This window comes from Rhineura floridana, chromosome 7, assembly GCF_030035675.1.
Source record: "Rhineura floridana isolate rRhiFlo1 chromosome 7, rRhiFlo1.hap2, whole genome shotgun sequence".
NCBI classification, from domain to species: Eukaryota; Metazoa; Chordata; class Lepidosauria; order Squamata; family Rhineuridae; genus Rhineura; species Rhineura floridana.
Genome location: NC_084486.1, coordinates 152,660,526 through 152,732,614, shown reverse-complemented (window position 1 = coordinate 152,732,614; position 72,089 = coordinate 152,660,526). Strand labels below are relative to the sequence as shown.

Here is a 72,089-nt window from a genome sequence, read left to right as displayed (position 1 = left end):
CATCATTCCACACCATTTGCTGCCTGTTATTATTACCTGTTCTGAGCCAGAATGATGTGGCTGACTGGAAATTAAAGTGTGTGCATGGGGGGGAGGGGGGAGAGAATCTTTTTTGTGAGATGATATTTGAAAAGTCTCCTTGGCACAAGCAAAAGTCGCTTCATCACGCCACCCTTGGCGTGTGCTGCTGGCAGTTCAATTTGTCAAGTGCAGTCTCATCCCCAAAGCAGCCCAAACTTTGAAAATTGTTCTCCGAGAATCTGAGATGGCTTTGGAGGGGGTGGACTCCAGAGATCTGCTTGTTCTGGGGCCTCCTCTCCAATGAGAACCAGGCAGGGTAATTCCAAGGAAACCCATTTTTAATTTATTAGTTCTGTTGCCACAAAACTGTGGGCCCGTCCATACCTAACCTCAAAATCCATGTTTTCCATGTTGATTTGTGGCCTCAAGATCCATACATGCCCTGTCTGTGGTCAAATTTATTTGTTAAAATCCGATTTTCAAGCATGCATATGTGCAGGGATACAAGCATCCTACCTTGCAGGGTTTTATTGCAAATAAAAGAAACACACAAGAAAGGCCCTCTCCCAACTGGGGTTGTACTTTGGGCGTATTCTTCTACATGTTATGATTGCTGCAATAACAGTGCATTAGTGGTGAATTTATACTGGACCATCCACACATTGCACCATTTTATTAGTTCTGTGATGCTTCCTCAGGGTCCTGCATTATTGCCATGTGGAAGGGCACTCTTGCGCTAAAAGAAGATACAAAAAAATTAAAAATAAACCAGAACATTTGTGGTGTAAAGAGTTAGGGTAGAAACACACTTACTGTTGTGACAGTTCCAGTACGTCTCTGTCTCTCATTTCTCAAGATGGTGGTACACAATGCTAGTCAAACATTGCCCCTTTTTACTCGTAAAACCTCATCGGATCAGCTCCAGTGAGTTTTTGTGTTTTGTTTTTTAAATCAGCTTCAGGGAGGTTTCGCAACTGATTGGTAGATAGACCTCTTCGTCTTCCAGGAGTGGCCAATGGAAACACTTTTCTGCAGGCTGAAGCAGAGGCAGTGATTGGCCCCATGTTTTCCTGCTCGCGGTCCTGAAAGCTCTGAAGGCACCAATGGGGAAGGGAGGTTTGGTCAGCAGAGGGCAGAGTTGCTTCAAGACACAGCCAGAAAAACCATTCTGGCTGTTTTTCAAGTGACTAGGGTGCCCACAGCCTTACAGGATTTCAGAAGGAAGTGCATAGGACATTCACTCAGGGTTGGCTCCAAAGGGCAGTCAGGTGGGGCCCTGGCTGAGGGCCCGTGGGGCTTCAGGGGGCCCTGATGGTCCCCTCTGCTCCCCTTCCACGATTTGCAGCTGGATTACTGCTATGGATCGCATGGCGAGAGCTCCAGAGCCCCTGCCATTCCCTTGCTTCAACCTCCCTTTCTAGGCTGTTGTGCGATTGTGCACGCACCGCTGCCCTTAACCAAGATGGTGGCTGAGTTTCACTAAGGGTCTGAAGCCTCTGCCGCCATCTTGGCTGATGGCATGCTTGGTGCATTCCTGCCATGGTTGGTTTCCAAATCACGTGAAGCATTGGTTCCCCTCTATTCAGTGCTGGTTGGGCCTCATCTTGAGTACTGCATCCCATTCTGGACACCACACTTTGAGAAGGTTGCAGACAAACTGGAACTGGTTTAGAGGAGGGCAGCGAGGATGATTAAGGAACTGGAAACAGAGTTTTATGCGGAGAGACTGAAAGAACTGGGCATGTTTAGCCTGGAGAAGAGAAGACTGAGGGGAGATGTGATAGCACTCTTCAAGTACATGAAAGGTTGTCAGACAGAGGAGGGTCAGGATCTCTTCCGGATCGTCCCAGAGTACAGCACATGGAAAAATGGGCTAAGTCTGCCTCTGTGTTGGAATTGCTTTTTAATATGTTCTTAAACTTTCTTTTTTAAAATGTTTTTAATCTTAGAAGATGTTTTCATAGCTTTTTTTAAAGTAACATTTTTGAAGATGTTTTGTTTTAATGTGTTTTAAAGTTTGTTTTTATGTTTTAATGTTTTTAGTGCTTTTGTTTGCTGCCCTGGGCTCCTGCTGGGAGGAAGGGCAGGATATAAATCAAACAACAACAACTCTAATAACAACAACAACTTGCAGGAAGCCAGATTTCAACTGAACATTAGGAAAAGCTTCCTGTTAGAGTGGTACGAGTGGAACCAACTACCTAGGGAGGTGTTGGGCTCTCCAACACTGGAGGCCTTCAAGAGGCAGCTGGGCAGGCATCTGTCAGATGTGCTTCAATTTGGATTTCTGCATTGAGCAGGAGGTTGGGCTCGATGGCCTTATAGACCCTTTCCAACTTGACAATTCTATGATTCTAGGTGGGTTATGTAGTAAGGATATTATATTTTTCATGTATTATTATGTATTGTTTAAAAGAAAAGGCTGTAGCTTACGGGTAGAGCATCTGCTTTGCATGCAGAAGGTCGAAGTGTCAACCCTTGGCATCTCCAGGTAAGGCAGGGAAAGTCCTGGTTTTAACATCTTAATAGTTTAATCCTGTTTTAATGCTGATTTTATATGTTTATATGTTTTATATTTTTATAGGTTCTTAATGATGTGTACTTGTTTTTATCTGGAAGCTGCCTTGAGTTCCAGTTTGGAAAAAGGGCGGGGAATAAATAAAGATAATATAATAATAATAATAATAATAATAATAATAATAATAATAATAATAATAATAATAATAGTAACCCTGGGGAGCTGCTGCCAATCTGTGTAGGCAGTACTGAGCTAGATGGACCAATGGTCTGACTTGGCATAAGGCAGCTTCCGGCATTCCTATGTTACTGTACTTCTGAATTCAGACTGGTTTTTATGTAAACGCTCTGAGCACCGATGTATTTGTGGAAAATGTGGTATATAAATAAATTGATTATGACTAGCACAGACCATTTCCTTTCTCTTATTAAATTAAATTTTAATTTAAATGTTGGTAGCATACAACTAGTAGATTCTGCTTGGACCCCCAATATACCTGAACGCACCTGTTGCCTTTCAAAGCCATCTTTCCCCTGGACCATCACAGCCTTGCAAGTATTATGCCAAGAGCCAGAGTTTCAGTGCACTGCTGCTGACGGAATGGAGCTTGAGTTCAAGCCAGCAAATCTAAATAAAAACCAGAATCCTGGCTGCAGGGCCTAACTGAGAGACACACGCAGAAGCTCAAATGCTTTTAACCACTGGATTGTTCCTGATAAGCACGTACAAAGCTAACTGGTGGACGCCGTGCCACGAGGCTGGGGAAGAAACATCTGCATTTAATCTAATGACTCCACTCAGATTCATCTCTGGAAGCACATTAATCTTGCAATAAAGGCATCACAGCCCTACTAAATATCTTTGTTTTCTCAGTACAAGGGCCTGAGGCAAGATGCATTAATTTAATAGGTGTGGAAAGAACCAGTTTTTGGAGGTTGGGTAAATCAGCTATCATGTAAACTGATGCAAAGCCCTTGGGCAACTTTTGCAAGGGCCCCATAAAGACATCTAGGGGTGGACAAAGTACGGCAGCTCCTTATTTCGCAAAAACCCACCCACATTTTTTGCAAGGTGTGAAACCCAATAAACAGGAACAGTGTTGATGACTGAATGTGAAAATTGTAATTTAAAAGTCTGCTTTTGTGAGCCAGGTGAGGCTCCAAGGGGACGGTTTGTGTTTGGGTTTCAGATGACAGACTAAGAATATCAAGGCTTGCTTCATAGTGCCGAAATGCATAGTAAAAATTTAGTTTATCATGGCAGAAATGAAACCTATATGAACTATACAAAGCATGACACTGTTGGTTCATCTCACTCCATGCAATCGACTCTGCCTGGTGCTAGCCATTCAGGGTCTCAGGCAAGAATCGTCCGTATCACTTGCTGCCACCATTTTGCAACTGGAGATGACAGGGATTGAACCTGGAAGCTTCTGCATGCAAAGTACCTGCTTTGATACGGCCTCTCCTTATGGATGCCTCTTTGCACAAGAATGTGGCGATGCTACAACCTTTGAAGGCAGATTCCTCATACAGTCATAAAGCTCAGAGACTTTCCTCCTGCTCTACAAATTCAAAAGCAGAATCATGTTGCAGAAGGATACCACAGTGCCTTCTAGTCAAGCCTTGTCTGCCAGGCCTAAACTGTAGATCATGCTTGAGGATCTTTATGCAAACATATTTCCCTGTATTGATCTGGTGTGGGTGGCCAGATCTTTCAGGGTCTTGTGAGATTTGCCTAAAACCAGTGATGAGCACAAAGTTAGAGCAGGGCCTAGAATCAGCAACTGTGAGTTGCTGGAAGAGGCCCGCCTGGAGGGAGGAGAGACCACGCTTGTACCTGATACTCCAGGACTTGTCATTTTGGAGACAAAAAGTGTGGTTCCCCTCTCTATTTCACATCCTTTCTCAAGAATTTAGTCCCTGAGCCCATTTGGTCCTGCTCACAGTCCTGAGCGCAGGCAGGCAGTGTGGCTCTGCGAAGGACAAGCACTCTAATCAGGACAGGCCCTCTCATGAGCTGCGCTGAACCACTTGACTCAGGAGGCAGCGGGTTGGTTGTGGCAGAGGAGCAAGCCCCCGCTGCCTACCCAAACCTCCGCAGGGCTGCCAGCACGAGCATGCTCCCTTGTCAGCCACTGCCGTGATGCTCGAGCGTCCACCGCTAGCAGCTGCCTGGCTGGGGCTTCGACGAAGTCTTGCAAGACAGAGGGTTGGCTTCTCTGCAGCCACTGTAGTAAGGAGCAACTGCTGGTTCTGTGGGAGGCAGCGGCAGCAGGTCTGCACTGTCTCAGGGATGAAATGGCTTGGGATCCCCCCCCCCTGAACCCTAATAATCAGGGGCATTGCATTCCCAGGCTTGCTTATTTATTTATTTATGTATTAGATTTCTATCCCACTATTCCTCCCAGCAGGAGCCCAGGGTGGCATACAAAAGCACTGAAAACACTTTGAAATGAAATGAAATGGACTGCCTAAAAGTCGATCCCGACTTATGGTGACCCTGTGAATAGGGTTTTCATGGTAAGCGGTATTCAGATGGGTTTTACCACTGCCTTCCTCTGAGGCTGAGAGGCAGTGACTGGCCCAAGGTTACCCAGTGACCTTCATGGCTGTGTGGGGATTCGAACCCTGGTCTCCCAGGCCATAGTCCAACACTCTAACCACTATGCCACACTGGCTCTCAAAAAGAAACACTTTAAAACATCATAAAAACAAACTTTAAAATATATTAAACAAAGCATCTTTAAAAACATTTTTTAAAAAAAATACCTTTAAAAACATCTTTTTTAAAAAAGGTTTAAAAACATATTAAAGAGCAATTCCAACACCAACACAGACTATTGGGAGGAAGATGGTGCTGTTGATAGGATTTCTAGCTGAATGAACGAATTGGGTGTCTGGTCTCCTCCAGAACACAGTGAAGAATTTTTCCCTAAGGAAAGGGGGCAGTGTTGACAGAGCATTTGTCATCCGCACATAATGGATATATGAATACATGCCGTGCTGCCATGATTGGCCTCTAAACATAAATCAGACAGCCAGAGAGGTAATGAGTTTATAGAAAAGGTGCTACAAGAAACAGAAGGACATAGAAAAACCCTTCCGTTTCTCAAAACCAACATGGGATCATTGGAGCAAAGGTGAGAGAAGAGGGGTCATGTTGAAGGCTTGTACCAGCCCTGGAGAAATGATGCTTGGGCACTGGACTCATGGAGGATTAAGGCTATCAGGGACTACTAGGCATGATGGTTATGTCCTCCCTCTACGGCTGGAGGCAGAGTGCCCCTGAATAACAGTTGCCGGGAACCACAAGTGGGGAGGGTGCTGTTGGGCATCTGGTTGGCCACTGACTGAGAACAGGATGCTGGACAAGATGTGTCCATTGGTCTGATCCAGCAGTCGGGCTCGTCTTAAGTCCTTATGGACTGTTCCTTGCTAGGTTGGTTAATGTAGCACCTCTCAATGTGCATGGCACTTTACAGAGGACCAACAGAGGGACAGTCTCCTTCCCCAAGGAGCTTGCAATCTAAAACAGCTGTTCCTTTCCGGACGTTTTGAGCTATCACCTCTGATCTCTGGCCATGCTGCCTGGGTTGCAGTGCAAGATGCCTGTAAGGAAAAAGGTTGGTGAAGGGTGCTCCAAGGTCGGGGAGACTGGAGATCTGTTGTTTTCTCTGAAGGTCACATTCCTGAGGAGTTTGTGAGGAGTCGGAGCAGTTGAGGGCAAAAGCCACCTGTAAAAGAAAGGAGCAGGCATTCCGCATCCGTTTTCGTGGCTGTCCATTCCTAGTGGAGCAGAAAGATTTTTTGTATTAACCTGTTTATTATTTGCAGATGTACAACCAAATGTGGGTGGCAGTGCTTGCGCCAAAAGAGAGCCAGCCCTCTCGACAGCCAAAGATGCCAAGCGACTTCTGCTTTTCCCTGCTCTCATCCGGCATCAAAGCATTCCAGGTGCTCAGAGCATCAACACTCTCCTCAGTACCCATTCAGCAAAGACCATTAGCTGTCTGGCTTTTCAAAACCCTACATGTGGTTGTCTTCGCTTTGCAACAGAACAGTGTGGTTATTATGGATGATCTATATATTAACAAGTGGGAAAAGGCCATTAGCTCAGTCCCATTTGCATGCAGAGTTCCATGTTCGGTTCTGAGCAGCTCTTGTTGCTACCAGTCAGAGCAGGCAAAGCTGGCCTGAATAGACCAGAGGCCTAATTTGGTATACTGAGGCTACCCTACCCATTCACCTGTCCTATGTCACAAGAAAACTTCAACCATTCTCTCTTGCAGTCGCTTATGTCTGGAAAGCCGATATAGTACTCCATCCTTTTTGTATTTCAAGACTGCCCATTTAGCGCAGCCTTTGACTTGACTGCCCCCTCCAAAAAAGAGCACAGAGCTTTCTTTCTGCATTTTCAGTTTGTTACCCTTTCCTCTTTTTCCACTGTGAAAACTGATCCCCTCTGTTTCAAGTTTGAAGGATTTTAATGTATTGTTTGTCTTCACTGTTGGTTTCATACTTTTTGGTGACTTTCTGTATTTCTTTTCTTAAAAAACGCTTTAGATATTGCTTTGCTAGAAAATTAGAATGGCAATAAATAATAAAATTTAGGTTGTACTAACATCCTCAGGGCAGGACTTCTTTTTATTTATTTTTTTCTTCATAAAACCAAGCATACAGTGATGGCACAATGAATCTTCACCACTGTCATAGTGACATTAAGTTTTGCAAACACAGTTAAATTTTGACCTAGTCCTAATAGACAACAACTGCCCTGGATGAAGATGGATCCGAAGTAGCTCATTGGAGAACATCTGCTTTGCATGCAGACGGTCCTAGGTTCAGTCCTTGGCATCTCCAGGTATAGCTGGGAAAAGACTCCTGTCTGAAATCCTGGACAGCAGCTGCCAGTTAGTGTGGACAATACTGAGCTTGATGGACCAAGGAGTCTGACTCAGTATAAGGCCGCTTTCCATGTTCCTATACACTGCTTTGGACACTTAAGTTGACATTGTTCCCTTCTACTTTGCCCAAAACATATATCTCAAAATAGGTAACATGGAAACAATAAATAAACAGCACATTAAAGAATAAGGTTGCCAGGTTCAAGGTCTGAAACTGATCCTGTATCTTTAGGAGAAGAGAAAGTCAGCCAAGTGCAGGTGTTCTTGCAACCCTGTAATGAGAAAAACCACAAGGTGGAATTCTCCCTTCCTCCTGCACAACTTTTAAAGATACATAAGACCTCTTGGTTGCCAGGCCCAGCCTCCAAGAGGTCTTCTGTATCTTTAAAAGTTGTGCAGTGGAGGAGGGAGAATTCCACCATGTGGTTTTTCCCGTTACAGGGTTGCCAGAACACCTGCACTTGGCTGACTTTCTCTTCTCCTAAAGATACAGGATCAGTCTCAGGCCCTGAACCTGGCAACCCTATAAAGAAGCTAGAGTGGCCAAGTGGTTAGAGTGTCAGAGTAAGGCCTGGTTCAAATCCTCACCCACACATGAAGCTCACTGGGTGACCTTGGGCCATCACTGCCTGTCAGCCTAAGCTGCCTCACAGGGTTGTTGTGAGGGTAACATGGAGAGGGAGAGAAACATGTATGCCGTCTTGAGCTCCTTGGAGGAAAGGTGGGATATAAATGCAGTAATAACATAAAATATCAGGCCCTCCTGTTCATTTCTAGACACAAAATGTTTGCTCTAGTTTTTTACTAAGTCTTGAAGCATTCCAGAAAGAGAACGCTAGCTGAGGGAAAGTCGGGGACAGATGTCCCTTTCTGTGCATCATCATTGGTTAGAAGACCTTAAAGCACCTGCTCCCACTTACTGTGGTGATCCCAAGAAGCCAGCAGATCCATGTGGAGGAGTTCAGAACAGTCTTCTCCTTGGCGAACACTTGTGACAGAGTAAGACTGTTTTCCAAAATATAGTCTTTAACAATGGATCCGTCTGAATCTGTATCCACCGCCGATGTACCAGACCATGACTAGGGGCTTCTGTATTTCACAGTCCTGCCCCCGTCGCCATTTGCCAATCGCCATGGGACTTTTGTTATGGATGACGCCTCTGCGTGAATTTGTTTTATGTGGGGAGATCGGTGCACCACGATCAAGACACAATCTTGACAGAAAAAGGCTTTGATCCAATGGCATGGGTACCATGACGATTGGAAGTCCTTTATCTGCTGCAGCCTTCATCCGCCTTCACAGCCGTTGTAACATGCACATTGTCATTGTTCTGAATGTAAACAAAACACATGTGATGCCTTGGTGGATCAGATGAGGTCCCATCTACTGCAGAGATATTTTTCTCCTTCTTTCATATTACTAGGACCAAGTAAGATTACCCAAAGAATGTGAATGTTGGAGGATTCAGGAGGGACAGAACGAAGTCCTTCTTCACACAGCACGTAGTTCAGCTATGGAATTTGCTCCCACAAGAGGCAGTGATGGCCACCAACTGAGAGGGCTTTAAACAGGGGTTAGACAAATTTGTGGAGGATATGGCTGTCAAATGGTTACTAGCCACGATGGCTGTTGCTTTGCCTTCACAGGGGGAGGCAGGATGCTTTGGAATACCAATTGCTGGAAACCGCAGGAGGGGAGAGTGCTCTTGCACTCAGATCCTCTTTGCAGGCTTTCCTGGGCACCTGGTTGGCCACTGTGAGGACAGGATGCTGGACTGGATGGGCCACTGGCCTGGTCCAGCAGGTTCTTATGTTCTTATGTTGTATAAATCACACACTTTGAATACATTTTGTGTGCTTGCAGTGTCTTTATGGTTTTATTGTACTCAGCCTTTTTGCTGCTGTTGCTGAAAAGCAGATTTCATTTTTTAAAGAAAATTGTACCACTCAATATATATAAAATATGTATATAAAAATGTCTAAGTTGTGTGCAGCTACAAACACAGTGTTAGAGATATACAGTAAAATTAGTACATACTATTAAAACAGTAGTAAGCATTAAAGCATTGTCAAATATTGTATTAATTCATGCCTTTATACTGTTTCACTCCTAAAGGCAACCATACACCTCTCTGAGTTGGTTTCGAAGCCATAACCTCTATCAACTTTAATTGCTTCCCCTGTGGTTTTAAAATGAAGGGTGGATGCAAACCTAATGCCCACAATATTTTGATTAGGAGCCGCCTCGTTTAGGCTTTGCAACCTTTCCATGTAGACGTGATCAGAAGCTGACCCTCTTTCGTGGCTCCACCACCTTCTCCTGTGAAATGGCAAGAGAAAGTCATTATGTTTAATAGGTACCTCTTTTGTTTGGTGGTGGATAAATATAGCAGCCTGATCACCAAACTTGGAGCAGGAGGAAAAGGTTAGACAAATTAAGTGCCCTGAGCTGGGCTAGACAACAGCCGGACGTGGGAGGTGATAGGATGCTGCCCTAGAGAAATGTAAACACAAAGGGTAGGGTGGGACTTGGTGATATAATTAGGAATAATTTAGCAACTGGCGAGCATAAGGAAAAAAGTCCTAATGGGGAGAGAGCTGGCAGTGAATGATAGCATCTCCCAAGGAGAGTGTTAGAAGACCTTTGGACAATGAGTCACCTCTAGCTGATTTGGGCAAACAGTAAGGAACATGACACTGGGAAGGGCACTGGGAAGGGGAAAAGATTGCCGCCAAGACCATTAACTTCCACAGTTATCACTCAGGAAATGACCACTTGCCCATCAAACATTGCTTTGTTGCCATCAAGCCATCTTCAGTTTCTTGGGATGAAATATCTCAATTTCTCAATTTTCTCTTTTCTAAAAGATTTGCACAAATGCATTGATGGCTTTCCCCCTAATTACATTCGTAGATCACACTTTCCCCCTCATGCATTCCCAGAACTAAGTCTGCGGCTTCCAACACCAGAAAGGTGGCAGAAGCAACCTCTTTCAAAGGCACAGCTGAAACTTGATACCTTATAATGCCAAGAAGAACAAAGATTAAAAAAGAAAGGATAATGGACACTGACAAGGGATGCAATTCTTCTCCATGTTTTGCTCTGTGGCCTGACTTCTCCAGGCATGCAGGACCTTGCAGTAACTGGATTGACACCTGGAGCTAATGCAGTCAGTTTTGATCACAGAGAAGTTTAGCTTCTCCACAGGAGAAAGACCTTGCTTACATCTAGTGTATCAAGGTGTTCCTGCTATTATTAATTGTTCTCTATTTGTTTCCCATAAAATACGAGCAAAGTTGGATGTTCTGAGTTGGATAATTCCATAGTCTTTGTTTCAGCTGGGGATGAAAACAAAGGGTACATGGAAGAGAAGGTTTTGATTGGGGGTATAAATCACCACCCAGCACCAGGTGGATGTTTTGGGACAGGGTTCTACATACAGAGATGGGGAAGCCAGAGAGAATGCAGTCCCAACATTAGGTATGGACTACCCACAACTCATTGGAGCCACCAGGTGGGTTCAGCAATATTGTTCACACTGGAGAGATGACAGGAATTATAACTGATCACCTCGTATGACTCAAATGATCGTGGTGCTCTGGGGTGGATAGCCTTCTGCAGATACCCTCCCTTTGGAAGTCCATTCTGTATGATGTAGGAATCAGACTTCTAGTGTGGTGGCATCCACCCTCCGGAACTCCTCCCATTCAATATCAGACAGGAGCCCTCTCTATTGACTTTTCAGCGCCTGCTGAAGACTTTTCCAACAAGCCTTTTAATCGGACAGTCTGAATCTGGATTGGAGTCAAATATATACGTATATATACATGGAACTGTTTGACTTGTTTTTATATATGAATTTTTTTAATGCAAGTTTTTATTATTGCTCTTTTTCTTGTTAAATCACTTCAAGGTGTTTCATAGGAAGCGATTCATCAATAAAATGGAATAAATAAATAAATCAGCCCCTAAAAGGTCAGAAATCACCACCGCTCTGACTGAGCACTGTTTCCTGGCACCACTCTGACTTTCTACCTCCACAATAAGAACATAAGAAGAGCCTGCTGGATCAGGCCAGTGGCCCATCTAGTCCAGCATCCTGTTCTCACAGTGGCCAACCAGGTGCCTGGGGGAAGCCCGCAAGCAGGACCCAAGTGCAAGAACACTCTCCCCTCCTGAGGCTTCCGGCAACTGGTTTTCAGAAGCATGCTGCCTCTGACTAGGGTGGCACAGCACAGCCATAATGGCTAGTAGCCATTGATAGCCCTGTCCTCCATGAATTTGTCTAATCTTCTTTTAAAGCCGTCCAAGCTGGTGGCCATTACTGCATCTTGTGGGAGCAAATTCCATAGTTTAACTATGCGCTGAGTAAAGAAGTACTTCCTTTTGTCTGTCCTGAATCTTCCAACATTCAGCTTCTTTGAATGTCCACGAGTTCTAGTATTATGAGAGAGGGAGAAGAACTTTTCTCTATCCACTTTCTCAATGCCATGCATAATTTTATACACTTCTATCATGTCTCCTCTGACCCGCCTTTTCTCTAAACTAAAAAGCCCCAAATGCTGCAACCTTTTCTCGTAAGGGAGTCGCTCCATCCCCTTGATCATTCTGGTTGCCCTCTTCTGAACCTTTTCCAACTCTATAATGTCCTTTTTGAGATGAGGCGACCAGAACTGTACACAGTATTCCAAATGCGGCCGCACCACAGATTTATACAACGGCATTATGATGTCGGCTGTTTTATTTTCAATACCTTTCCTAATTATCGCTAGCATGGAATTTGCCTTTTTCACAGCTGCCGCACACTGGGTCGACATTTTCATCGTGCTGTCCACTACAACCCCAAAAAAGTTGGATTTGGTCCTCCTATCGTTTCTCTCCAAAGGGCATACTTTGGGGATCCAGCTCTACAGCTGTCTCTAAAGTCTCTCAACCCACGTTTGTTGGTGTGCTTCACCTCAATGGGAGATGGAAGGAAGCCAGACTTTTGAGTCCTGCATCCTCCCCCCGAAGAGATCCATTTTCCAAAAGGCAATGTGCTCACATTACAGGACGTTGAAAAGGCTGGAATATTTCATTAGTGGTTGCAAAGAGTGCCCAGGAGAGCAATTACTGGGGCTGAAAGGTGGGAAATGAAGGTAAACTGCTCATCTGAGCTGTCAACCTACCAGGGAGAAACTGAACATTTCCTCTGACCACAACAGAGGTGCTAGTGCTCTAGCATTTGGCGGACTGTTTCCTCCTTCTTCAGCAGCCCCAGGCCAGGCTATGCTGGATCTTGCAACCTGAGAAAAATGACGGCCAAATGGAACTGTCATCAGGAGGCAGGGCCCATCAAGCCGTGTTGCCATGGCAACTGGCCAAGTCCAAACAAGGCCTTGCACAGAACCACCAGGGTTTATGGAGGAAAGGGGCAAAGAGCAAATACACACACATAGAGAGAGATTCTAATCCTAAACCTGTCCTGAATGCTCCAGGCAGAGAACACCTCCAACCCCCATTCCCATCTAGCAAATCAGAATCTACCGAAATTCGTGGTAATTTGCCTTCAACAGTGTAGAATAGTTAAGAGGACATTATTTACTTATTTATGTACCACTTGATTGTAAACAAAACCTTTAAGCAGTTGAGAAGAAAATAAAACCAGCACTGAAGTTGCCAATAAAAGTCAAATTTATAAACTGGTATTTCAAAGAACATCTTGGTTACTATAGCAGAATATGTGGTAGAATATGGGCATGGATTAGTATGGTTTTTGCCATGTTCATTGTGATATATGATACTGAAGATTTCTGAAGCTAAAGGCTCCAGCAAACTGGGCCCCGATTCAGTATTCAGTAAAAATGGCTGCCAGAGTGAAACAGCTTTGAAGGTCTGTGTTTCCCATACAAAACTTTTGTTCATCTTGCATCATGATAAACGCATAGACAATGCACTTCCATGGATCCTGAATTCTGTGCAATGGGCCCATTAGCAGAGCAAGCTGTTCTCATTACATCACATGTCTTCGATGTCTGTATACTAATGCCCAGAATATGGGAAACAAACAGGACAAACTTGAACTCTTAATACAGGAAGGTAAATATGACTTGATAGCTATAACTGAAACTTGGAGGGATGACTCCCAGGACTGGAACACAGTGACTGAAGGATATAACTTGTTCAAAAAGAACAGAAGGAATAGAAAGGGAAGGGGAGTTGTGCTATTTGTCAGACCACATCGCCCTCTATGTGCCTGCCCGGGCCCTGAGATCTTCAGGAGAGGCCCTTCTTTCAATACCTTCATCCGCACAACTGGTGAGAATACGCGATAGGGCCTTCTCGGTGGCTGCCCCTAGGCTTTGGAATTCCCTCCCTAAGGAGATAAGAATGGCCTCGTCCCTGCAGTCCTTTCGTCGACAGGTAAAAACTTTCTTATCTCAGCAAGCCTTTGATTCCGAAGGCGGCTAAGGATAGGCCCCAAAGGAGGTTATATTGTTCTTGCTTGTTTATTTTTTAATTATTCTGATTTTATGAGTATAGTTTTTAATATCAGAAAGTTTAATGCTATTTTAAATTAGAGTTCATTTTTTAATTATATCTGTCTATATTTATTTACTTGGGTATTATATGCTTTTAACTTTGGTAGGTTTTAATTGTATCTGTTTTTTATCTGGAAGCCGCCGTGAGTTCCAATTTGGAAAAACGGCGGGGTATAAATAAAGTTAATAATAATAATAATAATAATATGTTAAAAATATATATCCCTGCACAGAATTACAGAAGAACAAGGTTGGTAGCTCCACCGAGAGTATCTGGATTAAAATAAATGAGGCAAGGAATAAAAGGAACGTGGTGGTTGGAATCTACTACTGACCACCCAATCAAGCAGAAAACGAGGATGAAACTTTTCCAAAGCAAATTGCCAGTGTTTCAAGAAGGCATGATATAGCAGTAATAGGAGACCTCAAATACCCCAATATCTGTTGGGAGACAAATTCTGCCAAACATGGCCCCTCAAAGAAATTCCTGACTTGTGTTGGAGATAACTTTCTCTTACAGAAAGTGGAAGAAGCAACTAGAGGATCGGCTATGCTTGACTTGATTTTAACCAACAGAGATTACTTGATGGACGAAGTAGCAGTTAGGGAAACTCTGGGAGAAAGTGACCACGCTATACTAGAGTTCTTGATTTTAAAGGAAGCAGAAGCTGAGGGTAGCAATATGTGCACCCTGGACTTCAGAAAACACAATTTTAATAAACTCAAAACAATGGTAAGTAAGGTTCCGTGGCAAGTTACTCTAATGAGCAAAGGAATCCAAGATGGGTGGGAGTTTCTAAAACAGGAAATTCTAGAGGCTCAATGGCAAGCAATTCCATCAAGGAAAAAAGGGGGAAAACAGCAGAAGAAGCCAATGTGGCTTCACATACAGCTTAGAGATGACCTGAAAACAAAAAAGGACACGTGAAGGAAGTGGAAGGAAGGCCAGGCCACAAAGGAAGAGTACAGGCAGGTATCACGGAATTGCAGGGATGGCGTCAGGAAGGCTAAAGCTGAGAATGAGCTGAGGTTAGCGAGGGATGCTAAAAGCAACAAGAAAGCTTTCTTCAGGTATGTCCATAGTAAAAGACAGAGAAAAGAAATGGTGGCACAGCTACTCAATTAAGATGGCAAAATGACAACAGATGACAAAGAAAAGGCAGAAGTGCTCAATTCCTACTTTGGCTCAGTCTTCTCCCAAAAAAGGGTCTATTACACTCCTGGGAAACATGAAGTTGAAGGGGGAGAATTGCAGCTTGAGATTGATAGACAAATGGTAAAGGAATACCAAATCACTTTGAACGAGTTCAGATCTACAGGGCCTGATGAATTGCATCCTAGAGCAGTGGTTCCCAACCTGGGGGCTGGGACCTCCAGGGGGGCCGCGAAGTAATCCAGAGGGGGCCGTGAACAGTAAAGAAACTAATTATTTATTAATTTTTTAAAAAGTCTTCACTCCCTCTACACTGTCTGCTTTCCACTGCTGCTGCAGATGACACCTCCCCCTTGCTCCAAACGAGAGGGGAGGCATTTTGCTGAAGCACCAGAGTGTCTTTCAGGCGCACTAAGGGCAGGCATCTGCCTATAAAATACATGGCAGATGCCAAAGGAGGCTGAGGGTGGAGCTACCAGGAAGAAGAGGGGATTACTATCACTGATTCCTGTCTCCTTGCATTGCCGCTACTGACAGCGCCCTTACTTAGAATGAGAGGAGAGGGCTTTTTGTGAAGCAAAAAGAAGCAAGCCTGCAAAGAAAGGCTGCTTTCCCCCTTCCTTCCTGCCAGCCAGCTTGCCTCCCTGGGGGGACGGGGTCATGAATTCTTTTTCAGGTTATAAAGGGGGTCCCGTGCTCATAAAGGTTGGGAACCACTGTCCTAGAGTATTGAAGGAACTGGCTGAAGAACTCTCAGAACTGCTGTCTATTATCTTTGCAGAATCGTTGAGGACTGGTGAAGTGCTGGGATGACTGGAGGAGAGCTAATGTTGTCCCTATCTTCAAAAAGGGCAAAATGGAGGAACCAGGGAACTACAGACCAGTCAGCCTGACATCGATCCCTGGCAAAATTCTGGAACAGATTATAAAGCGGTCAATCTATAAGTACCTTGAAAACAATGCAGTGATTACTAGAGGCCAACATGGATTTATCAAGAACAAATCCTTCCAGGCTAATCTTATCTCATTTTTTAATCAGGTACCCTCCCTTGTAGACTGTGGGAATGCTGTGGACATAATATATCTTGATTTCAGCAAAGCGTTTGACAAAGTGCTCCATGATATTCTGATTAGCAAGCTAGCTAAATGTGGGCTTGATGGAACAACTATCAGATGGATCCACAGTTGGGTACAGAATCGTACTCAAAGAGTGCTTATTATTGTTTCTTCTCAAACTGGGGGGTAGGTAATGAGCGGGGTACCGCAGGGTTTGGTCCTGGGCCCAGTGCCCATTTTTATTAATGATTTGAATGAGGAGGTGTAGGGAATGCTTGTCAAATTTGCAGATGATACAAAATTGGGAGCGATAGCTAATACCTTAGAAGACAGAAACAAAATTCAAGGTGACCTTGATAGGCTGGAGCATTGGGCTGAAAACAACAGATTGAAATTTAACAAGGTAAGTGCATAATTCTATGCCTAGGAAAAAGAAACCAAATGCACAGTTATAAGATGGGGGATACTTGGCTCAGCAATACTACATGTGAGAAGGATCTTGGGATTGTTGTTGATCACAAGCTGAATATGAGCCAACAATGTGATGTGGCTGCAAAAAAGACAAATGCTATTTTGGGCTGCATTAACAGAAGTATAGTTTCCAAATTGTATGAAGTATTAGTTCCCCTCTGTTCAGCACTGGTTAGGCTTCAACTTGGGTACTGAATCCAGTTCTGGACAATGAAGAAGGATGCAGACAAACTGGAACGGGTTCAGAGGAGGGCAACGAGGATGATCAGGGGACTGGAAGCAAAGCCCTGTGAGGAGAGACTGAAAGAACTGGGCATGTTTAGCCTGGAGAAGAGAAGACTGAGGGGAGATATGATAGCACTCTTCAAGTACTTGAAAGGCTGCCACACAGCGGAGGGCCAGGATCTCTTATTTATTATTATTTATTTATTATTACATTTCTACCCCGCCTTTCTTTTCATGATAGAAACCCAAGGCGGCTTACATACGGTTCCCAGGCGGTCTCCCATCCAGGCACTGACCAGACCTGACCCTGCTTAGCTTCAGCAGGGAGCTGGCCTCATGTGCCTTCAGACTGTAGCCTGGGACCATCCCAGATCATCCCAGAGTACAGGACACGGAATAATGGGCTCAAGTTATAGGAAGGCACATTTTGGCTGAACATCAGGAAAAACTTCGTAACTGTTAGAACGGTACCTCTAGAATGGAACCTATCACCTAAGGAGGTGGTGGGCTGTCCATCACTGGTGGCCTTCAAGAGGCAGCTGGACAGCCCCCTGTTGGGTATGCTGTAATTTGGATTCCTGCATCAAGCAGGGGGGTGTACTCGATGGCCTTATAGACCCCTTCCGACTCTTCCAATTCTATGATTCTTTTGTTCTGTTGAGGTGCCTGCTGTGTGGAATGGTTCTGAAGGTGGGGCATTTTTGCCAGCAAGTGGAAAAAAATGTTTCCTGACAGTTAATATCTTAGTCATTGTGTTGTTCTTGCCATTTTATTCATCTATTTTACTGGATTTTGTATTATTTAATAGGTTGGAAAATGCTTTTTCCGCAACGTTTCCCTACATCAACGAAAAGCGGTATATAAATATATTATACGTATGTGTGGAAGTGAACAGTGTCTATAGATATAGATACTTTAGATCAAACCCCTGTCTAAATAAATAAATAGGACTAGAAATAAATAGAAGAGAGGGAAGGAGCTTGTGAGGTCTCCATATCTGGGGGGGGTGTTCCATGGTGAGCACCCCCTCTTTTCCAGAGGGCATTGGGCCAAAGAGTGTGACTTTGAGCTGATAGCAGGGCTTGGACTGGTCTGGGTGTATATTTTTCTTCCTGCTTTGTCTTTTGGGGATACCTTGCTAACATTCTTTTTAAAAAGCTTAAGATACAATTTGTCAGATTACAGTGGTTCTAGAACGTGTGCGTGCGTGCACATGTATGTGAGCCTTGCTGCATACACACTGTACACTTAAAGCACACTTATCCTGCACACAAAGAATCCTGGAAACTGTAGTTTGTTGAGGGTGCTGGGAATTGCAGCTCTGTTCTCAGGTTCCTTTTGGGAGGGGGGAATGCGCTTTAAGTACATGGTGTGTGTGTAGCCATGGACAATACAGGGAATGTTTGGCATTGTGTATCTAGTGGACGTTCATTTTAAACAGTTGGTAACATATTCCAGGCAATGAGTCCTGGAAGCCCTGTGTGTGTGCTGTGTCTTTTTATAGGCCAGCCGGTAAACAATTCTGCTTCGCCTGGCAAAGCCGTTTAATTTGTCTGGGAGCCTTGGAGAAGGGAAGTGAAACTTTGCACCTCTATGAATGGAGGTGAGGAACCCTTTTGCATGACTCATTTGGAGGCCAATGGCGGCCAAAGTGGTTTTGGATGGCAAAGGTGCCTCTCCAAAAAGCAGCGCCCACAGGGCAAAGGGAAACCACACATCATTTGACGAGACACTTTGCGGCCTTTGTAATGGATACCCTGCTGTTCCTTGCACACAAGTCTGTGGCTGGTGGAATGGATGGGGGGAGCAGGGGCTATTGCTCAGATGTGCATAAATTAATCCATTCATATGCAAATCCACAACTGTTAATTGTCAGTTCAGCAATAACATTGTGTCATAATTCCTGTACAGTATATATGGAAATATAGAAGGCCTCCTCAGAAGACTTTGGATGGGCTAACAAACAGCCCAATTTATCCTGTCCACCAATTTATGGGTCTTCTTCAAAGGAGAGAGTAATTGCCTGAAATGGGTAGGGTTTGTTTGCATTCCTCTTTGAGTAAACATGCATATTCTTAGTGGCCAGGGATCTCCCTCATTTTTGGACTAACCTTCAAATTAGAAACCCATTTTGGAAGTTCCTAGGCTTTCATTGAGTATTGCTTTCCCATTGGCTTGGCTGCTGCTTGCCTACAACATGTTGTGTTTTAAACAATGCTTTTTGTTTTGTTTTGTTTAAGTATTTGGGCTTGGAAACACTACAAACACATTGTTATGAAGAGAATATCAAGGTGAATATTTGCATAGTAAATTTGATTGAGAATGCCTCCCCAATATTACATAATAGTACTGTTTACTCAGAATTTGTTTACAATATACACACACACACAGACACACACACAGTTTTGAAAGCAACAAACAGAACTTCAGCCAAGCTTGCTCTGGATTCCTATAAGGATTCCATTAATCACCTAAAAATATATGTATGTAATTGTGATTAACAATTATTGTATTACCAAAACATTTCGGCTTCCACCTTGGTAACAGCATTTGTATGTTAGCAGCTGATGAAGGCGGAAGCCGAAACATTTTGGTAATACAATAAAAACCTCTGTTTTGTTAATCACAATAACGTGTGTGTGTGTATATATATATATATATATATATATATATATATATATACAGACCCTCGGTAGCGCAGAGTGGTAAGCGGCGGTAACGCAGCCGAAGCTCTGCTCATGGCTGGAGTTCGATTCCAACGGAAGGAGGAAGTCCAATCTCTAGTAAAAGGGGTCGAGGTCCACTCAGCCTTCCATCCATCCGTGGTCGGTAAAATGAGTACCTGGGTGGTAAAGAAAGGCAGGGGACGGAACTGGCAATCCCACCCCATATATACGGTCTGCCTAGTAAATGTCGCAAGACGTCACCCTAAGAGTCGGAAACGACTCGCACTATAAATAAATAAAATTTTATTTATTAGTCGCCCATCTGTCCGACTTAACAGACACTCTGGGCAACGTACACAATATAAAATACAATATCAACATATTCATAACAATCAGAGTATTAATATCATATCATCTAAAAAACCATCCTACACTGATACAGTATAAAACCTAACCCACCCCAGAGATCCCATAGGCCTGCCTGAAAAGCCAGGTTTTTAAGGCGCGGCGAAAGGTCATCAGGGAGGGGGCATGCCGAAGGTCAAAGGGAAGCAAGTTCCAGAGGGTGGGGGCCACGATCGAAAAAGCCCTCTCCCTGGTCCGCACCAGCCTGGCTGTTTTCACCGGTGGGACCGAGAGAAGGTCTTGTGAGGCTGATCTCGTTTGGCGGCATATTTGGTGATACTGGAGGCGTTCCTTCAGATAAACTGGGCCGGAACCGTATAGGGTTTTAAAGGTTAATACCAACACCTTGAATTGGACCCGGTATACAACTGGACACCTTTACTATATATGTATTTTTTTTTTCAAAGAAAGCAACAAAATTTTTCACAACGCATTCTCACAGAGGTCCCAGGCACCTAACAGTGTCTAGCAAAATTCTTAAGCAAAATCCAGAAATAATCTAAACTTGTGCAACTCTAAATGTTTCTGTAGCCCTGACACAGTTCTGGAATCCCCTCCCAGGGGAAGACTGTCATGGAACAATTCTTTATAGCTTAAGATAGCAGACAAAAACATTTGCTTTGTCAAGTTTTTGGCTGATTGATGAGCAGTTATTGCAATATATTTTACAGAATCAGCAGTGGGAGCATTTTGTGATTTGAAAATAGTATGAATTTTTATTCTATCTTGTTTTATGTCATGGTGCTTAATTGTATGATATATCACATTTTTTATTTGTTTCATTTGCCCTGAACATTGATGTGTGGAAGGTATCAAGACATTTTAAAGATAGACAAATAAATTATCATCAGAATCATCAGAATCATCAGTTACCCATCCTTCACCCAGAGGTCCCAGGGTGGATTAAAATATGGCATTAAAAACAACCAAATTTCACAAATTAGGATGGGTCCTAAAAATATACATCTCTGGTGTCAAATGTCAGGGTAAAGAGGTACTTCAGCATTCACCTAAACATTTCCAGACACACCTCAGTGGGGAGGTGTATTGTAAAAGGACATTGCCTTGTCTGTTAATATGTAGAATCCAGTAATTTATCTCTTTGATGCTCTATCTGAGCAAAAATAAGGGCCTGAAACTGCTTAAAGTAGGAGTACTTCTGTGTAAGAATGAATGATGTCTGGGAGGGACTGGATCCTCCAGGTCACCCAGACTAGCAAGCCTTTGATCTATGAGAAAACAACCCTTATCTCTGCTAAGTGACTGCATGGCCAGAGCTCCTGACTCATGCAATCATCTGCCTGTCCCAAGGATGGCACATGCACAGGGGGTTACCCTTGGGAGGTGGCAGATGTATAACTCATCTTCTTACTGTTATGTACATTTGTATAGATATTAGCAGAGATTGTCAACGGTCTGAGATGCGCGTGTGCCATGTGCATTTACCTAGGAAAGCAGGCTTTTACCCTGCATTGAGATCTCTGAGACTTAAGACTTAGTAAAATAAGAAAAGCTACTTTATTTATAGAAATACATAGTAGATAGGAAGGCATACCTGGTTCTAACTAAGTTGGCGGCGCAACACACAGATTTGGGAGTTGCCCTCATGGCTCAGGAGAGAGAGAGCAGAGACAAAGGTGTCTCCTCTCTCTCTGACAGTCAAAGAAGAGAAGAGGGGAAAGGGCGGAAGGAGGAGGAGCAGACAAGCTTCCCTAAGCATATCAGTCTGGACAACAGAAGGAAGTCAGTCAGAGCATCACAGGTAAAGGTAGTCAAACCTAGCCATCTGGAGGACCCAAACTCTGTCTCCCTTCTGGAACATAAACAAAAGAACAAAACAGAAAGAAGAAATGCAAGAAGACAATAAGGGATGCTAAAAGAGAATTTGAGGAGCACATTGCTAAGAACATAAAAACCAACAACAAAAAAATCTATAAATACATTCAAAGCAGGAGACCATCTAGGGAGACAATTGGACCCTTGGATGATAAGGGAGTCAAAGGTGTACTAAAGAACGATAAGGAGATTGCAGAGAAGCCAAATGAATTCTTTGCATCTGTCTTCACAGTGGAAGATATAGGGCAGATCCCTGAACCTGAACTAACATTTGCAGGAAGGGATTCTGAGGAACTGAGACAAATAGTGGTAACGAGAGAGGAAGTTCTAGGCTTAATGGACAATATAAAAACTGACAAATCACCGGGCCCGGATGGCATCCACCCGAGAGTTCTCAAAGAACTGAAACGTGAAATTGCTGATCTGCTAACTAAAATATGTAACTTGTCCCTCGGGTCCTCCTCCGTGCCTGAGGACTGGAAAGTGGCAAATGTAACACCAATCTTCAAAAAGGGATCCAGAGGGGATCCCGGAAATTACAGGCCAGTTAGCTTAACTTCTGTCCCTGGAAAACTGGTAGAAAGTATTATTAAAGCTAGATTAACTAAGCACATAGAAGAACAAGCCTTGCTGAAGCAGAGCCAGCATGGCTTCTGCAAGGGAAAGTCCTGTCTCAGTAACCTATTAGAGTTCTTTGAGAGTGTCAACAAGCATATAGATAGAGGTGATCCAGTGGACATAGTGTACTTAGACTTTCAAATAGCGTTTGACAAGGTACCTCACCAAAGGCTTCTTTTTTTTTTTTTTACAATAATTTTTATTCAAATTTTCATAAAACATAGAAAACAAAATCATAAAACATTCAAAGACAAAAAACAAAACAAAACAAAAATAATTAAACAAAAAAAAATAAAATGTTGACTTCCCATTTGTCACATATCAAATCAGTTATAGGTCTACAATATATAAAAATCCTGTCTCTTAAATCATATTATAAAATCACTTTCCTCCAGTAGTTATCTTAATTAATCATCAAATCTCATAAACATTACTTTATTCTTTCCACAAAAAGTCAAAGAGAGGTTTCAATTCTTTAAGAAATATATCTATCAATTTTTCTCCAAATAAACATGTCAATTAATCCATCTCGTTAATAATTATAATAATCTTATTGTCATAATCATAGTCCAAATAAACATTTCGATTAATCCATCTCATCAGAATCTGTTAGGTCCAATAATTTCAATAGCCATTATTCCATTATCCCTATTAGTTCCATCTTCCATCTTCAATAGTCCTGTTAAGTCCAGTAATTTCAGTGTCCAATCTTCCATTATCAGTATTCCATAATAATCTTGCTGTTGTAGCCATAGTCATATAATAAGAGTCTGATGGGAATTTCCTCTATCCCAAATATTTTCTTGCCATCCATTCTGAATAAGTTGCTGAAACATTGTTGTAAAGTCATATCTGTGTTCTTCTTTTTTACAAAATGCACTGGCTCATCTCTTAAGAGTTTTTCCATTGTCACATGGCTGCAGTTAATTCCATAGATTTTCTCTATATCAAGCTCCATCACATCATTCCAGTCCAGAAGATTATCCAAGCCATTGATAACTTTATCTCTAATATCTTCATTAATTTCTTCAGAGACAACGTTAAATTCCAAACAGTAGATTTTATTTCTAAAATCCATAAACTCCAGATCTTTTTCCAATTCGACATTTGTTCCAATCTCCAGGGCTTGTATCTTCCCTTTATTTTTTCTTTTCTCATCTCTGATCTCATTCTCCTCTCTCACAGGGTCCCCTATTTCTTTAAGCTCCTGCGTCATTTTGCTCAGTTCAATTTTCAGCTCCTTACTACCCTGTCGCAGGGTTTGTTTCGTTATCTCAATCTCATCCATTATTTTCTGAAACATAATTACTTCCAGATTCTCAGCCACTTTCTTGATTGCCATTTTTAAAACCACGAAAACAAAGCAAAACAAAAATAAAGAAGAACCACTTCTTATTTCAGCAACAATTGGGTTAATATTCCAGGCTTGATGACATCACAGTATAAACAGAGCAGCCTGCCTTATCTCTCTATGTTCAAGAATGCAAAATAAATTTAGTTCCCAGCATCAAAACAGTTAGTGGCGTCGTGAAGAAGCAGATTCGTCAAAATAAAATAGACCAAAAAGAGAATAGTCCCAGACAATATAATATTCCTCGGAATAGAAATCAGGAATAGAAATCCCTCTTCTGTTTATTATCTTTAGAATGCACTTCCAGGACAGCTTTTTGCGACAGAAACAGAGATAAGCTGTTAATTTCGTGAATAACAGAGAAGAGCTATATCTCACCCAGAAGTTGTCCAAAGCCGATCAATCTGACAAATCTCCTTTTGCTGCAACAATTTAAACCAAGTAAAAAAAATAATAGAAAGAAGGGTGCTTGCCTGTTAGTCCGTTCTCTCTTTAAAGAAAAGATAAACGTATCGCTTAAGCAGATAGAGCTTGTTAGGAAGTCCGTCCGGCATTGTTGGCTGGACCTTATCTCATAAATTAATGAAATCCAGTCCTCCCAACAAAAACAGGCTTTGAGGTTGATCTCTACGTTTCTCCCTGCCCGGGAGAAATTTCATCAGTCAAAAAAAAAAAATGTTCTGACTGATTTATATCTGAATAAGCTTCTTTTGAGGCGGGAGCCCGTCCCAAAAGCAGGCACAAGCGAAGTCACCCTTCCCGGAAGTCACCAAAGGCTTCTGAAGAAGCTTAGCAGTCATGGAATAAGAGGAGAGGTCCTCTTGTGGATAAGAAATTGGTTAAGAAGCAGAAAGCAGAGAGTAGGAATAAACGGACAGTTCTCCAAATGGAGGGCTGTAGAAAGTGGAGTCCCTCAAGGATCAGTATTGGGACCTGTACTTTTCAACTTGTTCATTAATGACCTAGAATTAGGAGTGAGCAGTGAAGTGGCCAAGTTTGCTGATGACACTAAATTGTTCAGGGTTGTTAAAACAAAAAGGGATTGTGAAGAGCTCCAAAAAGACCTCTCCAAACTGAGTGAATGGGCAGAAAAATGGCAAATGCAATTCAATATAAACAAATGTAAAATTATGCATATTGGAGCAAAAAATCTTAATTTCACATATACGCTCATGGGGTCTGAACTGGCGGTGACCGACCAGGAGAGAGACCTCGGAGTTGTAGTGGACAGCACGATGAAAATGTCGACCCAGTGTGTGGCAGCTGTGAAAAAGGCAAATTCCATGCTAGCGATAATTAGGAAAGGTATTGAAAATAAAACAGCCAATATCATAATGCCGTTGTATAAATCTATGGTGTGGCCGCATTTGGAATACTGTGTACAGTTCTGGTCGCCTCATCTCAAAAAGGATATTCTAGAGTTGGAAAAGGTTCAGAAGAGGGCAACCAGAATGATCAAGGGGATGGAGCGACTCCCTTACGAGGAAAGGTTGCAGCATTTGGGGCTTTTTAGTTTAGAGAAAAGGCGGGTCAGAGGAGACATGATAGAAGTGTATAAAATTATGCATGGCCTTGAGAAAGTGGATAGAGAAAAGTTCTTCTCCCTCTCTCATAATACTAGAACTCGTGGACATTCAAAGAAGCTGAATGTTGGAAGATTCAGGACAGACAAAAGGAAGTACTTCTTTACTCAGCGCATAGTTAAACTATGGAATTTGCTCCCACAAGATGCAGTAATGGCCACCAGCTTGGATGGCTTTAAAAGAAGATTAGACCAATTCATGGAGGACAGGGCTATCGATGGCTAGTAGCCATGATGGCTGTGCTGTGCCACCCTAGTCAGAGGCAGCATGCTTCTGAAAACCAGTTGCCGGAAGCCTCAGGAGGGGAGAGTGTTCTTGCACTCGGGTCCTCCTTGCGGGCTTCCCCCAGGCACCTGGTTGGCCACTGTGAGAACAGGATGCTGGACTAGATGGGCCACTGGCCTGATCCAGCAGGCTCTTCTTATGTTCTTATGTTCTTAACAGGAATTGCTCTTGCGTCACTTCCAACCCCCCTTCTCAGCGAGTGTTTGGTTCAGCCCATGAGGTTCATCTTGTCTCGCAGCTTGCAATGTCTGACTTTGCCCAACACCTTCGTGAGAGCACCTGCAGACATGTCTTCCATTTGACAATAGTCCAACTTTAGTAGTCCTCTGCGGTAGGTATCTCTGATGAAATGGTGCTTCACGCTTATGTGCTTGGTTTGTGAACTCACCCCTTCTGACTCCATGAGCCTGTTGCATCCTTGATTGCTTCCCAGTCCTTCTTGGTTGGAGAGCTGGTTTTTGGGTTTTTTTGCACAAGTATCCCACAGCTACCACCACATCTGGCCTGGTAACAGTACTGATATACAGACATGTTCTGATAGCTTGGCTTGCATCTTTCAACGTTTCCTTTAGCACCTGGCTTTTTCTTGAATTTCCTCTTGCAGCCTACAGCTTTCCTTTCTTGAGGAAGCTTGGTCAGTGTCCAAGTTTTATTCTTGTGTAGAGCTTCCAGCTCTTTCTTGGCTGCCTGCCTCCACCTCTCAGCTTCAGCTTTGGGTAAGCCTTCCATTTTTTTCCAGGTCTCTGGTTCTGGAAGTTCATATTTCATGAGGTAAGTGAGTCTCCCTGGTGCTACACCTCTGTTGGTGCGTTCAAAGCATCTGGGTGCTGGCGCTGCGGCTGCCCCTTCTGGCTCTGATGCCTCTTCTGGCTCAGATTCCTCATCTTCCTCTGCAGGTGTAGTATTGTTATATATAACTCAGCTGCTTCTTCCATTTTGCTGTCACCTGTTTGGTGTGGTGCCCCTTCTGGTCAGTGTGAGCACTTTCCTTCATCAAAGTGGACAGCTCTCTATACTCCATCTTCGCCTGTTTTGGGATCTATGACTCGGTATCCCTTCTGCATTGAAGAATATCCAATGAATATTACTTCCCTGGCAGTGTGGTCAAGTTTTGACCTCTTTTGTTTCGGGATGTGCACAAAGGCCTTGCACCTGAATACACGAAGGAGAGACACGCTTAGTGTCCTATCATGCCATAGTTCAAATGGCATTGTCTTTAAAATCTGGAACATATAGGCAGTTTTTAAGTTCAAGCTGTTTTTCCCCTTCTGGAGTTTTGTGAAGCAGTTGGACCGTGCCTATTCCTTGAGAAAGGCACGTGTCTCCAGAAGCAGTTGACACCCTCTGTGTATAGTTTTTTAAATACTTAAATAAAGTTTTATCTTGTCATCAATGTTTAGGGCAAATGAAACATGACATGGAGCCACTAGCCACTATTGGATACTAGACTCTAGAGCTCGACTCTCTTGTGTAGCTAAGATGACACTCCATGACACTGAACCATACACACACCAGACTCCACAGCTCAGGGAAGGTAATAAAAGCTGGCCCCAAAGGGAATCCATTCTCTGGTAGCGTATAGGAATGGAGGAGAATACTGGTTCAGTTCTCAATTGAACGCAAACCATACCTAGCTCTATGTGGGCTTCCATTGGGCTTTACCCCGAAGCTGCAGTTAGTGCAGAACACAGCAGCTAGGATATTGGGGACCTCATTGACACATATAGCACCTCTGCTGGCTGCCAATATGCTCCCAGGTTTTGCTTTAAGCTTTTAGCTTTTAGTTGGAGTCCTGTGTTGAGCAAGGGGTTGGACTCGATAGCCTCGTCGGCCCCTTCCAACTCTATGATTCTATGATTCTATGACTAAATGCCCTAAACAACTTGGGAACCAGAATATCTAAGGGAGATCCTTGACCCATATATCCCTGCCCAGCAACTGCGCTCCTCAGATGGGGCACTGCCAAGAGCAGTGTATGCCCCAGAAGTGCGCTTAGCCTGTACTAGAAACCGGACTTTTAGTGCTGCAGCTCTCTGGAATCAGGTCTCAGCTGAAATCAGACCAGAGCCTAGCGTGATGATGTTTAGGCACCTACTGAAGAGACTTTGATTGGGAAGGCTTTCCCTGAGGTGGAACCCAGTCATTTATGGAATATCAGTTTAATATCTGATGAAATTGTTTTGTTGTTTTGGGGGTTTGTTGACTTGGCTATTGTGTGCTTGTGCAAGCTTGTGTTGGTGTGCTTTATTCTGTTTTGATCTTCTACGCCACTTTGAGGGCTTTATCTTAAATTTGTATTGTTATTGTTATTAGTAGTAGTAGTAGTAGTACTTACAGAAACAATGCATGAAATGAAATGCAGCTATCCTTCAAAATATGCACTTCTCTGAATTTTTCAATGCCGTTCTCCAACCAGAAAAAGGGCATTAAAATGCATATATTAGTGAAAGTGAAGTCTCTCTCTCTCTCTCTCTCTCTCTCTCTCTCTCTCTCACACACACACACACACACACACACACAAACACACGAGTCACCAACTGCAGCCAATGGACAAAGTAGCAGTGGGGGAGCCAGGACATGGATACCATTTCAATACAATATTTGTAAGTTGAAGAAGAGCCAGAAACAAAAACATTATAATACTTATTAGGGGTTTTATGGATACTGGATGGATGGGTGGTTTTGATGGGAGCCAAACACACACACACACACAAACACTATTAAATGAAAATACTATTTTGGTCCAGCAGGAAACCTCAACATAAGAACATAAGAAGAGCCTGCTGGATCAGGCCAGTGGCCCATCTAGTCCAGCATCCTGTTCTCACAGTGGCCAACCAGGTGCCTGGGGGAAGCCCGCAAGCAGGACCCGAGTGCAAGAACACTCTCCCCTCCTGAGGCTTCCGGCAACTGGTTTTCAGAAGCATGCTGCCTCTGACTAGGGTGGCAGAGCACAGCCATCACGGCTAGTAGCCATTGATAGCCCTGTCCTCCATGAATTTGTCTAATCTTCTTTTAAAGCCATCCAAGCTGGTGCCCATTACTGCGTCTTGTGGGAGCAAATTCCATAGTTTAACAATGCGCTGAGTAAAGAAGTACTTCCTTTTGTCTGTCCTGAATCTTCCAACATTCAGCTTCTTTGAATGTCCACGAGTTCTAGTATTATGAGAGAGGGAGAAGAACTTTTCTCTATCCACTTTCTCAATGCCATGCATAATTTTCAGAGCTTGGGAAAGTTACTGTTTTGAACTACAACTCCCATCAGCCCAATCCAGTGGCCATGCTGGCTGGGGCTGATGGGAGTTGTAGTTCAAAAAAAGTAACTTTTCCAAGCTCTGATAATTTTATACACTTCTATCATGTCTCCTCTGACCTGCCTTTTCTCTAAACTACAAAGCCCCAAATGCTGCAACCTTTCCTCGTAAGGGAGTCGCTCCATCCCCTTGATCATTCTGGTTGCCCTCTTCTGAACCTTTTCCAACTCTAGAATATCCTTTCTGAGATGAGGCGACCAGAACTGTACACAGTATTCCAAATGCGACCGCACCATAGATTTATACAATGGCATTATGATATCAGCAGTTTTATTTTCAATACCTTTCCTAATTATCGCTAGCATGGAATTTGCCTTTTTCACAGCTGCCGCACACTGGGTTGACATTTTCATCGTGCTGTCCACTACAGCCCCGAGGTCTCTCTCCTGGTCAGTCACCCCCAGTTCAGACTCCATGAGCGTATATGTGAAATTCAGATTTTTTGCTCCAATATGCATAATTTTACACTTGTTTATATTGGAGAGGTCTTTTTGGAGCTCTTCGCAATCCCTTTTTGTTTTAACAATGCTGAACAATTTAGTGTCATCAGCAAACTTGGCCACTTCACTGCTCACTCCTGATTCTAGGTCATTAATGAACAAGTTGAAAAGTACAGGTCCCAATACCGATCCCTGAGGGACTCCACTTTCTACAGCCCTCCATTCGGACAACTGTCCGTTTATTCCTACTCTCTGCTTTCTGCTTCTCAACCAATTCCTTATCCACAAGAGGACCTCTCCTCTTATTCCATGACTGCTAAGCTTCCTCAGAAGTCTTTGGTGAGGTACCTTGTCAAACGCTTTTTGAAAGTCTAAGTACACTATGTCCACTGGTTCACCTCTATCTATATGCTTGTTGACACTCTCAAAGAATTCTAATAGGTTACTGAGACAGGACTTTCCCTTGCAGAAGCCATGCTGGCTCTGCTTCAGCAAGGCTTGTTCTTCTATGTGCTTAGTTAATCTAGCTTTAATAATACTTTCTACCAGTTTTCCAGGGACAGAAGTTAAGCTAACTGGCCTGTAATTTCCGGGATCCCCTCTGGATCCCTTTTTGAAGATTGGCGTTACATTTGCCACTTTCCAGTCCTCAGGCACGGAGGAGGACCCAAGGGACAAGTTACATATTTTAGTTAGCAGATCAGCAATTTCACGTTTCAGTTCTTTGAGAACTCTCGGGTGGATGCCATCCGGGCCCGGTGATTTGTCAGTTTTTATATTGTCCATTAAGCCTAGAACTTCCTCTCTCGTTACCACTATTTGTCTCAGTTCCTCAGAATCCCTTCCTGCAAATGTTAGTTCAGGTTCAGGGATCTGCCCTATATCTTCCACTGTGAAGACAGATGCAAAGAATTCATTTAGCTTCTCTGCAATCTCCTTATCGTTCTTTAGTACACCTTTGACTCCCTTATCATCCAACGGTCCAATCGCCTCCCTAGATGGTCTCCTGCTTTGAATGTATTTATAGAATTTTTTGTTGTTGGTTTTTATGTTCTTAGCAATGTGCTCCTCAAATTCTTTTGTAGCATCCCTTATTGTCTTCTTGCATTTCTTTTGCCAGAGTTTGTGTTCTTTTTTATTTTCTTCATTCGGACAAGACTTCCATTTTCTGAAGGAAGACTTTTTGCCTCTAAGAGCTTCCTTGACTTTGCTCGTTAACCATGCTGGCATCTTCTTGGCCCTGGCGGTACCTTTTCTGATCTGCGGTATGCACTCCAGTTGAGCTTCTAATATAGTGTTTTTAAACAACTTCCAAGCATTTTCAAGTGATATGACCCTCTGGACTTTGTTTTTCAGCTTTCTTTTTACCAATCCCCTCATTTTTGTGAAGTTTCCTCTTTTGAAGTCAAATGTGACCGTGTTGGATTTTCTTGGCAATTGGCCAGTTACATGTATGTTTAATTTAATAGCACTGTGGTCACTGCTCCCAATCGGTTCAACGACACTTACATCTCGCACCAGGTCCCGGTCCCCACTGAGGATTAAGTCCAGGGTTGCCGTCCCTCTGGTCGGTTCCATGACCAACTGATCTAGAGAATAGTCATTTAGAATATCTAGAAACTTTGCTTCTTTGTCATGACTGGAACACATATGCAGCCAGTCTATGTCTGGGTAGTTGAAGTCACCCATTACTACCACATTTCCTAGTTTGGATGCTTCCTCAATTTCATATCTCATCTCCAGGTCTCCCTGAGCATTTTGATCAGGGGGACGATAGATCGTTCCCAGTATTAAGTCCCTCCTGGGGCATGGTATCACCACCCACAACGATTCTGTGGAGGAGTCTGCCTCTTTTGGGGTTTCGAGCTTGCTGGATTCAATGCCTTCTTTCACGTATAGAGCGACTCCGCCACCAATACGTCCTTCCCTGTCCTTCCGATGTAGTTTATATCCAGGGATAACCGTATCCCACTGGTTTTCTCCATTCCACCAGGTCTCGGTTATGCTCACTATATCAATGCTCTCCTCTAAGACCAAGCACTCCAGTTCTCCCATCTTGGTTCGGAGGCTCCTAGCATTAGCGTACAGTAACTAGTAACAGTAATTAGCGTAACTTAGTTAAGATATTCTAAAATACAGCTTAAAAACATTCTTCCACCAGTGATCTTCCGGATGTCAGGAATAGTCCCCATCAGTTTCAAATGCCTGGATAAACAGGAATGTTTTCAAATTCGTCTTCAAAGTCAATAGTGATGAAGACAGATGCAGCTCACTGGGGAGGGCTTTCCACAAATGGGGAGCTCCCAGTAAAAAGGCCCTGTTACAGGTTAGTATCAACCGGGCAAAGCTCAGTGGCGGCGCCACCAACAAGACCTCACCTGCCAATCTTAGAGTCCCAGATGGTTGATACTGGGGAAGGCACTCTTTCAGATACTTGGCTCCTAAGCCATTTAAGGCTTTATATGCTAGTACGAATACCTTGAATTGGGCCCAGTAGCTCACTGGAAGCCAGTGCCGCACTTTCAGGACTGGGAACACATGGTCTCATTGGGCTACCCCACTTGCCGCCCTAGCAGCTGCATTCTACACCAGTGGCAGCCTCCGGACCGTCTTCAAGGGCAGCCCCACCTACAGTGCATTACCGTAGACCTAAGCTGCAGCTATCCTGTTTGGCAGGCTGGTGACTCGTGTAACACCCTTGCTTTCTTTCGCTGGTCTACCGAGGACCTTGATTTTATGGGTGTGTGGTCATTTTCAGTACCAATTTCATTTTTTTTAACAAAATGTATGTACCACTTATTCAGACAACAGTCCTCTAAGAGGCTGGCAAGAGGCAATCTAAGATACTCATTTTAAAAAACCCAATAAAGACAAACATGAATAACACGTTACATAAAATATTTAAAAATATAGAATAAAAGGAATAATTTTAAGATAATTATGAAAATCACATATTTAAATTGTATGCTAAAATTACATGCCTAGGTATGTAGGCTTGATGAAACAAAACGTTTCAAGCAGGTGCTAAAAACATTACACCAAGGCACCGGCCTAATATCAATGGGCAGCAAGTTCCAAAAGAGCAAGTGCTTTCACACCAAGGGCGCAATCCGACTGGCATTTATGCCAAGGTGATACAGGACGTGGCAGATCTCTGGGCTGCAGTGGCAGAGGTCCCCCATCTCAGCTCAGCTAGCCCAACCTGGCTCAGCCAGGGCTCAGCCAGCTCAACTGAGACTGGCATGAGTTAAGCCGGCATAAGTCCTCAAAAAGGGGTACTCCAGGTGTGTGGTGGGGACTCTGATGTCCTTATATGTTAAAACCTGTAAATATGGTAAGTGCGGGTTTATTAAGGGATATATGGTAAGTGAATCGAATGAGAGGGGGGAGAGCATGGGTTGGAAGGCTGGAGAATGCTGGATGATGATTGGCTGAGTGTTTGAATGGCTGAAGGTATAAATGGGAGGATGACAGTTGAGAGGAGGTCAGTTGGTGAGAGTTGTTGGAGAGTCGTTAGTGGAGAGTTATTTGGATGGGTTGGTGAGCAGAGTTCTGAGGGAGGGTTGGATTATATTTGGCTGATATTTAGACAGTATATGTATGACCAGAAACATAAAGAGTGACACTATATGAAATCATACGCTTGTTAAACATTCCTAAAGTAATCTTGTTGTTTCCTGGTGTTATCAAATAAATACTTTTATTGGTTTACCAAAAGCTGATCCTTGGCTGGGGATACACAGACCAGAAGGGAGGGCAGGGCAATTACCAAGGCTGGAGGGAAACCGTATCATATGGTGGCTGCATCATATGGTGGTGAAGGAAGAAACTGTAACAATGTCAAGTATCCAGAGCAACCCAGGGCTGTATGCTCTATAGACAAAGATACAAGGGGGTTGTGGACAGCAAGGGCACCCAGACACAAAGTAAAAAGCTATAGAGAGACTGAGGCAAAGTCTCTAGCAGTATTGTTAACAGGGAGTGACTGGTGGTGCTGCCTAGCAGTGGGAACTTGAGAGATCTGTGCTAGAGCAGAGTGAGAAAAAAATAAAAACGACGATCCTGGCTGGTGGTGTCCTGAGGTGGTGCCTAGTGAAAGGCGGTAGCCACAAGCAGATGGGAACCTGACAGGTGGAGCCAAAGGTGGGATCGTCACAGGGTCAGGACTGGTGGGAGGGGGACTGTGAGGTGTCCTTCCCTGGCTCTCCCTGTCAGGTTCCTACCTGCTCGTGGTTACTGCTTGTCACTAGGCACCACCAGGGACTCCACCAGTCCGGACTGTCCTCTCTTATGGTTTCTCTCCCCGCTCTAGCACAGATCTCAACAGATCCCCCTGCTAGGCAGCACCACCAGTCATGTCCTATAACCAGTAGTCCCAGAGACTCTGCCTGAGTCTCCCTCAATTAGGTTACCTCTGTGACTGCGTGTTTAAGCTGTCCCAATCCCTTTGATTTACTCAGACTGCTTATAATTCTGGTTTGCTCTGAATACTTGTGGTGTTATTCTTCCCTTCCCCGCTGCCACCATTTGTTATAGTTTCCCTTCAGCCTTGGTTATTTACGTCACCCTCCCTTCTGGTCTGTGAAACCCCAGCCAAGGATCAGGCCTTTGGTAAACCAAATTAAGTATTTATTAAATAACACAGATAACAAAGATAACAAGATTGCTTCATACGGCACATTTGCATATGGTTTTATCTAATACTAATCCGAACTCCACCCCCTTTCTTCTCCACGCTCTCCTGACAAACCACTCTCTCAAACCCACCAAACAACCCACTCTTTCTCTTCTCCTCCCAGATTCCACTCTCACTCTTCCTTTTATACTGTCAGCCATTTTAAAACATTCAGCCAATCATCCAGCATTCTACTGCCCATTCACTTCCCCTTCCTCTTTCATTCTACTTACCATGTATCTCCTATACAACCAGCACTTACCCTATTTACACTAATACAGGAACATCACAGGGACTTTCACCATATCCTACTTCGTATTCAGCTTGGCCATGTGACCTCCAGTCCCGGCATAAAGTAAGCTGGGGAACAGCTGGCTCAGATGGCATTCTCCCCTCCCAAGGGCTCCTGAATGGAGTTAGGATGTGGCACACATTAAACTGGCTTAAATTAACCTGTAGGATTATGCCCTTAAATTATGCCGGCTTCCTCGATGTAGGATTGCACCCTAAAAGTTCAATTTATTGCAAGAGTGGAACAAACATCATTTGACACTTGCAAAAGTACCATTTCCACAGATCTGGGGAGGGCAGCTATGAGAGAACTAGAGAAGGTCTTCAAATATATATCACTGAACACCAAAGACAGGATCATTCAGACCATGGTATTCCCGATCTCTGGCTGTGGTCTGAAGGCACATGAGGCCAGCTCCCTGCAGAAGCTAAGCAGGGTCAGTTGTGGTCAGTGACTGGATGGGAGACTGCCTGGGAACCATATGTGAGCTGCCTTGGGTTTCAATCATGAAAAAGAAAGGTGGGGTAGAAATGTAATAAATAAATAAATAAATAAATAAAGCTGGACAGTGAAAAAAGTGGACAAGAGAAAAATCAACTCATTTGAAATGTGCTGGAGGAGAGCTTTGCGGGTACCATGTACTGTGAAAAAGACAAATAATCAGATGTTAGAACAAATTAAACCAGAACTATCACTAGAAGCTAAAATGATGAAACTGAGGTTATCATACTTTGGACACATAATGAGAAGACATGACTCACTAGAAAAGATAAGAATGCTTGGAAAAACAGAAGGAAGTAGAAAAAGAAGAAGGCCAAACAAGAGATGGATTGATTCCATAAAGGAAGCCACAAGCCTGAACTTACAAGATCTGAACAGGGTGGTTCATGAGAGATGCTATTAGAGGTTGCTGATTCATAGGGTCGCCATAAGTCATGATTGACTTGAAGGCACATAACATACACAAGCAGCCAAGTGGGTACAGATAGAATTAAAAGTGAAATGAATGCACTCCCATTAAAGTTCACATTAAATCAAACATAAAACCAGAAGTGGATATTACAAGCACGTGCGTGCATTTGTGTTCATTTTTCATTCATTTTACATGGGGACCTGTTATCCAATTGGTCTGAAATGGCCTCAAATTTTCATTCCTTTTGGAAGGAAAACACGAAAATTGGAAGCAGCAGAAGATAGGATAAGTCTCCACTGGAAAAATGAACATGAAGGCAATACAAAATGAATGTGCGTTTGGTTAGCATAATCAGCAAGCCATTTCTATAATATTTATTATTTATTTATTTATTATTTGCTTTACATCCCACCCTTCCTCCCAGCAGGAGCCCAGGGTGGCAAGCAAAAGCACTAAAAACACTTTAAAACATCATAAAAACAGACTTTAAAATACATTAAAACAAAACAACTTTAAAAAAAATTTTTAAAAAAGCTTTGTAGAGATATTTTAAAAAGGTTTAAAAAACATTTTAAAAAAAAAAGGTTTAAAAAGATATTAAAAAACAATTCCAACACAGATGCAGACTGTGATAAAGGCTTGTTGAAAGAGGAAGGTCTTCAATAGGCGCCGAAAAGATAACAGAGACTGTGCCTGTCTAATATTTAAGGGGAGGGGATTCCAAAGGGTTATTGCCACTACACTAAAGGTCCGCTTCCTATGCTGTGCGGAATGGACCTCCTGATAAGATGGTATTCACAGGAGGCCCTCACCAGCAGAGCGCAGTGATCGACTGGTGATATAAGGGGTAAGACGGTCTTTCAGGTATCCTGGTCCCGAGCTGTACAGGGCTTTGTACACCAAAACTAGAACCTTGAACTTGGCCCGGTAGCAAATGGGCAGCCAGTGCAATTCTTTCAGCAGCGGGGTGACATGTTGGCGATTCCCTCCCCCAGTGAGTAGTCTTGCCGCCACATTTTGCACCAGCTGAAATTTCCTGACCAACCTCAAGGGCAGCCCCACATAGAGCGAATTACAGTAATCCAGCCTGGAGGTTAATATGCAGATTTGGAGACCCAGGATGTGGCAACTATACACATATGACAGAAGAGGAGGGAATTCTGAGGAGGAAGCATAAGCCTTGGCACCAGAGCATTCAGGAAGTGCAAATGCTGGCCCATCCCAAGGACTCTCAAGGGCCCAGACAAATCCATCTCACAGGCTGGAGAGCCATGGATCTGACCCAGGGTCAAAGCAGGAGTCATAGCAGCAGAATTGCTCCCATGAGAATCCACCACACTTCCCCAACTCCAAATGATATCAGTATTTTCTTCAAATTTTCAAGCCCCTGATTATCTTTTGCGGTGAGGGCCTCAGAACCATAGGAGATTCAGAGATAGACAATGGCCACAGGCAATTCCAGTCCTCCTTGGTTTGCCAGGTGGATGGATGAAGTTCTGAGCTGCTCCTCCTCTTCACATTTCTCTTCCCATTCTAGCCCTCGCTGGCCTGCACATGGTGTCAGACTCTGACACCGGCACAGTGCTCTGAAGACAACCACGGTCAAACTTGGAACAATTAGCTCTAACAACAAAACAAAACACCAAAACCATGTGGCTGACATTTGTTGTTGTTTTTCTACAAGCCTCCATGTCATGGAACGTTCACAAATATTCGGATGAAAGGGAAGGTGAAGTCTCGGCCAGACACATGTGGCACACTTTGTGAAGGATGGGGAGTGGCCTAAGGAGATACTCCTAAAAGGGCCTGTGTACTGAAGGCAGAAATGGGAAGGGAGATGGGTGCTGAACAGGCGGGCTGAGTAGCCAGGTGGGAAAGAGTGCCAAGGGGGCTGGAGAGAAAAGGGGCAGCATCAGCAGGATCCCGAGGAAGGCTAAGTGGAGAAAACAGACTCCTACTGGAAAGAGGCAATGGAGGGAAGGAAGAGGAAGGGCTGAAGAAAGAGAGGGCCTAGGGCAAGAGAGGGTTGCTTGCGACAGTGGAGTGGCAGTGTTGTGGTGTAAATTTGTATATTTGTTTGCAGAGATTGTCAGCGGTCTGAGCTGCTTGTGTGCCAGTGGGTGCGTTTGCCTAAGAAAGCAGGCTTTTACCCTGCATGAGGACCACTGAAACATGAGACTTAGTAAAATAAGAAACGCTCCTTTATTTATAGAAATACATAGTAAATAGAAAGGCAGGCCTAGTTCTAACTAACTAAGTTGGAGGCGCAATGCCCAGGCGTGGGAGTTGCCCCCATGGCTCCGGAGAGAGAGAGCAGAGACAAAGGTGTCTCCTCTCTCTCGGACAGTTGGAGAAGAGAGGAAAGGATGGAAGTAGGAGGGGCAGATAAGCTTCCCTTAAGACGTATCAGTCTAACGACAGAAGTCAGTCAGAGCATCACATCGCTGTTTCATCGTGGCTTTCTGCCTGCTTGCCGCCACTCCATTCAAGTTCGCTGCTTGGGGCGTGTCCTGTCCTTCTGGCTTGCTTACTTGTTTGCTTATTGGGTCGCGGGCAGATATTTTACAACTTTATTTGAAGACATTACTTACGGACGAAGCTTGATGCGGAGGAGTATTTTTAATGCCGGCTGCTATTGTTGTTGTTTGGGTGCATTTTAATTGTTTGTTTGTTTGCTTGTTGTGTGTGTGAATGAGATTGTGTGGATGTGTTTGCGTGAATGAGATTGTGTGGATGTGTTTGTATGTATTTATGTGCATTTTATGTATTGTTGTGTGAATGTGCCTGTTGTGTTTAAGTATTTTTAAATATGTGCCTGGGAGAGCATACTTTGTATTTAACGGGGGGGCTTTCGGGGGCCCCAATTAGCGTAGTGACGGGTTATGGGAGGTATGGCGCTAGGAGGAGAACGTGCCAGGTAAGCGGAACTCGCCCCAGACAAGTTGTGTCTGTGCCTTGTTCCGGTTCTCCTCAAGGCCACAGAACTGCTGGTTGTTCTATCAGCCAGCCCTTAGATCTCCAGGTGCTGCTTTTGAATGCCAGGTCAGTATATAATAAAACCTCCCTTGTCCACGATTTAATTGTGGATGAGGGTGCCGACCTGGCATGTATAACCAAGACCTGGGTGGGTGAGCAGGGAGGAGTTGCTCTCTCTCAGCTTTGTCCACCTGGGTATACGGTGCAGCACTATGGTAGATCTGAGGGTCGGGGAGGCGGGGTCGCTGTGGTCTATAGGAGTACTTTCTCTCTCACCAGGCATCCTGTCCAGATGGCGACTGGTCTAGAGTGCCTCCACCTTGTGCTGGGCCAAGGAGACAGACTGGGAATCCTGTTGGTGTACCGCCCACCTTGCTGCCCAACAGCTTCCCTAGCTGAGCTGACAGAGATAGTCTCGGAGGTATTGTTGAGGTCCCCCAAACTTGTAGTGTTGGGGGATATCAACATTCATGCCGAGACTGTCTTATCTGGGGCGGCTCAGGACTTCATGGCCTCCATGACAACCATGGGGCTGTCTCAATTTGTTACTGGCCCAACGCATGTGTCGGGTCACACTCTTGATTTGATCTTCGCCACTGGTCATGGAGATGGTGATCTGGAGGTGGGGTGTTTTTCATCTACTCCATTGTCATGGACAGACCACCGCCTGCTGAGTTTTAGACTTACGATGACTCTTTCCCTCTGCAAGGGTGGGGGACCTATTAAGTTGGTCTGCTCTCGGAGGCTTATGGATCCTATTGGTTTTCAGAGGGCTCTGGGAGTTTTTCCACCTGGTAGTACTGGCGCTCCTGTCGAGGCCTTGGTCGAACTGTGGAATACGGAGATGGCCCGGGCTATCGACACGATTGCTCCCGCGCGCCCTCTTCGATGCAGAGCTCATACAGCTCCGTGGTATACCCCGGAGCTGAGAGTGATGAAGCAAGAGAGAAGGAGGCTGGAGTGCAGATGGAGACAAACTCCAGACGGATGCAGTTATGCTTTGGTAAGTGCCTCCACTAAGTCGTATATAAAAGCGGTAAGGGCGGCGAAGAAGTTCCACTTCGCTGCCTCTATCAGGACATCTCTCTGCTGCCCTGCAGAGCTTTTTAGGGTTGTACGAGGACTCTTACATTCTGGTCCTCGAGATACCATTGAAACATCTGAAGCTCGCTGTAACGACATCACAGGGCACTTCCAAAATAAAATCGCATGCATCCGTAGGGACCTAGACTCCGATGTTATGACAGATGAATCCATTGAAGTGTCCAGAACACGGTCTTGTCTTTCATTATTGGATGAGTTTCAGTTGGTGCAGCTTGAGGAAGTGAACAAGGTGCTTGGATTGGTGCGGGCGACCACGTCTGCTCTAGATCCTTGTCCATCTTGGCTAGTGAAGGCTAGCAGGACTAGTACCACCGGCTGGGCCAAGGAAGTGATAAATGCCTCCTTGAGTGAGGGAGTAGTCCCTAGTAGTCTCAAGGAGGCAGTAGTGAGACCTCTTTTAAAGAAACCTTCCTTAGACCCAGATAACTTGAACAATTATAGACCGGTGGCGAATGTCCCCTTTTGGGGCAAGGTTCTGGAGCGGGTGGTCGCCGGTCAACTCCAGGTGCTCTTGGATGAGACCGATTATCTGGATCCATTTCAATCCAGTTTTAGGCCTGGTTTTGGCACTGAAACAGCCTTGGTCGCCCTGTATGATGACCTTTGTCGGGAGAGGGACAGAGGGAGTGTGACTCTGTTGATTCTCTTTGATCTCTCAGCAGCGTTTGATACCATCGACCATGGTATCCTTCTGGGGAGACTCGCGGAGTTGGGAGTTGGAGGCACTGCCTGGCAGTGGTTCCGCTCCTACTTGGCGGATCGTCGCCAGAAGGTAGTGCTTGGGGAACATTGCTCGACACCTTGGACTCTCCATTGTGGAGTCCCTCAGGGGTCGGTTTTGTCCCCCATGCTTTTTAACATCTACATGCAGCCTCTGGGTGCCGTCATCAGGAGTTTTGGAGTGCGTTGCCACCAGTACGCTGATGACACGCAGCTCTATTTCTCCTTTTCATCTTCTACAGGTGAGTCTGTGGATGTGCTGAATCACTGCCTGACCGCGATAATGGACTGGATGAGAGCTAATAAACTGAGACTCAATCCAGACAAGACTGAGACACTGTTGGTGAATGCCTTCCCTGCCCAGATGGTGGATGTTTACCCTGTTTTAGATGGGGTTACACTCCCCTTGAAGGAATAGGTTCGTAGTCTTGGGGTTCTTTTCGATCCTTCCTTGTCTCTTGAGGCACAAGTGGCCTCGGTGGCAAGGAATGCGTTCTACCACCTTTGGTTGGTAGCCCAGCTATGCCCCTATCTGGACAGGGATGACCTCGCCTCAGTTGTTCATGCTCTGGTAACTTCTAGGTTGGATTACTGTAATGCGCTCTACATAGGGCTGCCCTTGAAGACAGTTCGGAAGCTTCAGCTAGTGCAAAACGCAGCAGCCAGACTGCTGACGAGGACCAGCCGGTCACCGCATATAACACCTGTTCTGGCCCGTTTGCACTGGCTACCCATTTGTTTCCGAGCCAGATTCAAGGTGCTGGTTTTGACCTATAAAGCCTTACATGGCGTGGGACCGCAATATCTTGTGGAACGCCTCTCCCGCTATGAACCGACCCGGTCACTTCGCTCAGCATCTAAGGCCCTCCTCTGGGTACCAACCCATCAGGAAGCCTGGAGGACAGTTACTCGATCTAGGGCCTTTTCTGTAGTGGCCCCCGAACTGTGGAACAGCCTCCCCGAAGAAGTACGCCTGGCGCCGACGCTTCTATCTTTTTGGCGCCAGGTTAAGACCTGGCTATGGTCCCAGGCATTTTAAGCGTTTAATGTTATAATTTTAAATCTTTTTTTGTTTGCTGTTTATGTTTACTGTTGGTAGGTTAATTTTATTGTGATATTCTGTATTTTAATCTTTTGTACACCTCCCAGAGAGCCACTCGCTATGGGCGGTTTAAAAATGAAACAAATAAAATAAATAAATAAATAAATAATAAAGGTAATTACTCAAGCCTATCCATCTGCAGGACCCTCACTCTATGTCCCTTCTGGAACATAAAGAACAAAACAGGAGTTGCTCTTGCCCCACTTCCAACAGGCAGGAGTGTTGTCGGCTGAGGAGCCCTATGTTCAGGGAGTGGCGTGCCCCCTGTATTCGCCATATCTTGGCCTGTAGCTTTCAAGTATATGCTCTTCTCTTTTACTCTAATGGCTTCACAAAACTGGTTTTATGCTTTCCCTTATATTGGCCCTCTTGGATTTCTTGAAGCAGAGAAATTACATTTAACCTCAGCTCTTTTACAGAAACTAGCCAGGCTCTCCTTGCTATTTCCAATGAAAACAAAAGCTTTCCTGGAAGGCTAGCACTTCGGTTCATGGGGGGGGTGCACACCATTCCTCCATGCTGGGTCAGAGATGCAGGTATGAACAAAGTGTTTTCTACCTCTTCAGTGTGTTTCCAGATCTTTCCTTCAAATGCCTCCTCAAACCCCACTTTGCACATGCTGCTATAAAAACAACCACACATTGCTTCTTTCTTTATTCCTGTCTTCACTCCCCCTTCCTTTGTTCCCACAGTGGCGAATTTTAGATTGTAAGACCTTTTGAACTTTATAAAGCCCCATGCAAATTGATGGCACTATGTTAGCCAGGTTCAGAGGAGGGAAACAAAGATGATCAGGGAACTGGAAACAAAGCCCTATGAGGAGACTGAAAGAACTGGGCATCTTTAGCCTGCAGAAGAGAAGACTGAGGGGAGATAGGATAGCACTCTTCAAGTACATGAAAGGTTGTCACACAGAGGAGGAACAGGATATCTTCTCGATCGTCCCAGAGTGCAGGACACGGAATAACGGGCTCAAGTTGCAGGAAGCCAGATTTCGACTGGACATCAGGAAAAAGTCCCTGTTAGAGCCATACAACAATGGAACCATTTACCTAGAGAGGTAGTGGGCTCTCCCAAACTGGAGGCATTCAAGAGGCAGCTGGACAGCCATCTGTGGGGAATGCTTTGATTTGGATTCCTGCATTGAGCAGGGGGTTGGACTTATAGGCCCCTTCCAACTCTACTATTCTATGATTCTATGTGGAAGAGCTCTGGCCCCAAAACAGGAAGGATTTTGGGTGCCTCAAGGTGTGCGCTGATACACAAAATCCTTTCCTGGTTCTGTCCTTGCAGTCCTGTGTTGAGAGCATTGTTACACGTGTTGGAGGTCAGGTCGCCATTACCCAATACCCCCCTTTCCAACTCAAACCTCTTTTTAAAAGACACTTTTTCTCTTTCACCCCCCTGCAAAAGGAGGGTATGAGGTGATTTTGTGTGTGTGTGCATGTTTCTAGCTGACCCTGAGAAACTCAGGCTACTTTCTAAGACTTTGAACAATGGGATAATTCTGCTAGATGTGAGGGAAGTCTGCCAAGGGAGAAGATAACAATTATGTCATTTTCTCTTAGTTATTTTTGTTACTTCCACAATGGCCTTGTTGTCCTTTACAGTGTACCTCAGGAACGCATTACCAGCAAAGCAAGGGGTGTGTGGGGTGGGAGTTATAGTTCAGCAGGCACCAGGGCCTTGCACCTAACAATATGTGACCGTTGTATTTCTTGTTGTAACCCTCCCTGAGGTGTTCGGAGAAGGGGTGGGATATTAATGATAACAATTAACAATGGTAATTAATAATACATACCAATGCATGCTCCTGTGACACTGCAAGAACTGCTTTGGATTGCAAACACTGTTGCTTCATTGGCGCTTCTGGGAAGGAGCATGCCTGCCCTTGCCTTGGGGCTTGCATGAGCAAGTGAGCGGCCGGCGATGCCGACAGGAGTTTGCTTGGCTTTGCTTGTCCTTCGTGCACAGTTTTTCTCAGTTTGGTTTTGGCAAATTACATAACGCAGCGGAGGCAAAAATTGCTACTTAGCTGCTGTTTATCTTTTGTGGTGTTCCTTTGTTTAAGACCTCTGCATGTTTTACCTCGGTCAGAATCCAAGGCTTGGGTCTGTCACTCAGAGATCAAGAAGAAGTGGCCCAAGGAAGGGCTGCCCAACCACTCTGCACTTCCCCATCCAGAGTCCACTGCTGGGGCAATCGGACACTGAATGCCAGGAGGAGATGGGGCAGAACTAGGTTGATTCAGTTCACAGTTAAAGGCAGATCAATTAAATTCCCACTTTCCAAAACAACATGAGAAATGAAACACAACCATCCTTCCAAATTCGCGCTTTCCCGAATTTTGCGATACAGTTCTGCAACCAAACAGCGTTTACCAAAAATATATATTTGTGAAAATAACATACAAAAATGCATTATATTAAGAGCAATTGCTTGCAAAAATGTGCACATTAGTCAAAACTATAGGCAAAAATGTGCTTATTGGGAGAAATCTGTGCTAAAACGCTAAAGAATTTTCATGAGGATTTTTTTTTAAAAAAAATCGCAAATTGCTACAGAAATGTGGAGAACTGAATTTAAGATCGGAAAAATGGGAAATGGAAAGATCCGAAATGGACAGATCCCTCCATCCCTAAACACAGGCTATTTGCAACAGCAGGAGAGGGCAATTGCCTTCATGTCCTGCTCCTGCGCTCCCCAGAGATTTGGCCCCATGGACTGTTTCAGCAGGGCTCTTCTTAGATCCTTATGTTCTTGTGATCCTTTGAAAGGATCCGTTAAGCCAACCTTCCCCAACTGGGTGCCTTCCAAATGTATGCACAGACAGCTGTGCCAGCTGTGGCTAATGGGACTTTATAGCCCAAAATATCTGGAGGGCATCAGGTTGGAGTAAGCTGATTGACATCATTAGATTTGATTACCTCACTTGCTTCTCTCCCGTTCAAAGGCCAAACTGCTGCAGTTTGAAGGTGGTACTATTGAACTAACCCATCCCATCTGTGCAAAGATTACTGAGACAGCAATGTGACTCCCCCTCTCCTTCCCCTGCATGTGCCCCGTGCCCTCCTCAAATCTGTTCCAGAGAGTTGGGGGAACCCCTACAACTTATTTAGGGGAGACACAGAGGGAAGAAGATGAGGGGATTCTCTTGCACAAGCAGATATTCTTGCACCAATTGCAGAACTATTTACTAAGTCAGCGCTATGCTGAAAACAATGCTGGAGTGGACATGGATGCCCACTCCCACCCCATACCATGGTTGTTATTTGCACCAGAAAGCAGAGCTTGGAAAAGTTACTTTTTTGAACTACAACTCCCGTCAGCCTCAGCCAGCATGGCCACTGGATTGGGCTGATGGGAGTTGTATTTCAAAAAATAACCTTTCCAAGCTCTGCCAGAAAGGAATATTTTATTGGCACCCACCAGCTTGTTTTTTTTTTTTTAATGTGGGGGGAGAGAGGCCTTTTTGCAAAATGAGGACTTTCTTACATTTCTTGAGTATCCACCCCAGTGTGGATGAACCCACTTTGACCTGGAGCCCATTTAGATAGCAAGCAGATCTGATCATGTGACAGGAATCACTAGTACAGGGTTCTGGGGAAAAACCATGCCAAAATCATAACACCATTCTACAAATCTGTGGTGTATTTGGAACAGTACTGTGTACAGTTTTGGTCGCCTCACCTCACCTCGAAAAGGATACTGTAGAGTTGGAAAAGGTTCAGAAAAGGGCAACCAAAATCACCAGGGGGATGGAGCGACTCCCCTGTGGGGAAAGGTTGCAGCATTTGGAGCTTTTTAGTTTAGGGGAAAAGGCGAGTCAGAGGCGACATGATAAAAGTGCATAACAGTATGCATGGCATGGAGGAAGTGGAGAGAGGTTTTTTTTCCTCCTCCTCTCTCATCACACTAAAACTTGTGGACATCCAACGAAGCTGAATGTTGGAAGGTTCAGGACAGACACAAGAAAGGATTTCTTCACGCAGCGCAGAGTTAAACTATGGAACTCGATCCCACAAGAGACAGTGGCGACCACCAACTTGGATGGCTTCAAAAGATGGGCCACTGGCCTGAATCCGCTGCAAAGCTCTTCTTATGACACACCCATGTTACTAATTAGGTGGCAAGTGATTCTGCAGCCTGGGCTACTCATGAGTCCCTTAGCATAACGAGAACTACAGGAGTCCTTCTGCAGGGACTAACATGCATGATGGGGAGAAAACAACATTTCCAGGCATCTCGGCTTTCAGGGGGAACATCTGCACTGGAGAAAGGAAAAGGATGAAAGGGGAAATTAAATTAACTCAACGGAACAACTATAATATTCATAAGCCCAAGAGAATCTTACCTCACATGCTGGCAGAGGACGCAGCAAGTTCCTGAAGAATAGCAGAAGTGCCGGGGTTGCAGGAAGCCAAGCAGACAGCCTTGAGCAGAGCACCATCTGGGCTCTGTAGGAATTGCTCTGTGCTCCTCCAACATGAAACACGGAAGGAAGCCTTTTGGAATTGCGGGAGGTGAGTTAAGCTGGTGTGAAGGAACCAACAAAGTGGAAAGCCACCTTGGTTGTGGCTGTCACCTTGATCTCAGTACCTCTAGACATGTGCAGAGTTCCTTTCCTTGCCACGGGGGGAAAAGGATGAAATCCCCTCAGCTTGTCTCAAAATCACTTTCTTTTAGCACGCCTTGAAAAACTCTTCAAGGTTGTTTCCCCCCATAAAGTTTTTCAAGGAAGAACACACCCTCCCTTGTCACTCCCTCCTCCCCTCCCAAGCAACCCCCCCCAAACCCTTGCCCTTGAGAAGAGAGAGGGGCTCACCAGCCATGGGGAAGGCTCATTAGAGAGAGGAGAAAACCCTCTGCCTCTCTTGAGCATGCAGAAGAGGAACAGAGTCCTGCCAGGGAGTGTTGGGGTCCAAAAGGCAGCCGCTCCGGAGCACAGTGTTCCTCCAAATCCCATGATCCTTCTCAGGAAATGTTGCTGCTCAGGAAGGCCCCACAAGGCTTCTTTTGTCTCTTTTAAACTGAAAAAAAGATCAGGAAACAATGTCTCTCTCTCCCCCCCTCCCAATTTCCCCCAGGTTTTTTTCCAGGCCTTCCCATCTCTAACCATCTCTAACCAAGAGTGGGCAACCTTTTTCATTCCTTTCTGGATGACCTTCCAAGGGCTGCAGGCCAGAGGAAAAAAGGGGTGAAGCAATGGATGCAATTCTTACCTTTGTTGTTACAGTAGGGCCCCACTCACATGGCAGGTTACTTTCCAGGCCCCCACTGAAACGCAAAAACCGCCGGAGTGTGGGGCCCTACTGTATTCCAGCCACCACACTCCAGCTGACAGCAATCAGCTGTAGCGTGGGGAGCTCCAGCTACTTGGAGCGCACAATCAGCTGTAGCGCGGGGAGCTCGCATGCTACAGCTGATCGCTGTCAGCTGGAGTGCGCTGGCTGGAGCTCCTGTGCTACAGCTGATCGCCCCGCTGGTGCCGCCATATTAGCGGAATGCCGAAAAGCGGTGCCCTACTGTATATGCCTTCAAGTCGATTATGACTTATGGCAACCCCATGAATCTTTTTTGGGTATATTCATAAGGTTTTCATGGTAAGAGGTCTTCAGGGGTGATTTACTATTGCCTCCCTCTAAGCCTACGGTACCCGGTATTCCCAGGCGGTCTCCCATCCAAGTACTAACTGGGCCTGACCCTGCTTAGCTTCCCAGATCAGACGAGATTGGGCATATTCAGGGTAGTATGGCCGCAGGCCTTACCTTTGCACAGGAGGTTAAATTCCACCCACACAAAAGTCATCAGTTTCTACACACACGCACATCCCTCCTTCCAGATAAGCAAGAGGCATTACGACAGCTCAAGGACACATTCAAGTCAGACAAAAACACATCAAAGAGACGTCTGAGCAGGGCCAGTGAGAGGTGTGGCTAGGGTAGTGGGCGTGGCTTAGGGAGAGTGCAAAGGCCAGAGAGAGAAGCACGGAGGGCCTGGGGTTGCCAGGTGTCCAGTTTTTGCATGGAGACTCTGGATTTTTGGGGTCCTCTCTGGGTCTCTGGGTGAGTCTTAATCTTAACCTCTGGACTCTCAGCCTTATTTTTTTAAAAAAATCAGTTTCTAGGTGGTCTGGTTCACGAGATATATACCAAAACGTCAGCCACCACCCCTGCAACTTCAGTTAAGTGAGCTCATAGCTGGCTGCTTTAACCCCACCCTTTCAGGTTTGTAGCCAATAAGTGAAGTCAGGGTTGTGATTGACTAGAGCCCTGTGCAAGTCAGAAAAAATGGTTTTTTCCTGCTTTTCTGAAAATCTCATAAATTGAGCAAGTATATAGCTTCCAGTCTTTTTCTCTCTTGTGTGCAGGAGTCAAGTTTAAATTTTCCTGGGCTGTTGAAGAGGGCACTGTTTTGAAAACCTTCCCAATATGAAGCTTTAATCCAATACTTGCTTTTCTGGGAGTAAAGCTGCAATGCTAATCCCACATACCTGGAGTAAACCCCATTGAATTCAATGGGTCTTACTTCTGAGTAGACATGGTTAGGATTGTGCTGTGAATTGATGGGACTTTTGAGTGAACATGGCAAAGAATTGTGTTTGTGTTGTAAATCTTTTTCTCCCTCTCCAATCCTATTTTTTAAAGCAATTAGGCAGGGCTTACATAAATATCACTGCTTTTATTATGTAGGAAACTAATACTGATTTTTTAAAAAAATGTTCTGCAATGACCAATTGGTTTTGATAATAAACTATTATATGGGCTGAATGTATTTTTACATCTCCAGTGTGTGTGTATACATGGAGTCTTCCCAACAACCCTGTGAGGTAGGGTTGGTGATTAGAAACCAAGGCAGCTCACAATAAGAAATGAAAAATGAAATAGACTGCCTTCAAGTTGATTCTGACTTATGGCGACCTGATGATTAGGGTTTTCATGATAAGCGGTATTCAGAGAGGGTTTACCACTGGAATCCGTGAGTGGATGGATGGGCAGGAACAGGCTGAAGCTGAACCCTGACAAGACCGAGGTACTACTTGTGGGAGACAAGGGAAGGTCGGGAGATGTTGACCTGGTGCCCTGAAGACGTGGCTATTTCAACAGGCCTCTGAGATCTTTGGGATGGGTTAATCGCCATGATTTTGTCATCTATTATATGCTGTATATGTAAATGTTTTTATAAATGTACTGATGACTGTCCAGTATTTTATTTATTGAGATTAATGTGACTGCATTTGATACTATTGTATTTTATCCCATCTTAATGTACGTCGCCTAGAGTGGCTATCTGCCAGATAGGCGACACACAAATTTATTATTATTATTATTATTATTATTATTATTATTATTATTATTATTATTCCTCTGAGGCTGAGAGGCAGCGACCGGCCCAAGGTCACCCCGGGAGCTTCATGGCTGTGTGGGGATTCGAACCCTGGTCTCCCAGGTCGTAGTCCAACACCTGAACCACTAAACCCAATAACCATAAAAACAAGTATAAACAGTTGCAAAACAGCTTAAAGTGGCATGATGCTGACTTTTGGGTTGGATGAATGAAGTTCCTTATCACTTGAAGTTGCAGCTCTGTGCACACTTCCCTGTTTGAGCTAGCCCCACTGAATACATTGGGACTTGCTTCTGAGTAAACAAACATAGGCTTGGACTATAAATATCTTTACAGGTTGTGTAAATAATAAACTTATTTGACAGTCATGCTTATATAAATATTTCTTCATACTATGTCCCAGTAAGTATCTGATTTCACACTACAGTTGTACATAATTATTTACTCTGCACTTTAAGTGTGCCCTTGTTCCTTGGGGTGGTCATGGTTCCTCTCTGTTTTTATCCTGAGGAGCAGATTAGGCTGAGAGATGGTGAGTAGCCCATGGTCACCCACTAAACTTTATAGCTCATTTCCATTTAAAAAAAATTATTTAAAACTATTTACATGCAGGCAAAGAATAAACTTAATAAAGTATACACACAATATGTTTAAACCACATCCAACTTGTATTCAAAGCACATGACTTCCCCTAAAGGATGCTGGGAAGTGTTGTTTCCCCCTCACAGTTATAGTTCCCACCACCCTTAACAAACTACAGTTCCCATGATTCTGTGGTCTGGTTCATGTGCTTCAAATATGTGTTGAATGTGCTTTAAATGAATGGTGTGGATCTGCCCTAGGGATGATGTGCATTCATTAGTGAATTGAAAAGAACAATTTTAAAAGATTTTTTTAAATGGAAAGGGTTGTAGCGAGGGCCACATTAGACCCCCTGGCCTGAGTTTTTCCAATCTCTCTGTAAGCAAAAAAGGTGATCATTTCTCAGCTGGGTCTTAGTGCAGCGTTGCTGCTTTCCTCCTTGCTCTGCAAGGAAGATGTGAGGTCTTTTGCTGAGTGATCTTGAAGAGTGGAGCTGAAGGACCTGCAATCTGTATGTAAAGCAGCATCGCCCTCTAGTGGCAGCCAGAGAAAGTGAATCAGGGGATGTTGATGTTGAATAAGAGTTGGCTTGCTTCCGGCAAGAGGACACTGATACCAATTTCACCATGATGAGTGATAGGCACCTGCCATTCCAAAGGGTAAGGCTGGATGGGGGCACAAAAAATACACAGATTTCAATCAACATATTGAAATTAGGGCTGAACTACACATTAACAAGCAAACAGAAGTGCTAATGGCAGGAAATGGCCAAATCTGACAATTTCCATTTCTCTCAGTTTCACATTTTTTTTTCAATCCGAAGGTTAATTTATTATTTATTTATTTATTTATTTTGTATCCCTCCATTCCTCCCAGCAGGAGCCCAGGGCGGCAAACAAAGCACTAAAACACTTAAAACATCATAAAAACAGATCTTAAAATTCGTTAAAACAAGACAGCATTAAAAACAGTTTTTAAAAAAACTTTTAAAAAGGCTTAAAAACATTATTAAAAACATATTAAACAAATTCTGACACAGATGCAGACTGGGATAGGTCTCAACTTAAAAGGCTTGTTGAAAGAGGAAAGTCTTCAAAATGCGCCGAAAAGATAGCAGAGATGGTGCCTGCCTAATATTCAAAGGGAGGGAATTCCACAGGGTAGGTGCCGCCACACTAAAGGCCTGTTTCCTATATTGTGCAGCATGAACTATTTATTAAGCCCAGTTCTCTACATTTCCATGTCAGATTGAAACTTTTTTTCTAAAAAAATTCTAAAAATCCATCGTTCACACCCTTAGTGTGATGTCCTTCTAATATATAGACAGTGACTGGCCCCAGGTCACCCAGCGAGCTTCATGGCCAAGTGGGGATTTGAACCGTGGTCTCCCAGTGGCTTAGTGGTTAGAGTGTTGGACTTCGACCTGGAAGACCAGGGTTTGAATCCTCCCACAGCCATGAAGCTCACTGGGTGACCTTGGGCCAGTCACTGCCTCTCAGCCTCAGAGGAAGGCAATGGGAAACCCCCTCTGAATACTGCTCACCGTGAAAACCCTATTCATAGGGTCACCATAAGTCCAGATCGACTTGAAGGCAGTCCATTTCCATTTTCATATGCAATTTTGCCTGTTTCCCCTAATATAATACATTTTTGTATGTCCTTTTCATTAATTATAAGCATTTATATTTGCACTTAATTGGCTGTTTTAAACAATGGCAGAGGTTTGAGTAAAGCAGGGATTGAGGGACCCTGAAAGGAAAAAGGTGGTTTTAGACAACAGCAGAGGATTTCAGTAGAGAGAGCAGGAGCAGGCACTGTGAAAAGCAAATCATATTTTAAAGTAAGGTTTGAGTTCAGCAAGAAGGGAGTTGGAAAGGTGCTGTTGTGTTGGTGTCTGGGTTGTACCCATCTGTTATTTCTCCTTGGTAAACCTTAAAAAAAACCCTCAATGTTCCTCCCTTCCCAATCTGTTCAGACCTCTGCCATTGTTTTAAACCACCACTTTTTCCCTGTCAGCCCCCCTCTCTTCTCACTCCCATGCCACGGCCACAGCTGTTGAGCTGCTTGCCTTTTCTTTCACTCCCCTCCCCTGCCCTGACCATGCAAATCAAGGATTGCGATGTAGCACTACAAGTCCTCCAATGGGACCTGTGTGGTGACACTCTTACATTTTTCTTGTGTGTAAGAAATTGTTGTTGTCTATTGCTTAACTGATAAATCCTTTGCACATTTTTTGTATTAATCATTTTAACTGTAAATAAATGTTACGTTCCAGTCTACTTCCTGATTAATAAATGGGGCACTATTCACAATTTGCCCAATTTATTAATCAGGAAGTAGTCTGAAATGTAACATTTATTTACAGTTAAAATGATTAATACAAAAAAAGTGCAAAGGATTTATCAATTAAACAACGGACAACAACAATACTGCTACCATGAAAACCCTATTCATAGGGTCGCCACAAGTTGGAATCAGCTTGAAGGCAGTCTATTTACATTTTACATTCACAATTTGGAGCAATCTTTTCTTTATGTCCTTCTGCCCCATGGACCCTGAGAGTGCTGGATATTCTTTTGAAGGCATCTAACAATTATCTTGCCATTTCAGACCAGAGTTGAAGGTAGGGATGGAAAGATCTGACACTTTTGATTCTCCTAGTTTCTTATTTTTCCAATCTTAAATTCAATTCTCCACAATATGAGATTAAAAATAAAAATTGTCAAGAAAATTCTCCAGCGTTTTAGTGTACATTTTTCCTAAAAACACATTTTTTGTACAGAATTTTGACTAATGTACACAATTTTGCAAGCAATTTCTCCGAATATAATCGATTTTTGTATGTTATTTTCACCAATATATTCATTTGTATGCACTTTGTATCCCCTAGCGTATGCACTTTATTTATTTATTTATTTATTTATTGCACTTGTATACTGCCCCATAGCCGAAGCTCTCTGGGTGGTTTACAGCAATCATTTTGCTGTAAACATTTTGTAAACATTGCTTGATTGGAGATCTGCATCACAAAATTCAGATAAGTGCGAATTTTGAAGGATGGCTGTGTTTACTTCTCATATTGTTTCAGAAAGTGAGAATTTGATAGTCAGCTTTAAATGTGAACTGAATCAAATTTCTCCACCATTCCTAGTAGAAGGATATGTGGAAACATGCAGGCAAGAAATCAAAGATCTTCCTGTTACCACAGAAACATGGAAACAAGACAAGCAACAGAACTGGACTGCGTTTACATTCTTGAGGATGAGCAGACAGATATGATTATTATAAAACCAGAGTGATTCTCCTGAAAGGGTCCCATAAATCTTTCTCCATGCAGATAGGAATGTCAAGAAGCCAGATGTGCTGCAGGGGCAGGGAGTGTCTGCCTAATCCAGCCCCAAACAACCTGATGTTTTCAAATGCATTGCCCACCAGTTGGCTGGGGCTGATGGGAGTTGTAGTCCAAGACATCTGGAGGGCGGAGGCTGGCCTAATCCTATAAAATCTGTTGGGAGCCAAGGCAGGAACTTACTTCAATGAAGCCCGGATCGCCCCTCCTCCCCACAGACATATGGGGATAACTCCATGTTCAGACTAAGAAGACAGATGTTATGGGGCAGTCCAGATTGCTTAAAACATGCATAAAATATGCTGAAATCATTTACATCTGCTTATGATTGCTTAGAATATGCTTAAAATATGTTGAAACAGCTTATAAAGTTTGCTTTTTGCATAAGAGCCAAAATTAGTAATAAAAGGAGTAGTTTAAAACTGCCCCCCCTTTCCTCCCTTTTCTGACTAAAGCTGTAATTTTCCTAAGAAAACAACTGGAACGGGCATAGAGATAACAGGTCTGGGCAGCCAGCCAGTGTGTTATGTTTACTATCAACATGAAGTGAAAAAGAAGCTCAATATACGGAATGGCTGAGGCTTGCAGACAGGGCAAAGCAGACTTTCCAGAGAGGTGAGAACAGAAGTCCCACCAGGAGCCAGATGAGGTTGTAGAAGAGACACAGAAAAGAGCTGTGAATAGGCAGTAGCTGATAAGACCGTGGGAACACACCTTCCCTTAGAAAAGAAAGTGTATAAAAAGCCAGGTAGTATTGCACTCAGGACCTCTCAGCTCTGCTGGAGTGGGGTGTGTGTGTGTGTGTGTGTGAAAGAACACAGGAAATAACCATCCATCTATTCCATCCATGATAGCTGAGGGGTGATGTATCATGACATATATTTCCATATACTTTGTGATTTTGGCTCTGTGATATGACTTAGAATTTAACTCGGTCCTTCATCTGTTGCAACTTATTTTAACTAAGATGTTGCAGATAGCAAAAAGCACCTGAGTGAGCTGTGTGTGTTTGAATCCTTGCTAAATATTACACCTTCCCTGGAATTAGTCACACTGAGACGTTAAACTTCAAAATAAGAAAGAACTACTTTATTCTGGAAGTGCATGCTTGATAGGAAAGAGTTCTACATCTAGCTAACTAGCTAAGTTGGAGACGCAAACACTAAGCCTAGTCTTTGCCCTCATGCTGTGAGGAGAGAGACAAAGAGATCTCTTTTCTCTCTCTCCAGAGAATGAAGAAGGAGCCGGAAGATGTGGTCAGCATCCTAAGAATAACAGTTTACACAGGAAGGGAGAGTTAGCAGGTGATCAAAGGATCGGTATAGCCTAAGAATCAGGAGTCCTCTCTATCTACCTTTGTTAACCCCATGCAGACCCAACCCACCAGTTCAAGTTGAACCACGTATTCCAACATAAGATGTGCCTTCAGAGTCCTATACTTGATCTTAAGTGGATATCCAGCAATTTCTTTCATGCTGATATATATATTCACTAATAGGCCAAAAAACCTTGCAGTTTAATAACGTATTTATACCAACAGATATTTCTATCAAACTTTAAAAAGCAGGGAAATTGGACAGCTATAGTGAATGCACCAGGGGAGCAGGAGACCTGACCTCCTCTCTGAGATATTGTACTGCCCTACACATTTTTAAAAATGCAAACACAATTTGGGTTGGTCTTTCACAGTCCAATCCACTTCCTGTGTACACTACTGTCAATACCCAAGTCTGGGCATTGCGCCTCCAACTTAGTTAGAACTAGGTATGCCTTTTCCATCTACTATGTATTTCCATAAATAACGTAGGTTTTTTCTTATTTTACTAAGAGTGATTTAAACGCAGGGTAAAAGCCTGCTTCTCAGGTAAATACACACACTGGGACACTCATCTCAGACTGCTGAGTTACTTTCCATATCCATAACAAACACAGGGATTATCTACCCAAATCAGGGCCACCGAAGAAAAAGCAGGAGGACCCTGGGATTTGCAGAAGTACACAACCTTGTTTAAAAAATAAAACTGAAGGAGGTTACTTCCCCCACTTTCCCAAACCAGCCCAGTGAGAACTGAGCATGCTCAGTAGCCATGGAATGTTGAGTGTCAGTTGGAAAAGAGAAATGGTGTTAGTGGTGGTGGTGCTAGAATGGGCTACCCTGGTATTTATTTATTTATTTATTTATTATTTATTTATTTCATTTCATTTCATTTTTAGACCGCCCATAGCTAATAGCTCTCTGGGCGGTGTACAAACAGGATTAAAATACAATAGTATAATAAAATCAATAACACAGTAGAAGACTTCCTGGAGCATGGGGACATTTCTGTTAGAAGCTGAGGAGGACACGCTGCAACATTTTGTTGCAGATCCCGCTTGTAGGGGTGATACTATCTTAGTTTCTAGCTAGGCTATGCTAATTTAACACCTGACCTGCCAAAGAAACCCACACTCACTATTAAGCAACCGATCCCTAGTGACTGGATATTCCTTTGTGACAGAGGTTGAGGGGATGCGTTTGCTTCCAGCCTCACGGAACTTGCAGCACAGAGTAAAAGAACACCCGGGACGCAAATCTGACCATGTGGGGTGATGCAGCCAATGTTAGTCATGCTCAAGACAGAGTAGAGCCATGGTAAACGTTAGTCTGAAGTCAACTCAAGTCCATTAATTGCAATTGCCTACTCTTGAGTTTAGTTGGATATCACACAGCACAGTGTACATGTTAACCATTTACGCATTCTAAGGAAGTTGTAAAAATAAATGTCGATTTAATCTCTAGTTGTTCGCTGGCATAGGACTAATCTATATGGAAAGGTAAGAGATGACGTCTTGGATAGTCTGTACACTTAGATATCCAACCATAGCTAATGTTGCACACTGTTTGATCTGACTTTTTTTTGCATCTTATGGGTACAGTGGAGAGCCAGGGTGGTGTAGTGGTTAAGGTGTTGGACTATGACCTTGGAGACCAGGGTTCAAATCCCCACACAGCGATAAGAACATAAGAAGAGCCTGCTGGATCAGGCCAGTGGCCCATCTAGTCCAGCATCCTGTTCTCACAGTGGCCAACCAGGTGTCTGGGGGAAGCCCGCAAGCAGGACCCGAGTGCAAGAACACTCTCCCCTCCTGAGGCTTCCGGCAACTGGTTTTCAGAAGCATGCTGCCTCTGACTAGGGTGGCAGAGCACAGCCATCACGGCTAGTAGCCACTGATAGCCCTGTCCTCCATGAATTTGTCTAATCTTCTTTTAAAGCCATCCAAGCTGGTGGCCATTACTGCATCTTGTGGGAGCAAATTCCATAGTTTAACTATGTGCTGAGTAAAGAAGTACTTCCTTTTGTCTGTCCTGAATCGTCCAACATTCAGCTTCTTTGAATGTCCATTCAAATGTCCATTCTCACTGGGTGACCTTGGGCCAATCATTGCCTCTCAGCCTCATGAAAACCCTATTCATAGGGTCGCCATAAGTCGGAATCGACTTGAAGGCAGTATATATATATATATGGGTACAGTGATCTTTTTATTTTATTTTTATTTTAAAAGAAATAGTTAAGGCTGCCCACTGAAAGCAGGAAGGCCTCCAGCCTTTTCCACTGAGAAAGCGATATGCCCCAGGACAGCACAGCTTCTCCTTTTAATGTGAACTCAGAGAAGATAATGCTAAAGTTGCCTTGACATTCAAAATGTTTCCATCAACATATCTGTAGAGATTGGGGCACTGTTGGTCTCCTCACACAAAAAGTGCTCTGTGTAACTTCCTCTCTACTGAGCCTAAACGTCCCTTTGCAGAAACCGATCCAGCAAATGGTATCATTTGCTGATTTATTTCTGCCATCCTCTTTCCTTTTTTTAAGCCAGGCACTCTCCCACGCTCAGCTGTGCTTCCCTGAAGCCGGCTGCCTCTCCAGCTCTTTCCAATGAAGCTGGAGGATCATTTCCAAAATAGAAAAGCAGCTTGTCAAGGAGTGTTCGGCAGGACTTCAAGCTGATTTGGAAAGGTCACCGTGCTCTTCTCCAATCCCAGGGAGAACCTGCTAAACAGAACGAGTGGAGGCCAAAGAGAAATGACTCTGGCCTGGCTCGGAAAGGGAGGTGCAAGGTGAACTGGCACAAAGGAATCGGACTCTCGGGGTGAAGAGAGTTTTGGGAACAAAAAGGCCACCCAAGCCTTTCCCTTCCTGGACCCTGTCAGCAGGGTGGGATGACAGGTCCCTTTAAGCAGGACAGGAGCCACCAGGAAAGAAGGGCGGAGAGCAGAGGCATGCTCAACCACAGGGATCAGGGATAATTCGGCATCAGGGTTTAGCCTGGGACTTATTTTAAATGACATGGGCCAGCCTGCGGCATTTAAAATTGCCATCATGTGGGAAGTCATAATAAAGAAGTGAGCAAGTGACTCTGAGCATGTACAAAGAGCATTTGGTCCACCAGTCAGCTACACTGGAGGGGAGGGGGAAATGCTGTAGCACATGCTTTGCCATCAGAAGACCCTGGAATCAGCCTCTGGCCAGACAACCAGTGACACAGCAGACCTCTGCCTGAGATGATGGAGAGCTGCAGCTGCCAGCCAGAGCAGACAGTAGCTTGCTAGGCAGACGACGGTATGACAGAGTAAGGCAATTTCCGATGTACTGCCCACCTTCAGGTTTTAGAGAGCAAAGCTTCCAGGTCAGAGGGTGAAATTTTTGAGCCTTGAAATCTCTTGCTCTTTTTTAAAAAAGAAATTATTTCATTGTATCTCTAATTCTCAGTGGCAAACTCCCCACCACCACACGCTCCATTAAGTGTCATAGTTAAGATACAGCATCACAGGCAATATATCTCTGAAATTATTATTATTATTATTAATGATAATGATAATGATCATCATCATCATCATCATCATCATCATCATCTTGCCCTTTGTCAAAGAAGGAGTCCAGGGTGGCAAATAAAAACACTAAAAACATCTTGAAAACATCTTTTAAAAAACCTGAAAACAATTCCAACACAGATGCAGGCTGGGATAAGGTCTCCACTCAAAAGGCTTGTTGAAAGAGGAACGCAGTTCCTTGAGAACCCATGTAGGGGGAGCCCTGCTGTTGCACTGAGGTCCTGCTTTTGGGCTTTACATAATGGGCATCTGGTTGGCCAATGTGAGGACAAAATGCTGGACTAGATGAGCCCCCTTTGACCTGATCCTGGTGCAGGACTCATAGGACAGAACATGACAAGTAAAAGCACTAAATGCTAACGTAGCCTTTTTATACTCCTTCACCACCTAGTGTCAGTGAGAGAGAATAGTTTTGCTGGATTCAATGAATGAAAGCTGGAAATGACTTTCATGGACTGCAGTCCATAAAAAGCTTGCAATGGCAGGCATCCAAAGACCTTGAAATTGAAAGAGTAGCCATAGGTCTGTTGCAGTCCAAACTTGTTGCAAAGATGGGCTGGGCAATAACGCCTTAGACCTCAGTTGGCGAGTGCCCATCACAATTTCCGCTGCCTCCTCCTCCCAACTTCAGACGTTAACCTCCAACAACCGCAAATTGGAGGAGATGCAGGAGGTAGAAGATGCTTCCACAGATGCAGTGAGTATCTTTCCTTGCCAGGGACTAGGACACAGAATTCCCGGGGTGAAGGTCTGATGCCCAGCATAGTTCCCCTGGGGAATTTTCCTGTGTCTTCAACAGGAATGCTCAAAAATCCCCAAGGACTTCTGGCGTGGGTGGAAGGGTAGAGATCACCCATCTCTTGTGTGGGGCTTTAAAGGTTAAAATCATTGACTTGGATTGAAACAAATCACAATCAGTGTAGCTGGCATAAACAAGTTGAAGATATGTGTTCCTCCCATTAGCACAGTGATGGAGAACCAGTAGCCCTCCAGTTGGCACTGGATGCCAACTCCCATCCGTCTCACATGGCCAATGGCCAGGGGCCATTTAGTTTCAGTCTGAGCTTTCAAGAAGCTGTCCAAGGAACCTTGGACAGCTCCTTGAAAGCTCAGAGTAAAACCCGGAGTGGATTCTACTGCCCCACTGACATGGAGCCACCACCCACCATTGGTCAGGAGGGATGGGAGATGTCTGGAGGACTGCAAGTTCCCCATCCTTGTGTTAGGAGAACACTAGCATTATTCTGCTTCAGTTGTTAGTGTTATGTTCAGGTATTCCTATTCAGTCAGTTTATTGTAGTAAGCATGTCTTGCTGTTTTGAGTTGTCCCATGCTTTCAAATTAATTAATTAATTAACAAAGCGTTTGTATAGTACCCTTCATCATGTTAGATTAAAAGGCAGCATATAATATGAAACCAATAAGACACAAATGCAATAAAACACAAAAGCAAGGATAGAAACAGTTTTTAATTAGCTTCTAACAGCTTTCAGTGGTTTGGTGGTTTTAAATGGCTCTTCTGGGCCCCATTGCTGTTGAAAAATGTGGGTGTTTCCTATTTGTTCTAATTGCTTTATTATTTGTTTTGAACTATGTTGTAAGTCACCTTGGAAAATTCTATATTGAAAAGCAGGGCAGAAATATATTAAAGAAATACATGAATTCGCACATAAATCTTGTATCCATTTGTTATTTCGTTTGCTGCTTCCTAGCATATAAAAGTGAGGTATAAAAGACCTGGCCTGACCCTACAAGTTAGGTCAGACTCTATTTCTGGAAATGCTAATTTGACACTTAAAGCTGGACAATTAATTTATGTAGAGGGAAAAGCAATAGACTGGAATTTTCTAGGACAGTACAGTTCACAGTTCAGAAGAACAAACATCCAAAATCGAACGTTCAAAGTCAGGAGGGAACACAATTCAGTCTCTGGGGCTGTTCTGCTGCTGAGTCAACCAAATAATAAATGTAAATGTACTGCCTTCAAGTCGATTCCCACTTATGGCGACCCTATGAATAGGGTGCTGTGTTCCAAATAATAAGGTTTTTCTTCTTCGCCACAAGATGGCGCCCCTGCATCACCACTGCAGGGGGTGCATGCAAACATGTATTTAACGAGGCTCACTGCTCACTCCCACACTGAGAGCCGGCATCGTCTTTGCCTATACCTTACTTTGGATAGACCTAACAGTGAGTTACTGGTCTTGCCTTCCTGCACACAAATACAATCTATCAATCTATTGATTGAGCTATCTATCTACTTAACAGCATTACATGAACAAATGCTATGTCCTTTAGTGACTTAATTTTTTATTTTTTAAAGGGTAGGAATCCACCTGTAAAACTGCAAGGGGAAGGGAGGGAATAGATTCATGCCATTAAAGGCACTAGCCAACCAGTGCTATGCATAACAGACTTCTGCTGGCCGTGCCAGGTGAACCGGATGTTACAGAGGCCACCAGCAGACCCTGTGGCAGGATGCAGTGAGGGTGGTTCCGCATTCACTTAACTGCTCCAATAAATGGCTCTTTGGATGCACTCACAGAAGGCGCTCTTGCCATTGTGAGAAGCCAGAAATGTACAGCCCAGTTCATGACAGAATGGGGACTGTGTCAGAGATGGGAAAGTGGGCAGAAAGGCTGTCTGGAAACCGTGGGGACCCTTCAGTAGTTATAGGAGGGAGCAGATCCCCTCTTTCTCACTTTATAGGGGAAGGGTTGTAGCTCAGTGGAAGAGTCCTTGGTCATCTTGGCATCTCCAAGGCGACGGGAAGATTCAGTACCCCTTTGATCAGAAATGCTTTATCTGAATGGCCTCACTGAGTTCAGCCAACCACAAATGAGATGCTGGACATGATTCAGAGGAGACCCGTCTAGACTGTGCCTCTTTTGACAGAGCAGGCAGGAGACGTAATGCTATGCCTGTGCATCTGTGCCGAAACTTTTGCAAAACTTTAGACAAGGGGTGGGAAACCTCCAGCCTGTGGGCTACACTTGTCCTGTGAGGCTGTTTTGTGGAAACCATGTCCACCTGCCATGCATGACATCAGGGGTGGGGCAGGCAAGGGCTTCAAAGGGACAGTTGGGAGCCTTAAAGTGGGTTCCTGATTGTTCCTTTTCTGAAGCAAGGTCTGCTTCCCACCAGCCCATCAAATGGTGGACAGCAGGAGTGCACCTGTCTCAAGGAGAGGGAAGCGGTTTCCATTCCATCCAGACAGGCATCAATGGGTGGCATTGGGGGATGAGGTTTCAGACCCTTAGCCTCTTAATTGTGGAGTCCCACAGGGTTCTATCCTTTCCCCCATGCTATTCAACATCTATGTAAAGCCGCTGGGGGCCATCATCAGGAGATTTGGGCTGCAGTGTCATCAATATGCGGATGACACCCAGCTCTATCTCTCGTTTAAATCCTCACCAGAGTTGGCTGTGAACACCGTGTCCAAGTGCCTGGAAGCCGTAAGTGGATGGATGGGAGGGAATAGGCTGAAACTAAACCCCGATAAGACCAAGGTGTTACTCGTGGGAGACAAAAAGAGGTTGGGAGACATAGACCTGGTGTTTAATGGGGTAAGATTACCCCTGAAAGACCAGGTCCGCAGCCTTGGGGTCATTCTTGACTCCCAGCTGTCCATGGAGGCTCAGATTTCGGCAGTGAGCCGGGCAGCTTGGTATCAATTACGTCTAATACGGAGGCTGCAACCCTACCTTCCTATCCATCTGATCCCACGGGTGATACATGCCCTGGTCTCCTCCCGCTTAGACTACTGTAATGTGCTCTATGTGGGGTTACCCTTGAAAACAGTCCGGAAATTACAGCTGATACAGAATGTGGCGGCACGCTTGATTAAGAACAGCCGTCGCCGTGATCATATCACCCCGGTGTTGGTAGATCTACACTGGCTGCCAGTTGTTTACCAGGCCCAATTCAAGGTGTTGGTGTTGACCTTCAAAGCCCTATACGGTTTCGGCCCAGTTTATCTGAAGGAGCGCCTCGAGCGTCACCAATTATGCCGCCTGACAAGATCAGCCTCACAAGACCTCCTCTCGGTCCCACCAGTTAAAATAGCTAGGCTGGTGCGGACCAATGAGAGGGCATTTTCGATTGTGGCCCCTACCCTCTGGAACTCCCTTCCTTTCGATCTTCACCATGCCCTCCCTGATAGGTTTCTGCCGGGCCTTGAAGACCTGGCTGTTCAGGCAGGCCTACGGGATCTCCGGGGTAGATTAGCTTTTTAATGCTGTTATTAACTGGAAGGGTGGTGTTTAGATTAATTATTGATTGTGGTCCTCATTGTTTTTATATTGTATTTTACTGTGTTATGTACGTCGCCTAGAGTGGCCGTTCATTCGGCCAGATAGGCAACTCATAAATAAAATATTATTATTATTATTATTATTAAATGGGAACAGCTTCTGCCCCCTAGCACTGATCTTTGAAGCTGCCCTGCTAGTCTCCTTTGTACCTCTGACATTAGGGGTACAAAGGAGAATAGGGGAGGGGTCACAAAGGGCTTTGCAATCCTCCCCTTGCTTCCCCCTTGCAACCTCTGATGTCAGGATTTTGACAGGCAGGTGGGGTAATTGACAACTGGGTTGCCATGCTCACCTTCAAAGTTGGCCTGTGGGGTGAGGTCAGGTAAAAAGCTGGCTTCTGAGCAAAAAAGGTTCCCCGCCGCTGATCTAGGCAGTCCTGGCCCCAAAATGTTGTTGCCTGAAGGGGAGTGCAAATACTCAGGGCCAACATGAAAAAAGTCTTGTTGCACCATTCAGACACTAGTTCCTTCCTTATCTGTTCACCACCACCACTGGTGATGCCACACTAGCGCCCTGACACCCGAGAGCAGGGTTGGCCTCACTTCAGACATTATAAAGTGTATTGGACTCCACAATGTCTTTGCAGGAAGGCACTGTCTAATGCAGACGGGTGCTGGAGATACAATGCCTCACTCAGACGTAGGATGTCAGCAGGGAGAGGGATAAGCTCTTTTTGGTCTGACGTGGCAGTCTGTATCAATTTTGTGCTGGGAAAATCCTTGATATTGGAAGTTGTTCATGTACCTTTAAATTATACACTTGTGGCATGGGGATTAACGGCAGGACACCAAAAGTGGGGTTTCCAAGCCTTTCTGGTCACCAAGAGACTAACACTTGGAGCCTGGGAGGAGTAATACCCACGGTCTATCAAGCGGTGGTCTGAGGACCTCACTGCTCTTGTTAGATATGAACACATTTCTTGCAAACATCAGCTTAGTGTGGATACGTATCTGGACTTCTGCATGGGTTTTATCAGTTTATATGTTTCAATTAAGGTGAATGTATGAACGGTTACTGTATTCTTAATGTGGACGGATTTCCCCCCTTCCTCTCTTTCCTTCTTTGTTAAGTTTATTATACTAGAGGCTTTGCCCCTGCGTGGTTTGGGCACCAACCCCACCCACAGGCACCTACAACCCCTCCCCCTCCCTTCACCAACTCCCACCCCATTCTCTGCCCCCCTCCCCTTGCCAACCCTCTTGCAATACCTTGGTGTGTCCAGATGTTGCCATGTGTCACCTGCCATGGGCCCGCTCACATTCCTTGCCCACGTGCCTCACCTGTTCCTTCACTGCTGCTGCCCCACACTGCTACTACCCCTGGACAAATGCCACCTCCACACAGTGAAGCTAGACTACTTACCGGCTGCCTGCTCACCCACCCAGACTGCCACTGCCATTGCCCCACCTACATCACTTATGGGTTGCCCACCAGCTTGCCTGCCCACTCACCTGTCTGCTCACCTGCCCGCTTGTTCACCTGCTCAGGCTGCTGCCGCCGCCACCTCACGTACTTGCCGAGGTGGCCAGTGGCAGGCAGAGCAAATGGCAGGCAAGCGAGGAGGGGGCCAGAAATGTTCATGCTGCATTTTTATTGTATGTATAGAAAACAATAATAAAGGATCAGGGTTCGCAATCTGGATTGCAGGCCAGATCTTTATCTCCCTCACTCCTCGTGGGTGAAGTCTGACAGGGGGCTGGGGCTGGCCACCAGTCAGTCATCTGACATCACAATGACATCAGGTGCCCACGCAGACAATTAGCTGATTGTCAGGCCTTGAAAAGAGCCACGCGTAGCATTAGCAAGCCCAGCAACCAGCTGATCCTCATGTGCAAAGTGGTGCACACAGGTGCAGGGAATGGGGTGCAAGCTCTAGCAAGCAGCTTATTGTGCGCACTCAGAAACCACCTTTGGTCCAGCTTGTCAGGAACTCCATGGAGAACTCTTGGTAAGACTGGTCTGAGGTGGAGGAGGAGGTTGCATGTTGCTAGTAGCCATTTACAGCCTTACCCTCCTCCAAGAATTTGTCTAATCTTCTTTTAAAATCATCCAAGTTAGTGGCCAGCACTGCCTCTTGTGGAAACACATGCCACAGTTTAACTCTGCACTGTGTGAAGAAGTCCTTTCTTTTGTCTGTCCTGAATCTTCCAACATTCAGCTTCCCTGGATGTCCACCAGTTCTAGTGAGAGAGGGGGGAAAACTTTCGCTGTCCACTTTCTCCATGCCATGCACAATTTTATGGACTGCCTTCAAGTCAATCCTGACTTATGGCGACCCTATGAATAGGGTTTTCAGGGTAAACAGTATTCAGAGGGGGTTTCCCATTGCCTTCCTCTGAGGCTGAGAGGCAGTGACTGGCCCAAGGTCACCCAGTGAGCTTCATGGTTGTGTGGGGATTCGAACCCTGGTCTCCCAGGTCGTAGTCCAACACCTTAACCACTACACCACATTGGCTCTCGCACAATTTTATGCACTTCTATTTTGTCACCTCTGACTCTCCTTTTCTCTAAACTAAAAGGCCCCAAATGCTGCAACCTCTCCTCATAGGGGAGTCGCTCCATCCCCTTGATCATTCTGGATGCCCTTTTCTGTACCTTTCCCAGCTCTACAGTATCCTTTTTGAGGCGAACAGAACTGTACACAGTATTCCAAATGTGACCGCACCATATATAACAGCATTATGATATTGGCAGTTTTATTTTCAATATCTTTCCTAACGATCCCTAGCATGGAATTTGCCTTTTTCGCAGCTGCCGCACACTTGGGTGACATCTTCATTAAGCACTACGACCCCAAGGTCTCGTTGCTGGTCTGTCACTGCCAGTTCATGGAGTGGATGTGAAATTAAGATTTTTTGTTGCAATATGCATAACTTTATCCTTGTTTATATTGAATTGCATGTGTCACTTTACTGTCCATTCACTCAGTCGGGAGAGGTCCTTTTGGAGCTCTTCACAGTCCCTTTTTGTTTTAACAACCCTGAACAATTTAGCATCATCAGCAAACTTGGCCACCTCACTGCTCACCCCTAACTCTAGGCCGTTTATGAACACGGTAAAAAGCACAGGAGGTCCCAATACTGATCCTTGGGGGACTCCACTTTCTAAAGCCCTCCATTGGGAGAACTGTCCATTTGTTCCTACTCTCTGCTTTGTCTTTCCAAGCCAGTTCCTGATCCATGAGAGGACCTCTTGACAGCTAAGCTTATTCAGGAGTCTTTGGTGAGGTATCTTGTTGAAAGCTTTTCGAACGTCCATGTACACTATGTCAATCTCCTCTATCAATATGCTTGTTGACACTCTCAAAGAATCCTAACAGGTTATTATTATTTCATTATTATTTATTTATTTCTACCTCGCATTTCGGCCAAAAGGTGCTCAAGGCAGCTTACAAAAAAACACAAATGTAAAAATACATCAATGAAACAACGCCATTTACAATTTACAGTAGCCAATGCATCCGTTGGCCATAGAGGCTACATTCAGCGGCCACTGCTAATTGAATGTTTGAGGTAGTGTATGTAGATGTCTGCTCTCCCTTCTCAGGGTTCTTTTCTCTTTAAACCAGACTTCGCCTGGACAGGCCTTCAAATGGAAAATGCCTTCACATAGAGGGCGGTTTTCTCTTAAAACAGTGCACACGATTTCCTTATAATACACTCAATACAAATTGGGTATAGACTTGCATGCACCCAGGGCGTCTGTAGCCAGCCTAGGTCAGGATAGAAGTCACCCATTACTATAGCAGTAGCAGCCTGGCACACCTTGCATTGTTTTGTCCTCCCAGACATGTAGAAAGGGGGAAAGGAGTCCCACCATCCTCGTCCCATCGGAAGCCCCTCCCTATAAAGTGCCAAAGGGCTCAGCCTGGAGGTTTGAGCCACAGGGCTTGGGTGTGGGACTCCCTGCACTGCCAAAACAGCTCTCAGGCAGAAAGAGCTCTTGGCCTGGCTTTTCCTGCGCACCAGCGAAACAATGACCAGAGAGAGGGATTGCACCTCATCTGCCAAAGGTGAAGGTGGAAGAGGAGAAAAAGAGGCCCAAGCTTAAACTCTCGGGAGAAGAGATGCAGTTGCAGCAGTTTAAGCCGTTGCGAGGAGGGAGATGTGTGGTTGTCCAGGGAGGCAAGGCATTCCAGAGGCGGGGGGGGGCAGCAAGAGAGAAAGGATCACGGCATGAAGCAGAAGAGCTTCTGTGAATCAGGCCGTGGGGTGAGTGCTTCTCTGGGAATGGCCCAAGGGACCCTGGTGGTGGCTGGGGAGGCACAGGTCACCCGAGAAGAGGCCTGTGGAGGGGGGGGGCTTCAAGAAGACAGTTTTGCCTCCCGGCTGCACCGGGCTAGGCTCCAGGGGTGATGGGAGGCTTGTCCCCTTTGCCTTGGCAGCACGGCAGAGGCCTGTCCTGGGATGAATGGCTTCTCCACAATGGGCCATCCATGTCCTTTCCTCTCTTGCCATATTCATCCATCCCAGTTTTTCAGGCCCTTTCATTTGACATCCCTAATCATCAAACCTCTCCCCCCCCCCTGCTTTCTTCCTTCTCAGGCGAGAGCTGCTCCCAGGGCTTGGACAACCTCCAGTCCAATGAACTCAGAGAGGCAAATTTCCCGGCCGGCCGAGCTTCGCTTTCACCCCCACCTCCCCAACTCCCTCCTGGCCTGTCCCCATTTTCTTCTCTTCACTATTCAGAGCGAACTTGTGGACAAAATAAACCCTGGCAGAGGGTCACCCGCTGCCCCCTTCTGAGCCTCTGAGGGTGGATTAAACTAATCTTGTACAAGGGCTCACTTTGGGCCTGTTGGGGGTGCGTGCCAAGTCGCTGTCTTAGTGGGAGGCGGACGAGGGAAGAGGCGTGCAATGATGCCCACCGTCCTGCCCGCATACCAGTTGCACGGGGCAGAGCACAAGTGGTGGGCCAGAGGGTGTGTCCACTTGCCCCAAAGAGTGGCTTACATTGTACTACTTTTGAAGACTCCAAGAACCTAAGCAGAGGCTCCTGGATCAGGCCAACGGGAGCCCATCTAGTCCAGCATCCTCTTCTCACAGTGGCCAACCAGATGTGCCGATGGGAAGCCTGCAAGCAGGACCTGAGCGCAAGAGCACTTTTGTGCAGTTTCCAGCTGCTGGTATGCAGAAGCATACCGCCTCCAACCATGCAGGCAGAGCACAGCCATCATTGCTAGTGACCAGTGATAGCCTCACAGAATCATAGAAGAGTTGGAAGGGGCCTGTAAGGCCATCAAGTCCAACCCCCTGCTCAGTGCAGGAATCCAAATCAAAGTATTCCCAACAGATGGCTGTCTAGCTGCCTCTTGAATGTCTCTGAGAACTGTGGGGTGCTTTCCAACTAATTCGTTCTGTCTGTACTAGGATTTCTGCTTGCACAATAGAACTCCCCCTCTCCTCCCCATGTGAGCCCCACAAAATCTGTTCTGGGGGTTCCCAGCAAATTTTGAGAGAGCACGGGGCACACGCTGGGAGAGGAGAGAGAGGGGTTGCATTGCACAAGCAAATTTTTTTTTCACTAATGGAACAAGTTAGTTGAATACTTCCCCAACCTCTAAAGAGTAATTTACTTGCCCCCCCCAAAAAAGAGGAGAGACTTAGTCTGTGAATTTGGCAGTAGAGGTGGTGTGCTTCTGAATACCAGTTGCTGGAAACCACAAGAGGGGGGAGTGCTCTTGCACCCAGGTCCTGCATCGGGGCCTCCCTTGGGCACCTGGTTGGCCACTGTGAGAACAGCAGGCTGGACTAGATGGGCCACTGGCTTGATCCAGCAAACCTTTCTGATGTTCTTATGAATTTGCCCTCATGCTATGTAAGTGGAAGGTAGCGATCCCTTAGACCCCGAGATGCAGGAGTGAGTCTGTCCACCGCAGCCTGAGATGAATCCTGGGACAAAAGCATTTTGGAACTTTGACTTTGACATGGGAGAGACTCAGCGGCAGAAGGGGGGGGGGACACCAGTCGATTTTGGAGAGTGGTGTGGTCAGAATTGGTGTGTGGGTGGGTGCAACTCGCCACCAGCAGCAGTGTTGTTCCTGGTGGGTGCCATTAAAAAAACACCCTCCGAATTAGGGGTGGGGGAGAAATCTAGTTTGGTTTGCATTTTAAAGTGCCTTTCCCAAAGCAATAAGTGAACCGGAGCGCAGCTATCTTTCGAAATTCATTCTTCTAATTTTGCAGTGTGGTCCTCTAACCAAAAGAAGTGAATGTTAGGAGAAAGTGGGTATAAAAATGCATATGCTCATGGAATGGATGTGCAAAAATGCATTAGATGTTTGTAATTGCTTGCAAAAGTATGTATATTAGGAGAAATACATGCTAAAATGCTGGTAAATTTTTGTGAAGACTTTTTGAGAGAACTTTTTTTAAAAACACACATTGCAAACTGAGGGGAAGCAGTGGTGGACTGAATGGAAGACTTCAGAACAAACTGATGAGGAGCAGATCCCCACATCCTCCTCCAAATCTAATAAAAGAACAGAATATAACCAGAAAACAGGATGTAAAAATCCATCAATATTCTAAAATAAATGTAGTTTTGTGGTTAATTTGAAAAGTCCCAATGGGGTAAAGCATCCAAGGAAGTTTGAGATAAGAGTTCTATAAATCTGGGAAAGTTTCCTAATTTGGGGGAGGGGTGCAGATCCATATGGGTTCTGTATGTGTGTGAGAGTGAGTGAAAGACAGAATATCCAAGAAATGTACCTTAAACTTAACAATAATTTTATGAGGCTACTGGGGAATATCCAAAAATTCCAACATTCATCACTGAAGCAGCTATCTTTCGCTAATGTCTACATTTCCTTGTGTAATGCACTTCTCCAACCAAAACTAAACTTCCTTGTGTCATATTTTTGGCATTACCCTGGCAGAATGACAAATACCCTAAAACAAGCCTTGTTTTTGACATGCAATCCCAGCGCAACTCATGCGGGACTAGTTTGGGTTCAAGAGTCCTCCTGTTCAAACTAGCCACACTGCAAAGCACTTGTTTGTGGTTCTGCAATTTATTTATTTATTATGTCAATAAATTACAAGCCACTTAATGACAAGGCTGCATTCCTATACCCACTTACCTGGGAGTGAAAATGGAAAATGGACTGCCTTCACATCACTCCCAACTCTTGGGCTATGAAGTGGGTTTTCATGCTAAGCGGTATTCAGAGGGGGTTTCCCATTGCCTTCCTCTGAGGCTGAGAGGCAGTGACTGGCCCAAGGTCACCCAGTGAGCTTCAGGGCTGTGTGGGGATTCGAACCCTGGTCTCCCAGGTCATAGTCGAATTCTCTAACCACTACACCACACTGGATCGTAAGCTCCCCTTAATGCAATGGGGCTTACTTCTAAGTAACCACGCATGGGATCACACTGTTCATCTCCCCTGACCATGCGCAGCTAGGCTGGTGGAACACCGTGCAGTGGCCCAGATGAGGCAGCAATGGCCGCATGAGAGTGCAGACAGCTTGAGCATTTCAGCTTTCATTAAGCAGCACAGACAGAGGGAGAGGGAGAGAGAGAGAGAGAGAGAGAGAGAGAGAGCGCAGACAGACCCTTTTGATGGTCAAAAGAAGCTTGACAGTGTATGAACATTACTCGGCCAGAACTCAGAAGCTATTAAGAGCTTTCCTTGGCCATGGAAAATAACCCCACCAGGCTTCCTTTAGTGCCCTCCTTGGCCGGCAGAAGCCAAAATCCAACGGTGAAAGAGCAGCTTCTTGCCTGAACCTTCGCAATTCCGTAAAGTTGTCATTGCCGAATCTTGGCTGTTCTTTGCCACATCACACACAGCATATGCAGCCCCGAAGCCACGGCAACAATTCCCCCGAAAAGAGGCCCCTGAGCAGCTTGAAGCAAAGCCTGAGGAAAAGTCGGGAGGGGTTGAAAACATGCTCCTGCGAATTCCAGGCCCAGACTATCACTTGCCTTCCCACATTCATACCGAATTGTTTATTAGTGGAGCAATTAAGTGCCAGCCTGAAAGGAAACTGGACAAACGCGTCTTGTGGTGCCTTTAAATAGAGGGCCTTGTGTGAGAGTTCGGCAGGCCTTGCCAGATCTGCACAAGGGAACATACCCCACTGCCACCGATGGAGATTCTTCAGCTATCCGTCTGCTGGTTCTATCACTGGCTAAATACCTTGCTGTGGTTTTTTTGGGGTGGGTGGGCAAGATCATTTCCTGGGGCATCTGTCTTTGTGTCAGGTGAAGGCTTTGTTGAGATTTTGTGTGTGAGAGAGAAAGAGGTGCTGGGGGGGAGGGAGGGGAGGAGAGAGAAAGAGAGGTTTTGCATCCACATTTTTCTCTCCCCAGCCCTGGGTAACTTGAACACATGGAGATGTGATATGTTCAGAGGATGAGCAGATGGGAAAGTTGGGAAATGAAGACCAAGCAGCCTCACCAGGAGTCCTTTAATGGGGGGGGGGGGATACTGACGAGCCAGAGAGTTTTCCAGGCATTCTGGGGATGGGGGAGGTGGAGAGAACAGCCATGGCGTTGCATCCAAGATGAAAATGCTGTTCTTCTTGACTGGTTCACATGGGACCCAAAGTGAAGGAAAAAAACAAAAGATATCCTCACCCTATTAAAAGTCAGGGAGGAGGGAAAATGGACAGGAAAGGACATTCTAAGCCCCGTTGACACAACCAAATGTGCGGATAAATGAATGTGTGGAAGTGTGTGAGATCCTCTGTTGCACTTGCAGTGGGACCTCTTAGGCAAGTTACATTCATTCTATCCGGGCAACTTGGCAAAGCAAGACAGAAGCTTCTGCAGCCAACAATAATGGTTCTCTTATTCAGCTTACATATGATTCTGACTCTGCCATACACGGACACGAAAAGATACATAGGCTGGGCAGCAAGTTTACGGAAGCCTCCATTGATTTTCCATTCATTTCTTTGTGGACCCGTATGGAAACATAACAACCCAGCTTGGTGAGAAAGGCCAGAAATACCTCAGCACAATTTGGGATGAGAGGGAGAAATTTGACTCAGTTTGCATTTAAAGGTGAACCCATCAAATTCGCACTTCCCAAAATGACACTCACACAAAAACGCAGCCGTCCTTCACAATGCACCCTTCTTCAAATTTCGCAGTGCAGCTCTCCAGCCAAGTAATGAGTGTGAAAATGCATATGACAAGGTAAACTATGTCTAAAAATGCATCATTAGTGGCCTTGGTATGTTAGGGGAAAATGTGTGTATTAGGCAAAATTGCACACAAAAAATACACACCAGAAAGGTGTTGAATTTTCATGAAGAAACTTGCAAACTGATGTAGAAATGTGTAGAAGTGGTCTTAGGATTGGAAAAAGTTAGCAAACTGAGAGGAATGGCAATGGACAGATTTGCCCATCCCCAAAGCCCAGTTTTGGGCATAGACTGGGAGCTCGGTTTTGGGTGCCCAGTTTCCTTGGGATGGCAGAACTGATTCTTGCATGGACAGAAGGAAGGGTGGGTGGGATCGTGTGACTCTATGTGGTTGCTTCCTATATGCTCCAGCAACTGCGGGTGAAAATGCTTGAGGCTTTTGTGAATTTTCCTTATTCTCTTGCACATGCCTCACCTGGTTGCTTCTGGGCAATTTTGGAGACACACAAAGAGGTTGCATGCTGGCCTTGAGTTTTGGCTTGGAGGGTTCCCTTCAAGTTGCCAGATTCCTGTTTGTAGCTTCCTGTGGGGAGACTGAGCAACCTTTTATCCGTCATATTTATCCAAGGCTGCGTCAAAGCAACTGCCAAGCCTGGCTGGGGCCAGTTGGCATTCTTGAAACCAAACAAATTTGCCCAGCACACACATAAATAGCTTTTTCTAATATATTTTAATGGCTCATGACCCCCGAGCCTGGTATCCCCCCTCTGTTTTCAACAATTTGCTAATGATAATTGTGGGGAAAGCTGATGTTTGCCAACTACTTAAGCTGTCCAATCAGCAGAAGGGGAAAAGGGCTAAGAAAAATCAAGGGCATGCATCTAGTCCATGACTGGTAGCTGTCCTACTGATAGGAGTGCCCAATGTTGTATTTAAAGTAGACACACACACACACACACTCCCTTGAGGACGACCTTCTCTGAGGCAAGGAGAGGGAGTGCCAGAACCCAGGAGAGTCATTTCAAAAGCAGCACATTCGTTCCTTTGCTGAATTGTCTTCATCCAGAAGAAGTTGCTTAAACAAAAACTGCCACCCTCTGTTGCATGATCTCTGTTTTGATGGAATGAAAGCCCCAGTTTGGAGAACTGGCCGAAGATCAAAACTCTGGTTCACAATGAGCTGGATGAGACTTGTAAAGGAAAGGGCCATTGCATATTATACATGCTGAGGTGCAATTAATTCTGAGGGGGATCTTCTTGGGCAGTGCCTCTTAAGGCATATCCACGCTAGAGGCTCACCCATCATTTTCTTTCCCCAGGGGGCCCTGGGAATTGTAGTTCTCTAGAGAAGGGCTAAGAATGATGTCAAACAGAGCATTCTG

At 44.8% G+C, this 72,089-nt stretch overlaps 1 non-coding gene across 1 annotated transcript; it reads right to left on the bottom strand.

Moving 5' to 3' along the window:
• Window positions 1-46,795: 46,795 nt before the first annotated feature.
• LOC133389916 (5S ribosomal RNA) lies at window positions 46,796-46,914 on the bottom strand. Its single transcript, XR_009764223.1, has one exon. It is a non-coding gene; the product is annotated as a 5S ribosomal RNA (ribosomal RNA).
• Between the last annotated feature and the right edge of the window lie 25,175 nt (window positions 46,915-72,089).